Source organism: Myotis daubentonii, chromosome 12 (genome assembly GCF_963259705.1).
Source record: "Myotis daubentonii chromosome 12, mMyoDau2.1, whole genome shotgun sequence".
Taxonomy (NCBI): domain Eukaryota; kingdom Metazoa; phylum Chordata; class Mammalia; order Chiroptera; family Vespertilionidae; genus Myotis; species Myotis daubentonii.
The window spans coordinates 35409862-35480084 of record NC_081851.1 but is presented as its reverse complement, the minus strand read 5'-3'; the positions used below and the strand labels follow the sequence as shown (position 1 = coordinate 35480084).

General features: G+C 42.3%; 4 protein-coding genes and 1 non-coding gene across 11 annotated transcripts in view; 3 read left to right on the top strand and 2 right to left on the bottom strand.

The window, feature by feature from the left end:
* The window catches only part of DUSP11 (dual specificity phosphatase 11), a 20585-nt gene extending 14776 nt beyond the window's left edge, over window positions 1-5809 (bottom strand). The window contains exons 1-2 of one of the 3 annotated variants that reach the window (XM_059659410.1): window positions 5580-5809; window positions 3747-3822 (exon numbers count right to left, since the gene is read on the bottom strand). In XM_059659410.1, coding sequence (XP_059515393.1) covers window positions 3747-3822; window positions 5580-5680 — 177 coding nt within the window. In that variant the 5' untranslated portion in view covers window positions 5681-5809. The remainder of the gene's footprint in view (window positions 1-3746; window positions 3823-5579) is intronic. The other 2 variants (XM_059659409.1, XM_059659408.1) reach the window with 2 other exon arrangements.
* Window positions 5810-10087: 4278 nt separating this feature from the next.
* On the top strand, window positions 10088-18343 carry C12H2orf78 (chromosome 12 C2orf78 homolog). Its single transcript, XM_059660818.1, has 5 exons — window positions 10088-10197; window positions 11385-11500; window positions 14586-15347; window positions 16197-17720; window positions 17958-18343. Exons 1-5 carry the CDS (start codon window positions 10088-10090, stop codon window positions 18341-18343), a joined length of 2898 nt encoding a protein of 965 aa, XP_059516801.1.
* A 6346-nt stretch (window positions 18344-24689) lies between these two features.
* STAMBP (STAM binding protein) lies at window positions 24690-52282 on the top strand. Of its 5 annotated transcripts, none has more exons than XM_059659405.1 (10): window positions 24690-24749; window positions 26518-26735; window positions 37362-37437; window positions 37705-37800; window positions 38950-39313; window positions 41733-41857; window positions 42848-42985; window positions 48560-48672; window positions 49499-49598; window positions 51623-52282. In XM_059659405.1, the coding sequence occupies exons 2-10, from the start codon at window positions 26530-26532 to the stop codon at window positions 51677-51679; spliced, it is 1275 nt and encodes a 424-aa protein (XP_059515388.1). In that variant the 5' UTR covers window positions 24690-24749; window positions 26518-26529; the 3' UTR covers window positions 51680-52282. The 5 variants fall into 5 exon arrangements, 4 of the variants coding, with proteins under 4 accessions (XP_059515388.1, XP_059515390.1, XP_059515389.1 ...); XM_059659404.1 differs by having other exon boundaries at window positions 24709-25228; XR_009447919.1 differs by lacking the exon at window positions 48560-48672 and having other exon boundaries at window positions 24707-25228.
* A 3252-nt stretch (window positions 52283-55534) lies between these two features.
* On the bottom strand, window positions 55535-55645 carry LOC132214021 (U6 spliceosomal RNA). Its single transcript, XR_009448126.1, has one exon. It is a non-coding gene; the product is annotated as a U6 spliceosomal RNA (small nuclear RNA).
* Window positions 55646-69575: 13930 nt separating this feature from the next.
* ACTG2 (actin gamma 2, smooth muscle) overlaps window positions 69576-70223 on the top strand; it is a 24335-nt gene continuing 23687 nt past the window's right edge. Inside the window, exon 1 of the mRNA XM_059659403.1 lies at window positions 69576-69704. The gene's annotated coding sequence lies outside the window, so the exon portion shown is untranslated. The remainder of the gene's footprint in view (window positions 69705-70223) is intronic.

Sequence of the window (70223 nt, the reverse complement as noted above, 5' to 3'; positions counted from 1 at the left end):
CCAACCAAGGATCAAATCTGCAACCTAGGTATGTGTCCTGACCAGGAATTGGACCCGCAACCTTTTGGTGTACTGGACAATACTCCAACCAACTGAGCCACTCAGCCAGAGCTGGGTTTGAGCAATTTATAAGACATGTATTTACCCTTAACAGTGTCACACAGAATAGCTGCACTAACCTAAAAATCTCCTCTATTTAATTACTAGTAGGGTGAGAAGATCCCCTTCCACCGTTATTCTTTTTTGGAATCTTCCTGGCTATTTAAGTATGTTTTTCTGTATGAGTTTCAGAATCAGACCGTTTGAGATGATGTTAAGTTTATGAATGAATGTAGGAAGATTTAACTGATTTATGATGTCGAGTCTTCCACATAATATTATAAAAGTTTTCAAGACCAAATTAATTACAACAAGGCATAAAATTTCTCCAGACAGTTACTTGAAGATTCGGAGCTGATGGATCAATTATCATCTCCAGGTATCTGAACAATAACTAGTTTTTGATAACTAAGTCACAACCCCTTAGGAAGTCTTCCTTGATTAACCCTGTTATCATTTCCCCCTCTTCTGAATTCCTAGCTATTTCTGGCCATGGCACTGGACACTTAACATATTCCATTTTATACTTCAGGACGCTTAACAAGTGATTGCCAAGTACGGAGGTGACTTTTCCTTAGGTGAATTCCATAAGACACACTGGAAACCAATGTGCCATTTGACTTCTACCCAGGGCCATGCATCCCCCATCCTACTGCAGGAACAGGTTAGGCTGCCCGGGGAGTGGTTACACAGCGTTGTGGTGTCTTAATCCCAACACTGAATGAAATCACTCAAGTACACAGCGCTAGAAGAGGCTTTTTATAATGACATCATATGAGTTACAAATTAAATAAATTCCCAATACATTTAAAGTAGACTTTAAAAAAGAAAAAGAAAATAAAGTGGACTTTTTCTGATGCTAATCCATGCTACGATGGGCAGTTTAATGAGACATGGAATCTCTTCTCACCATTTTTATATTGGTCAAATGCTTTCCCCATCTATTCCTTTGTTAGGTCAAACAAAAACACAATTTTCAGCTTTGGCTGGTGTGGCTCAGTTGGTTGGAGTGTCATCCCATACACCTAAAGGAAGGAAACTGTTCCATGTTCTCTCTCACATTAATGTTTCTCCCTTTCCCTCTCTCTCCTCAATGGAAAAAACAAAACAAAAAAAGCCCAAACAATTTTCAAAATTTCCACGCTGAAATCCTAATTTTGCTGACCCAGGGCATTTTTTTGGTTGTAATGATGGGCGCAAAGGGTCTTACTGGTATGTAGTGGGTGGGGTCATGGAGCTAGGCATCTTGTTAAACTCAGAGAACAGTCCTACAAGTATGGCTCACACCTGAATGTCTCTTGAATTCCCTACTCAACATTCATAATAGTGAAAAAACTTCATAATTACTGAAGCCTTAGAAATGAACTTTATTTTACAAACACAAAGGGTTTTAAGGTACACTGAATTTTCCAGGATAATAATCACCTTATTGGGGTGCACCAAGAAAGTATAAAAAATGTGGAGACAAAGAAACAGGACAAAACTGTCAATGGAGGATATTGAGTTCAGAACCACACTTTTAAGGTCTCTCAAGAACTGTCTAGAAGCCACCGATAAAGTTATTGAGATCTACAAGAAATCTAATGAGACCCTCGATGTTATGATAAAGAACCAACTAAAAATTAAGCATACACGGACTGAAATAACGAATATTATACAGACTCCCAACAGCAGACCAGAGGAGCGCAAGAATCAAGGCAAAGATTTGAAATGCGAAGAAGCAAAAAACACCCAACCGGAAAAGCAAAATGAAAAAAGAATCCGAAAATACGAAGATAGTGTAAGGAGCCTCTGGGACAGCTTCAAGCGTACCAACATCAGAATTATAGGGGTGCCAGAAGATGAGAGAGAGCAAGATATTGAAAACCTATTTAAAGAAATAATGACAGAAAACTTCCCCCACCTGGTGAAAGAAATAGACTTCCAAGTTCAGGAAGCGCAGAGAACCCCAAACAAAAGGAATCCAAAGAGGACCACACCAAGACACATCATAATTAAAATGCCAAGAGCAAAAGACAAAGAGAGAATCTTAAAAGCAGCCAGAGAAAGAAACTCAGTTACCTACAAGAGAATACCCATACGACTGTCAGCTGATTTCTCAACAGAAACTTTGCAGGCCAGAAGGGAGTGGCAAGAAATATTCAAAGTGATGAATAGCAAGAACCTACAACCAAGATTACTTTATCCAGCAAAGCTATCATTCAGAATTGAAGGTCAGATAAAGAGCTTCACAGATAAGAAAAAGCTAAAGGAGTTCATCACCACCAAACCAGCATTATATGAAATGCTGAAAGGTATCCTTTAAGAAGAGGAAGAAGAAGAAAAAGGTAAAGATACAAATTATGAACAACAAATACGCATCTATCAACAAGTGAATCTAAGAATCAAGTGAATAAATAATCTGATGAACAGAATGAACTGGTGATTATAACAGAATCAGGGACATAGAAAGGGAATGGACTCACTATTCTTTGGGGGGAAAGGGGTGTGGGAGATGCGGGAAGAGACTGGACAAAAATTGTGCACCTATGGATGAGGACAGTGGGGGGGTAAGAGCAGAGGGTGGGGTGGGAACTGGGTTGAGGGGAGCTATGGGGGGGGGGGAAAGAGGAACAAATGTAATAATCTGAACAATAAAGATTTAATAAAATAAAAAAATAAAATAAAAAAAAACCATAGTCACCTTATTAACCAAGTGAAGGATGAATTTGGTTTTATTTGGAAATGTACAAAGAGCTGTTCACTGTCATGGAAACTACTATGACTAAGGCAATGTGACCCACTTAACCCACTCTGCATTTGCAATTTCTGCATTCATGGAGCAAGTAACTGACTGTTTCTCTATTTCTAATATAGTTACACCTAAAAATTTACATACTGAAATATAAACATACATTACTTAATTATAAATTCTTTTATTTCTTCCTTGTATTATAGTTACAGCATTACACTGATTTTCTTTTTAAATTAAGTATGGAAGTGGGTTGTGTTTATGAATTTTATTTCAGGATAGTAAAAGGCAAAATACAAAGTTTGTGCTATAAAAAGAGAAAATGGAGTGTGATGGAATGGAGAATCACTGCTCTATATGGTGAATTAAATTTCTAAGTGAATATTGAATTAATTGTGCGCCATAAGCAGCTGTAGAAACAAGTGGCAGACCTTCCCCACACGCTATGCATGCCTATTAAAAAAAAAAAAGCTTTCCCTAGTGGCAGCCCTGACCAACTTTAAAATCATTTTTCATGAGAATTTTCAGCTTAAAATATTCAAGAACACCTGAATTGTGAGTGATATATTTATTTATTTATTTATTTAAATATATTTTATTGATTTTTCTACAGAGAGGAAGGGAGAGAGAGAGAGAGTTAGAAACATCGATGAGAGAGAAACATGGATCAGCTGCCTCCTGCACATCTCCTACTGGATGTGCCTGCAACCAAGGTACATGCCCTTGACCGGAATCGAACCTGGGACCTTTCAGTCTGCAGGCCGACGCTCTATTCACTGAGCCAAACCGGTTTTGGCAATATATTTATTTTTGTAATATTCATTGCAAACTGATTTTTTAAATTCAAATTATCGTGGCGTGTGGAGATGGTTTCTGTTTTGGACGCGTGGCAGTTAACTGGTTAATTTTTGCTTACCTTTTTCAAAGGAACTTTAAAAGCAATGAAACGAGTCCCAGGCATCCTCTGTCCAACAGGGAGATATTCTTGCCACCTGTTAATGCATTTGTGTTAGCCAAATTCTCTCAGCCTTTCTCCCAGCACACACTGAGGACTCCTCAGTCCCCTCTTCTCTTTGCTCTGCTGCTCCACTTAGTCACCCCCACCGAGTTACCTGTACTTCCCCTCTTCCTGATTCCCCATCTTGAAAACACGTACAAGGCAACAAACAGTGCAAAGGTCTCAACAAATAGGAATGACTAACACCAGAGATGGCCAGAACTTCTATATCCCTGATAAAACCTAGCCTGGTCCTGAATACGAAGGTGGCATAAATACACAGATGTTAACTGAAATAGTTGAAACTCAATTCTTTCACTTCACAGTTCATTTTTAGTCCTTACACAACTGAAGTCATAATAACGGATCAGCTGGGAACTTCGAATTCATATGGTAAAAGAAAACCCCATAGAACAGTGACACTGAACTGCACTTAATGCTAGGAGTCACAGTGAGAAGTAACATTTGAGCTGATTTCTGCCGGATGAGTTAGCATGAACCAAGGTTGATTCGGTCGGTCTGAAGCAGTGAAGTGAGGGCACGTTGGAGCTGGAGAAGCAGGTTAATCTACAGCGTCTTAAAGGGCGAGGTAAAGAGTTAATTTTTTCTTGAAACAATGCTTTTGAGTGAGTGATGTTTATAAGCAATGTTCCAATTTGCCTATTAAAAAGACTTGCTATGTGAAGAATGGACTGGAAGGAAACAAGAGTAGATGGAAATACATCTAATACTGAGGACTTAACTGCAATCGAGGACCAACAGGCAAGTTCTGTATTGGGTGCTGAGGGAGAGACACTGGAATATTCAAATATTTTCAGGAGATAAAGTGAAGGGGACTTAATGGGGTATGAGGTGGAGGAAAGGAAGGTGTCAATGAATAAGGAAGGGTTCGCTGTACTTAAAATAAGCAAAGGCTCAACATTAACCATTTGAATCTATAGAAAAATAAGCCTATTAGGAAGCAACAAAATGCCCCTTGTCATTCCTGGAATCAATACAAACCAACTTTTTCGGTTAAAAGTTCAACGGTACTGGGGGCTTTAAACTCAAACTTCATAGTTAGTACATTTTCTGTGTCAAAATACCACAACTTCTGGAATTAAGGGGGACTCTATTTTGGTAATTAACGAGTAGCCCCAAAACTGACAGTCCCATCTTAAAAGGCAGTCCTTCTGCATTTTACCTGAAGGGCAATAGGCAGGGCCTCACTTTTCTATATTTTTTCCTTATCATTTTTTAAAATGTATTTGTACTGAGAGTATTACATATGTCCCCCCCCCCCCCCCCCAGCCTCCTGGCAGAAGATCCTGGCTTTTAAAAGGATGGGAGCCCAGCCAGTGTGGCTCAGTGGTTGAGCCTTGACCTGAGAACCAGGAGATCACGGTTAGATTCCAGGGGTTAGATTCCAGGTCAGGGAACATGCCCAGGTTGGCGGCTTGATCCCCAATGGGGGGCATGCAAGGGGCCGCCAATGATTCTCATCACTGATGTTCCTATATATCTCTCTCCCTCTCCCTTCCCCTCTGAAATCAATAAAAAGTATATATTTTAAAAAGGATGGAAAAATCAGAAACGCAGACGGTCCCCTGCAGCTCCTGTGGGCGGGGCAGCGACAGGCTCAGGGCTTCCGGCAAAGGGCGGACAGGCTGGAGCTCGGGGCCACGCCAACAGGCAGAGACCGGAGAGACGAAGCCCGGGCCGGCCGGGGGCTGGGGGCTGGAAGGGCCACGCCCAGGGGCCAAGCCACCTTACCTTTCGGGAATGTGGTTCCCGCCCTTCTTCTTGGCCGACGAACGTCCAGAGGAGGCGCGTCCCCGGCCCCAGCGGCTGTGGGCACGATGCCATTGGCTCATGTGGACCCCGAGAGACCGCCCGCCCCACGCCAAAAGCGCCCACGTCGCCAGCCCAACTCCGTGGAGCCAAAACAAAATCCTCCACCGGAAGCTCCTACACAGACACTGCGCACGCGCCTCCCACCAGGCTCCTGCCTAACGCGCACGCGTCGCCGCCCGAGGCGATGACGTCACGCGCAGGCTGCATGAGAGGCGGGATCAGTAAACGGGGCTCTAGTAGGGGCTGTGGCGCCCTCCTTAGCCGGCGGCCGGTAGCACAGGTCCATGAGTTCATGTACAGACCCTGCAGAGTGCAGTGCTGCAGCCCATGCAGTGAAAAGTTAAGTTCCCCCGGTCCAGTTCCCAGCGCGGTCCTCCCACATGTTTTCCAAGCGCTTACATTCACACGTATTGTCTAGTCTAGTGTATATAAATATTTATTAGTTCAAATATGGATACCCTCTATTTTATACAAAATCACCATACATTCTACAATATATCTACAAACAGATTTCAGGTCAACTTATGGGTACATCCATTCTATTATTTTTTTTAAAATATATTTTATTGATTTTTTACAGAGAGGAAGGGAGAGAGATAGAGAGTCAGAAACATCGATGAGAGAGAAACATCGATCAGCCGCCTCCTGCACATCCCCCACTGGGGATGTGCCCGCAACTCAGGTACATGCCCTTGACCGGAATCGAACCTGGGACCCCTCAGTCCGCAGGCCGACGCTCTATCCACTGAGCCAAACCGGTTTCGGCCATTCTATTATTTTTAATGGTTGCATAGTATTGCACTGATTGTGAACACCATAATTTATATAACCAGTCCAATACTGAGGGACTTTCAGTTGGTTGCAATCATTTTGCCCTCCATTAACAGGCTGCAATGTAAACATCCTTAAACATGTATACAATTATATTTAAATTCCTAGAAGTAGAATTTCTGGAATGAAGAATATGCCAACTTAAAATTTGGAAAGATACAGCTTAATTACCCTCCAAATATAAAGTGTTAACCTACATGCCACTCACAATGAAACTTTTATTGGGTTCCTGTCATGTGTCAGATAGTACGTATTTACATTTTAGAAAATAGCAAAATATAATATATGCAGGAGTGGAACTCAAGTTTAAGATTTCCATACATTATCAGGCATAGAGACCTATATCTGTTACAAAAACTCTCAATTCAGCTATGAGTTGAAACAGCAAAGGACCTCATGTGCTAGAGTAGGTCTGAAGGCTAAACAGAATACCATATTTCAGATTAAACAGTAGGTAATTGTAATAGCAAGTGCCTTTTGTTTTTAATTTTTAGTTTCTAATTTTCTAAAGTACCTTATATACACTGTTACTAATATTCATAATGATTTGAGATCTGGGTAAGCTGAGGATCAGAATGGTCAGTTATTGAATAAATGAATGAATGAATGGGTAAAAAGATCACTATTTTTTTAAAATTTATATGTATATTTTTATTGATTTCAGAGAGGAAGGAAGAGGGAGATAGAGATAAAAACATCAATGATGAGAAAGAATAATTGATTTGCTGCCTCCTACATGCATCCCACTGGGGATCAAGCCAAACCCAAGCATGTGCTCAGACCAGGGATTGAACCATGACCTCATGGTTCATAGATTGACCCTCAACCACAGAGTCACACTGATTGGGCAAAAGGTGACTACTTTTAATATTTCTGGGACAATCATATTTACAATTCTGAAAATTACCACAAAATTAAAAATAGGTTAATATTAGTAAATTACAATTTGAAAAAGATATGTAAATTAGCACAGCACAGTTTGCAAAGATACAATTAGCCACATTCAAATTTGATACAAAAACATAAAATATTCTTTTGGAATTTATGAAAAATATATACAATAGGCCTGTAGTGGCCAAAAAAGTATTGTTGATACGGATACCTACAGACTTTTCATAAATCTATCAGAAGCTAGAAAAACAGTATTGGTCTTACCAGTATACTTCCAATTTGCTACAAGACACAAGCTTGAGATAGGGACACAAATTTGGTTAGAGTTGACACAAGAAACTCCAGACCTAGGCAACATAGGATTTCCAGAAAGTATGAGACCTAGCAAAGAGTAGGACTTTGGATGGGAGTGGATCCAACATGAGGTGAAAGAATGCATTAATAGGTATGTAGTACACTGCAATGGGAAATATAGGAGCAAAGGATATTTGGAGCACTAAACAGCTAAGTAATTTAGTTGACACTATAAAATCTAGCAGTATCTGATAGGGGCCCAAGTACCATGAAGGGGGTTGAGGGACTCCAGCCTTCATTTAAATTAAAAGTGAGAGTAACAAAGCACCCAGGTGTATATGGGTTGGCTATATTTCATCAAGACACATCCTAATTATCCAAAATGGGTACAAGATGCAGGAAGTGGGACAAGACAATACCCTAACTTACAAAAAAGAAGACTTTAGGTCAGGGTAGAGGTTACTGCTAAGTTTCAGAGTGTTGAACTAAAGTTCTTTAGGTTCCTCCTCCTACATTTAAGTTTTCTTTTTAGAGTTAAATGATGCCGAGCCCCTAAGGCAAAGTTAAATGGCAGGAACTATGGAGAGAAAATAGTTATAGAGGCTGGGAACCAGGAAAGGCCTAATTAAGGGTTTGTCTAGGTAGAATTGAAAGGTGGAACTGAGTATTTTAACATGTAAACATTTGACTGCTACCAGAATTTATCTTACTACACTTCCTCCAATCTTACACGCATCCTAATCTGCAGTGGATATGGATTCTTTTTAATTCCGGGAGAAAGCAGAAATTTTTTTTAAACAAAGACTGGTCTGCCCTAGCCGGTTTGACTCGTAGATAGAGCGTTGGCCTGCAAACCAAAGGGTCCCAGTTCAATTCTGGTCAAGGGCATGTATCTCGGTTGCAGGCTCGATCCCCGGCCCTGGTTGGGGCTCGTGTGGAAGGCAACCGATCAATGTGTCTCTCTCACATCGATGTTTCTCTCTGTCTCTACCTCTCCCTTCCACTCTCTCTCTAAAAATCAATGGAAAAATACCCTCTGGTGAGGATTAATAAAAAACAAACAAACAAGCAAAAAGACTGGTCTGGCTTGCAGATAGATATTTAGCATATACTGTTAGCCTCACATTACATATTCGTATCATGGAAGTTGGCAATCTGAGGTCTGAAACTTAGGGGAAAAAATGTTGAAAAAAATTTATAAGGCTCTGGCCAGCATTGCTCAGTGGTTGGAGCATTGACTCACACACCAGAGGGTCGCAGGTTTGATTCCTTGTCTAGGCCATGTACCTCAGTTGCAGGTTCAATCCTCTAGTCAGCGCAATTATACAAAGCAACCAAGTGATGTGTCTCTTTCACATGGATCTCTCTCTCCCTTGCCTCCTCCCACTCTCTAAAAAAAATCAATGGAAACACTATCCTTGGGTGAGGAATAACAACATTTTTTAAATAAGTTTAAACCATATGTCTACACCGCAACACTCCTCAGTGTATTTCTTCTCAGATAAGTATCATCCCATCATCCCCCATCTTTGAAAACACTCATCTCATAAAAGGAAAAGTACTCCTATAAATGAAATATGTCTCTGTAGATTCCATCTATGAGCTATATCGTCTCTTGGCTCTTGCCATCTTGTATCACACACTTCCTACTCATTGGCATAAAAAAGCCCCCAGGTAGGTTGATCTAGGCACCCCTAAAAGCTTACCATCAAGAAAAATTACTAGATTCTAGATTTCCTTCCCCAAACCAGCGTACGCCATAAAGAGAGTGAGGCAAAAGTAGGTTTACACTTGTGACTACACGAAATAGATTATTCTTGTATTATTCACTAATTGTTGTATTATTTCATATGAACAACTAACTGTACACTTACTTTTGCCCCGCCCTGTATAAGTCATTAGCAACTTAGCCCTAACTCACAGTCACAAGAGTGGTTAGTGGGAAAAGCACTAACTAGGGGGCAGAGAACAAGGGCAACCCAGGCCAACGCAGGCTAAGTGCACACCTCTGTGCCTTATGCTCAGGGCCACAGTATAACGCACCGCAATGCCCTTTCACACACTCCCTGTGGACAAAACCAGAGCTTGATACAGAGCATAAAAACAATCCCTATTTTACAAATATAACCAATGAATGATATAAGTGACAAAAACAAAAATATATTTAGGATTATTCTCTCTGGTGCACAGAACTCTTGTTCTGTATACTTTCACATTGCCTGTTGCCTATTCCTCATGCACGTCCTGTCTTATTCTCCTCTTCATTTCTGCCTGGCCTTGCACCCAAGCATGGCAGACAGAGAATCCTAGAGGCCCAAAATTCTACAGTGGCTGTTTGCAAGGGGGAGGAGACTACAGTAACTGCCACACTGGATACACTTTATGTGAGAAGGAAAGGGGAAATATCGTGAATGCCTCTCATGTACGAAAACGCAGGATGGCAGGAAGCCTACGAGCCCAAGGAACCAGAGGGGGCAGATGATGGGCAGAAGAACTGCAGCCAAAGGCCAGAAGAGGACAGGTTTGCAGTCAGCTGACTCCTAGCTCTTTGGTATCTGCCTCTAATGGGCGGAGTCCGTTTGGGGACGCATCAGACACTGAAAAGAAGACCCCAGCTGCTGCCGGAAGTTGACAGAAAGTAACGTCCGTGAGTGGAAGAATGCAAGAACAAAGCTTGTGTAGAAACACTGCCTACAATGAAGAAGAAGAAGAAGAAAGGGAGAGAAGAGAGATGCAAGTCCAATCTGGCCTGCCCCAGCCCAGCCCAAGGAAGGTAGGATTCAAGAAGAAAGTAAAAGAGAAGAGCCTTGGACCACATCATTCTCCACAACATGCACGCAACAAACTTCATTTTACTCTTTAACCAAGTCGCAAAAGAGCTCCCTCCCCCATCCACCTACCCCCCAGTCCCAAATCCTCACCTGAGGATATTCTTTTCCATTGATTCGGAGAGAGTGAAAGGGAAGGGAGGAGCATGGAGATAGAGAAATACCGATTTCAGAGAGACACACTAACTGGTTGCCTCCTTCATGTGCCCTCGCTGAGGGGCAAGGAGCGAATCTGCAACTGAGGTATGTGCCCTTGACTGGCAATACAACCCATGACCCTTCGGTGTGAGGGCTGACGCTCTAACCACTGACCCAAACCAGCCAGGGTGCAAAAGAGCTCTTTAATTCCTCCCTTTGCTCCCCAAAGTTGCAGTAAATTCACTAGTTACTAGTAGATGGACAGATACCATTTCTGCACAATTGCAATGGTGCGACCTAGATAACCCTTTCTGTTCTCTCTTAGGATAGTAAATATATATATCATGATAAATACATGTCACACAACATAATATAGAGAATAAAAGTACTAGTTAATTATATTAATGGGTGTCTTTAAGAAATACTGAGATTATTTCCCTAACACACGAACCTGGGGAAAGTGAGCCTATCCCATCTGTCTTGTCAATGAGCACATCTACCCTGGAGCCCAGCCATTTAGGGGTTGGTTTAGCTCGCCTACTGCTCCCTCCATCCAATCTTGTCTTCTTGTTGGGGATCTGACCTCCCTATTGGCCCTCGCATCCCTTTAAACTGCCTGCTTTGTGACATCATTCTCCCACCAAACCTACCACCACCTGGCAGAATCTTGGGGTTTCCATGGAGTTGTCAGTAAATACATTTGGATCATCGCAACTGACCAATGACCAGTATCCAGTGACAGTGTGACCAGTAACCTTCGTACTGGAAACAAGCGCTCTCTCGCTTCACCCACTCAGACATCCTCATCCCTTGCATCTACAATTAATAAAATTTCCTCTTCTTCTCTGACCATGTCAGGTAAGGAAAGAAACTTTTAAAAGTTTCTCATTAGATATTTTTGCCCATAAATTTAGCAGTAGACTCAAAATAGCATAAAGAAGGGAAGTATTGATCTAGAAATCCAGAGACCTAATTTCACTTTTGATTTTGATACTTACTAGCTATGTGACTTGGGACAAGTCATTGACTAACAAAATCTGTTCATCCCTCATCTGTTACATTAGGATTTCAGATTGGTTGTTCTCTCTATTCCCTTCCTTTTCTAATGTTGAGTTTTAGAGACACCCATATAGAAAATCAAGACTTCTGGAATGCGTTTCAACAGAAACACAGAGAATATATATATATATATATATATATATATATATATATATATATTCTCTAGTATAAAGCTCTCTTACCACTAATGTTTCAACTTTAGTATTTTCAGTTTAGTGCAGTTCAAAAAGTAATATTCACCTATTTTTGGAGTTTTCTATCCAAACTAGGTGAAAGGGGAAAATAGGGAGAGAAGATGAAGAGTACTAGGCTATGGTGAGGCAAGTATTTAAATGTAAGAAAGTTTAGGATTGTTTTCATCAGGAAAGGCCCACAGGAACCAGGGGGGGGCACATAAGCATGAGGAGGGGAAACTATATGAATGAAGCAGGAGGGCATGGAAGAGCTCTCAAGAGCAAAAAGGGGTAGTTTTGCAATGGAATGCTGAAGGCAACCAAGGATTTTAAATTAAAGCAGAGAGCGTAGGGTGAAATCTGCTCAGAGTAGGGCAAAATAAAGTTGATTTTAGTCAGTGCTTACATTAATAGACCAGGAAGGAAAGTAAGGCTGGAATAGGGTATCAGTAGGCAAAACAGCTTATCAGCAAAGTCACATTCCGTTGTCTGTGTTTTTGTATTGCCTCTCTGAAAACACAGATGACAGTTTTGAGTATCAATGTTTAAAAACATGTGTTTTAGAAATTATGGTTCCTGTAAGCAAGAAATTAATAAAGGTGGTTATCTAGGGGGCTGGAGGAAAACATAATTTTCAGTGTTTCACTTCATTCTGATATTTAAACTATGTAGATTTTTTTGTCACTTAAAAATAAAATTAAGATTAAAAATTGATATGTCCTAACCTGAACCAGAAAGACTAATTCCTTTGTGTGATAAGTATGTTCCACACTGAGAAACAGCCATCATCTCCCTTAGATCTTAGCTATCTAAGAAGGAAAAGAAAAGGTCAAACCCCACATCTCTAACTTCACATTTACCTAAAACCAATCTTGTGGGGTCTCTTGACAACTCCTACAGTAAATGTTTATTTAATTAAAGTCTAGTGATGATGGCTTTTAAGACTTTCCTAGATGCTGAAGATGATTAAAATGTAGGTTTTAAGAGAAACATATAAATTTTCAGGATACTCTTTTAAGTGTTTTTCTCTGTTTGTCATGTGAATGTATTAATTGAAATATTTATTTCTACTAGACTTACTATCTGTTACTTGCTGGGTAATATTCAGAAAAAACATGAATAATCACATTAATGGAATTCTTTTTGCTCTGATTTATAACAATTTTTACAGAAATATCTGTCTACATATATTGGGGCTACTTATACATCCACATTTATGGCTTGTTATGCAGTTTTTACTGATATATCTTCTCTCTCGACATGGCTAGAAATTTTTTCAAAATCATCTTGAATTGTGGGCTGTTCTTTGGTTAATAGTATTCACTAAAACAGCATAGGCAATATTCACTTTTATAACGTGTGTATAAAATAGAACATCATTTATTAGCAAATTTTTATGCTTTGATTTTTGCTATGTGCCCCAATTTTCATTAATGTTTATATATATTTTTAGTTCTGTGATATATATTGTTCATGATTTTTCTCTTTGTCTTTCCATAACTTAAATTTTCTTCCACATAAATCATATCCTATATAATAAAAGGCTAATATGCAAATCAACCGAACAGCAGAAGGACCCTTGGTATGACGCACACTGACCACCAGGGGGCAGACGCTCAGCACAGGAGCTGCTCCCTGGTGGTCAGTGAGCTCCCACAGGGGAAATGCTGCTCAGCCAGGAGCTCTGAGCCGAGTGCAGTGGTGGGAGCCCCTCCCGCCTTCCTGGCAGCACTAAGGTTGGCCGACTGATGGCTTAAGCCATCAGTTGGACATCCCCCAAGGGCTCCTGGACTGCAAGAGGGCGCAGGCCAGGCTGAGGGGCCTCCCGACTGCAGAAATTTTGTGTACTGGGCCTCTAGCGTAATATAACACTTACGCATGTATAAATTATTATTGTTACTCTTACTATAATGACTTTATGGATGAGTAACTCAAAACCTGGACAGTTTCAATAATGTTTTTCTTTCAAAAAGCACTTCTTGAGAAATTCACTCCCCCATAGCCATTTTGAGGTAGGATCAGAAACCAGGCTTGAAGAGGGTAAGAATGACACTTCAAATTTACCAACTGCACTGAGCTACATGTGAGTTCCAGGGAGTAGCATGTGAACTGCAGGCAGCACGAGGCACTGAAGATTACAGCGGCAATAGCTGTACTGTTTTCCATGGGTAAAACCCCACATCTATAGTAGAAGCCCCATTGCTCCCAGTTTGTGGCAGTGTAATGCTCAGAGCAGAGCTCTGGCAATGGAGTCAGGATACTTAAGTTATGTAACACAGTAATAATACTAGCACAACGAGAGAACTTGAACAAGTCTACCTGGCCTCTCTGAGCTTCAGTTTCCACACTCATAAAATGAGAATGTTAGAACTCAGGGTCTCTAACGAATCCTGGTTCTAAAATGCTCCGATTCTAGGAAAGAGCACACAAATCAATACTAGTAGAGGCTCAAGGGAAAGATAGGGCGGAGAGTGGTTGCCTCTACCATAGAGAATGTATGAACCACTTGGTTCTCTTGTACATTTTTGCCCACATTGGGAGCACAGGCAGTTAATACAGAAGAGTAGCAAACTGTCCCAGGACTTACAACCAGCATAAGCTGTTTGATTTTTGACACCTCAGCGAGTATTGGTATTAATCTTAAGATGATGCTGTTCTTCAAACATAGTGAATCCCTTTGATTTTTTCATCACCCTCTTTGTTCCCCACAGAGAATTTCCAAAATCCACCTTTACTTGGAACTTCAAAGTCTCTGCAGCTCTCTCTTCCTGTGGGGAGCCCTGCAGCCTCCCTCACAGGACGAGTCTGCAGTCTGCCCAGAGTCTCTGCTCCAGCCGTCACATCAGCATGGCTCCTACCATCAGTCTCTGGCACCTCTTTCCAACCTCTCATGGGTAGTGCCTACCTTTACCAACATTCTAGCACAACTATGTTGTCTGGAGTTCCTGGCCAGAGCCACATCTCCACTCCAGCTGCTTCCAATCCTGGTATTTTTGAGTGGGCGCTCACAGGAGGCACTGAAAAGAAGTCCTCATCCATCCGAGACTTCACGGTGACTGTCATTGACCAGGACACAGCTGTTTCTTCCATGTCGATGGCATCCCACTACAATAAAACCTCAGATGCCACTAACATGGTCCCTCTGTATCCATCACTTTCTGCCAGTCTTGTTCATGGGGCATCATCTCAGATTCCAAATCAGGGACAGAGCTTGTCACTTCCCTACCAGGAAGGAAGTCAGCTCTATTACTACAACCAAGGCACACTGGGGCCTCTGCTCTCTGCAGAACGTGGCCCCTACCTGCAATCCTATGGCTCTGTGTCTTACACAGAGAGCAGGGCCTCTGCCCCTCAACCAGAAATGGTCATGGTACTAAAGGAGGTCCAGCCCACACATATGATACCACCGGCCTCCACCTCTGCAATCTACTACTCGGTGCCTGCTCAACCCATCACAGACACACGTTTTCAAGGTGAGTTCAAACAGCAACAAGGAAGAGGAACGGGGTCACCATTAAAAACTCGGGTCAATCTGCACCTGGGAAGTGGTGAGTCCACAGACAGGTAGACTTTAAGTCCTGTGACTTTGTAACTGCCACCCTCAGTCAGTGCTCCCCATTTTCAGACTCTATGGGAACAACTCCTAGAGATGGGAAGGTGGACACTGGATTGGCCATGTATGAGAACTGAAGGGCATACAAAGGGGTCCCACACTATTCACTCCCTTACCTTATAGTCCCCCTCTACTACAACAGTTTCATGGACTCTCTTCATCTATTGCTTCAGTGTCTGTAGAAAGAATTTCAGAACCCTTACTGCGATAGTGGTAGTTTAACTTTCCCTCACTTCTTAATTCATGCCAGGTTTTAAGACCTTGTGTTCCATGATCTTGTCCAAAGCAAGCAGGCTAGAAATCTGCCCTTGCTTATGTATTTCATCAGGAAGAGCTCCATTCCCTTCCCTACTCCATTATGTGAAGTGTTGTTATTTCCTCAGGAAAGGGGAGGGAACTAAAAGGATTCCATATGTACAATGCTAGCTTTGTAAAACATTTTAAATCACTTACTTTTTATTCGATTTATCACAACCCTGTCAAATACACAGAATACCATGAAACAATGGCATCAAATGATCCCTAGTGAGAACTAGAACAGTTGTCTCCTTTCTCATAGCACAGGGAGCTGTCCATGATCCTTAGGAAGAGCTGGTAGGCATGGCTTTCCCATTGTTGGAAGGAGCATGGTTGCTGCATTGGTGGTGACAGGGGAGCACCCATGGGTGGTGCCCGGGGACTGACTGGCTTCTCCTTGATTCGTTTGTAGTGATGGAGACCTCCCTGGGGATGAAGACTTCCCTCGGATTGACACCTCTAAGCCAAACATTTTGTCCGTCACAAAACCCAGAAATCCCCAAGTCTTGTGGTGGCAGCAATATCCAGTTGCCTGACAGCAACCCACCACCTGAGCTTGGGGACATTTCAATGGCAGGTCCAGTCCAGAGTCCTAGTATTTACCTGGCACTGCCTCCAGCTCCAAGCCAGGAACAGAAAGAGAATAGGAATTTGCAGGACGTGAAAACCATGCTTTCAAAGCCTCTGGATGCTTACCAGATCCCAACAGAAAACCAAGATCCTCCACTGCTCCCTTTAGAAATCCCCGCCATTGCCCAGGTCCTGGCCTGCTTTGATCCCCTTGGCCAGGAGGAGCAGCCTGGTTGTGAAAACGCTGGTCTGGGAAAGAACAGCCTGAGTCTTAAGGACCAAGGGACACTTGAAAATGGGACTGAATCCAATGATGGCTTTGCAGACATCGCTACACTGGTGGAGGATATTCACCTTCCAGTGGTCCTAAATCCCTTGGATGAACTTGATCAATCCCAAGGTCCCAAGGTGATCCAAACCAAAGATACCAGAGCCATCAATTTGAACGAGGTGCAGAAAACAAGTGTCATCAATGCTCCCTCTGATCAAGCCAGGAAGAATAAACATGATACCTCTGAGCTGATCAATGGTGATCCCATAGTCAAAATCCAGCCTGAGAGCCCAGATGGCATGTTCGTGGGAGAAGTGGCTGTTTCCAATGCTGCAGCCAGTGACAGGGGTCGTGAAAACAGGGCCAAGAATTCTAACAAACCTCAGAAAGCTGCCCCCAGCAGGACCAGCAAAAGCAAGAGCCATGGGCAAGAGAAGGCCAAAAGAACCAGAGAAAACAACCCCAAGAAAACTGAAGAGCGTAAGCAGTCAGGGAACAAAGTCAAGGCAGAGGAGAAGCCAAACATTCCGAAGATGAAGCGGAAGAAATACCACGCTGAGCTGACCCAAGAGACCTTCAAAAAGCCCCGAACCTCCCTGGGTATGCACATGCTGGAGTCTGTGCAGGTTTTTCATGCCCTGGGGAAGAAGAGCGATAAGAAAACTGAACTCTCTTCCTCCCGGGCCCTGGGACACTCAAACAACCCCAAAGGCCCCCAGCCATCCCTAGCTATCAGACATTGTCTGGATACCCCTCGTGAGGGCAAAGGTCCTGAGAGAGCTCCAGTCAAACGCAGGAAACCAGATGGCAGTGCTGACAAGGACTGTTCATCTCCATCTGAATATGAGCTGCCACCTCCTGGGAAGGTCAAGTTGGTACCTTTGATTTTTCCAACTTTGGACAAGCCCCAAGCTCGACCTGTTCCTCGCAGGCCGCTGTCCCTGGCATCACGCCGGCCTGCTGGGGCTAACCGTGCCCAGCCTGGTTCTAAGTCAGCTCAACCTACTGCAGTCAATTCATCCCAGCCAACGTCTGCATCTATGATGGGTCCTGCCAGACCAGCTCTGCCAATTTCAACCAATCCTGATCAGCCTGGTTCTAACTCAGCTCAACATGCTGCAGTCAATTCATCCCAGCCAACCCCAGCATCTATGAGAGGTCCTGCCAGACCAGCCCAGCCAGTTTTGATGAACCCAGTTCAACCAGATTTGACCAACCCTGTTGAGCCTGGTTCTAATTCAGCTCAACTTACTGCAGTGAATTCATCCCAGCCAACTCCTGCATCTTTGCCAGGTCCTGCTAAACCTATGTCAACCAATTCAGTCCGACCAGGTTGGACCAACCCTACCCAGCCTAGTGTCCCTCAGTGTGATGCTTCTAGACCTGTGCCCTACAAAACATCAACTTGCACTTCTTTCCAGCGGGAGCCGGTTCGCACTATGGTGAACAAGCCCCGGACCCCACCCAAACCTCAAAACCAATGGCTGCTCCAGGATTTGGCCTATCAGCGAATTCCATGGAGGATACCTGATATGTCTGGGCCAGTAATGTCCACGCCCATCACAAAGGAGCAGAGGCCAGAGAGGGAGGCTATGAAGAGGAAAGCTCAACTTGAGCGGGAGAATGCTGCCAAATTCACCTCGCTGGGCAAAGTGCAATATTTCATTGAGAGAGAGAAAGAAATGGAAATTTCTCGATACTATGGCTATGCAAAATAAGAGGTGCTAGGAGTGTTGGTGCCTCACTGGATACCTACTGTTTTCCCATAGATAGATAGATATAAATTTCTCTATCCTGGTATAGTTTAAATCTTAACAAAATAAAATAAATAAATGTAGTGGAATTCATAGATAAGTAATAAAGAAGCCTTTTGAGTTTTGAGATGCTGTTAACTGGTTTTCTTTGGTGGGGGTGTGGATCAAAAGCTGCATGAGAACAAAAGAATTGGTAGTTGGATGGGCAAATGAGGGACAAGGGGTAAGAACTGAGGAAATAGAAAGAACTTTGTCTATGGCCATAAAGGCTAAAAGGGGAGAGATGGATTTATAAAAAGGAGCAGGAGGTGGGGGGATGGTAGAAGTGAGATGCAGGGTCTGGGTGAGGGTTAAAACGATAAAATCTGAACAGAGTTGAACATGGTGGATGAGTCTAGATTGATCAGGAGAAATAGAAAAAGTCTCTCGTGGAGGCCGGTCTTAGGTCTCATGCCCACCAGATAAGTATTTTAGAAAACACATAGTTGGTACATTTCCCAAAGGTCTGGGTTGCCTTTTCCATGTCTGATTGTAGTTGGGGAAGGTGAAGACAAATCAAGGGAATCTACCAGATGAGTGGCAAGGGGGCAGCTGATAACAGGGGCCCAGGCTAGTGAACTGCTGTAGAAGACGGCTCACCCTACTGGGTAAATCGCCGTTTACTCAATACTAATGCACCAGGCCCACTAATGCACTATTTATTACATTTAATTTAGTCTTCATTTCTAAAATTTTTTCTTTTCTTTTTAATTCTGTCCTGAGTTCTATCATCTCATCTAATTCTGATTTATGGTATTCTTTCACCTGTTTTTATTATAGTAAAACATACATAACACATAATTTATCATTTTAACGGTTTTTAAGTATACGATTCAGTCACATTAAGCACATTCATGATATTGTGCAACCATCACTACCATCTAAAATTACAATAATTATGTCCAAAGATGGAGCAGGACTTGAGAGAGGTGGAAGGAGCAGGACAGTTTTTGAATCTCCCCAAACCCTTTCATGGAAATAGATAAACCCAAACCAAACACCCATGGGTAGCTTTTACCAGCATTTACTATTTCCAGAACTTTCCATCATTCCAAACAGAAATGCTGTCCCCTTTAAATAATATCTTCACATTCCCTCCCCCCTCCCACCATGTTCTTTCATCTTTTACACTGTTTTTCCGCATCTTTTAGCTCATTTTGAAATAGCAGGTTATTGTTTGTTGTTTGTTTGTTTTTAAACATATTTTCACTTATTTCTGAGAGGGAGAGAGAGATAGAAACATCAATGATGAGAGAGAATCATTGATAGGCTGCCTCCTGCACGCCCCCTACTGGGGATCGAGCCTGCAACCTGGGCATGTGCCCTTGACCAGAGTTGAACCCAGGATCCTTCAGTCTGCAGGCTGATGCTCTATCCACTGAGCCAAACAGGCTGGGGCTAGCAGGCTACAGTTTTGATCTGTTTTGTGGGCCTGTCTTTTCGGACTTGTGTCATTGGTGAAGATGCTATTCTGCTCCTTATTCTCATATTATCTTTGTATATATATCTTGATCTCAATTATTTTGAGTTTTACTTTTAGGGGCAATCAGTTTTAACACCTTTACAAGAGGAGGTGAGGTTGAAGAAATCTTTTCTAACTTCCCAGAACTTTTGTGTATTTATGTTAATGTAGTATTGGATCATGGGACTTGCTTTCTGAGGTTTCCTGGCTCTGTTTCCCCTCCTCGACTTTCTCAAGACACTTTCCCTTTGTGTCTGTGGTTCCTTCCAGTGTGTCCCTTCTGCGTGGAAAGGAGCTCTAGTGCTCAGTGTCCAGGTATAGAGGCCTAGACTGCTCCAGTCCTTATACTTTGTCCATGGTCCCTTGTATTTACTGACGTTGGGACTGGAAAAAACCCCTTCCAGTCTCAGCTGCTGTCCTCGACTTGGCCCCCAGTGCTCTCAGGTGACGAACTGCTGGCGCTGTGAAGGCGTCCTGTGCTCACGCCCAGCAGATGCTTCCCCCTGTCTGACACTCCCTCTGGTGCGATGCTGAGACCAGGCAGGTCTGTGCCCGGTGGTGGTCGTCTGCTCCATCCTCTTACTTTGGGGCTTCTACTTTCTGGGTAAATGCTACCCATGGGCGTTTAGTTTGGATTAATCTAATGCCATGAGAGGGTTTGGGGAAATTAAAAAACAATGCCACTGCCTCCATCTTTCTCAAAAGCTGCTCCATCCTTTGAAATGATTTTTTTACTAGTAAATGTGACAGCCTTGAAATTATCAGTCCCCCAAAGCAGAGCTGCAGAGCCCATCTGCCCTACCCTCGCAGGACTCTGGGTCAGAGAAGGCTTTCTGAGTCTCCTCTGTGTAACATGGCGCTTCATGTCTGTATTTGCTCAGACTATCTTTTGAATAAGAAGGCAGCTACCTGGAAGGCTCATGGGTAGAGGGACATTTGGCCACCGTGAGAGGTGGAATAAGCATGCATGCAACTCATTTTCCCAACTAGACTTTTTTTTTTTTTTTTTTTTTTTTGTGATTTGAGATACCAGTCTGCAAACAAACTATAGGTGGAGCTCCAAACCTCAGATTCATCTTCATGTTACTGGTTTTACTGTAGCCTTTTTCTCAAGGAACAACTTCTTCATCAGGTAATTCCAACTCCAACAGGAAAGGAACATAATTTGCATGCAGTAGTAAACCACAAGTGTAAAAGTTCCCAGTACACTTGCTGTATTTTCCTGATTTTAAAAAGTTTATCCCACATCTTTTTCATCCCAGGTATTTACTTTTCAAATTATATTTGTCATTTTATATCCCCAATGGGTTTACAGCAAAAGTTTTAACAACACAAAGTTTTTAGTACACATTCCATTTCTGCTTTCAGAGCACCCCGATTCCCTAGTAATGTTCAAGGTGTGCTGTATTAGTGTCTCAATGCATTGAGCTCACCTAGTATCCCCTTGAGAACCTTAATTATCTTAAAAAAAATTCCCCCCCCTCTGGTGGCTCTAAGTATTCATCGATAAGTGCCTTAAAAAAACAAACAGGTATTGAGTTTTTCTTTTTCATTATTGTATGTCCATCACTTGACATAGGTCCATGAACAAAATCAATAAATATTTGATTAATTAATGAAGGCATGTAGCCTTGGAGGCTTTCTGCTTCTAGTATTAACCACCTTGTGGGGAAGACTTGGTCCCAAGAGCATCAGGACCACTGTTTTTATTGTTCGTCTCAGTTATCACCATAATTGGCTACATATTCCTGTATTTCATTTTGGAGAAGTGAAATGACATTTAGTTCAACAACATTTGAACATCCAACAATCTTTATTGAGTGTCATCTGGGGTTGTAAGCTGTTCCAGGCACTGGAAATAGAGCTGAGCAAGTCATAAAGAGCTCCTGTCTTCCTGTAGATTATATTCTGGCAGGGAATGAGAAACAATAAATAATCCAGACCATAGCAGACAGTGGTAAGGACTATAAAATGAATTAAAATAAGACCAAGTGATAGTGGGTGACTCGGTGGCTACTTAAAGTGTGTGGTCAGAAAAGTTCTCTTTGAGGAGATGACATGTACACTGAGACATGAATGACAAGATGGAGCCAGCCACGTGAAGATCAGGGTAAGAGGAAACAGGAAGAGAAAACAGCAGTGCAAAGGTCTTGACGGGAAGAGCAGATGTTTAGACAGTGTGGGGAGAGAGTAGTAAGCAAGGAGAAAAGTGGTAGATGGGGTCAGAGAGATAAAGGGAACTGAGTCACTTGTAAGAAGGGTAAGGAGTTTAGATTTTTAATTTGAAGTGCCATGGAAATAATTGGAGGGTTTTAAACCCAGGAGCAATCGTATCTGATTTTTGTTTTAAAAATAACATTAGCTGCTATTGTGAAAATACATTGCAGTAGGTAAGAATGGGTGTCATTACTGTACTAATGAGATGTCCCCTCTAAGTATGGCACTTATCACAGGAGTAGCAAGTAGGCAAATGACATCTGCCTGGAGTCTCCCTTGTTTTTGCTCCCCCAGAAAGTTCCTCTGGGCCTGTTTTCTATATCATGATGCTATATATAAAATTTTTGCCTTCCAGGAGTCCCTTCATGTTTCAGAGGAATGAGCAGGTAAGAATAAGCATGCAAGAATGCAGGAGTCTGTGATATTAAAGTATGCAAGAGGTCCTATGAAGATGGTTCAGGGAAAATGTTCATGGCCATAAGGGAAAAGCACCTCACTTCCTAGCCTGGCCTTGGCCCACAAGGGGAGACACTGAAGCCATTTGTTGACAGAATACCTTCCATGCTTAGCCTTCAGTCTTTGGAGCAGGAGAAAGTAGAATAGTCTTCTCATTTATGTCAACAACCAACAGAATTTTTGTATCCTTAGTTTCCTGGTCACATGTACAAAACTGTCTAGTTTTCAACTTTCCTGGTTAATCAGGAAGTGAGGAATTTCAGATGTTTATCTTGGCTGGGGTGTTCTTGCTTGTTGTTTCTGGTCCCTATAAAGCCAAGAGTGCTGACCACTTGCCCCAGATGCCAAAAACTCTGGTCCATATTTACAAATTCCTTCTCTAAAAGGGCCAGATACTGCTTCCCATATTTCCATATCCTCTTACTCATTATTTTAAAAACTGCCATCACCTAGTCATATTTACTTTCTAATATCAGGGACAGCATGTGTGTGGTGGTTGCTCTGTTTGTGATTATGCACATCCCTCTCTTATGTGCTTCCTAGTCATGGTTTCTTAAAGCCTTCTCATCATAGTTTGTAAAATCTTTTAACTTGTTAAGTTAAACATCACAAAAAAAGAGCTATTTTTTGGAGAATGTGCTCAATGGGAGCAGATGGCCCTGCCCCACTCCCTATTAGCTCTGCTTCTGTCTGTACTACCACAATAGCAGTATGCACCTGCTGGATTTATTCACTGCTGTACCCCTAACACCTAGAACAGAAACTGGCACATAGTAGATGCTCAAGAAATATATACTGAGTGAGAGGTTGAATGGATTGGTTTTTGTCCTGTGTTGACTTCTGCCAGGATCCTGCCTGCATTGTATACCCTCCCTTTGACCAGCACTCCTAATGCATCAATTCCTTTAGGCTCAACCCACTATGTTTACATTCTGAGGGGAAAGAGGCAGTATACTAGTAGAAATAAGAGTTTTGAAGACACAGAAGAGTTCCTTTACAACTGCCTCCCAAGAGTTATCTGCAGAAGATGCAGGAGAATCAACAGTGGATCCTAGCCCTGGCATGCATATTTATGCTTGTAAGGGGGAAAGACTCTGCTAAGCGCTTTCAGCCATTAGTCTGAAAAGCCAGTGACCACACAGAATCACTTCAGAGAAATCCACGAGAAACATACACAAAAGGGAGTGAGAAAAAGTAGAGATCTGGATGCTGGCCTGGTGGAAGAGGGAACACCTGTGCAAGAGCTTTCAGCGAGACTTTGAAAGACAGGTCTTGTAATCACTAACATCACTAACAAACTTGCAGGGGGGCTCCCAAGAGTGGAGGCAGGTACATTGGAGGGGAGTAAAGCATCCCGAGAGAGTTAAACCTTTCAACCAAAGCACAAAGTTTCAGAGGTGACATACAAAGTCGCCTGAGACAGACCGACTAGCTGGCTTGCAGGACCCCTTTGGGAAGAGACTGTGCATGTATGCACACATCCGCACAGCACGCACAGCATATGCCACCGTTTGTATTTGGAGGAAGCAGCCATACTGCGCTGGGCACAGGGGCAGAAACTACCTCGCACAGATATGTATGTCCCCATTGCTTTCGACAGTGACCCTTAGAGGTTAAACACTCATGTTCAATAAACTTTATTGGTGCTCTCACGTTAAAAATGAGTCTCATGTTCTCTTCTAGGCAATACAAGCAATTGCCTAATACCCCCAACCATCCATTTTGTGTAGAAAGTAACGCAAACAAGCTGAAAACTTCAGTTCATTTCCCCTGATTTAGAAACCCTGGTTAGTTTGGCCAGGTACTCTAGATCAGCAATGCTTCCTTGAATGCAGGAATTGTTTGTGATTTGTGTGAGTGTGACAGAGGAGCTATATAACCAGAAACCCCGACCAAAAATCAAAATCATCCTAAAAACAGAAGTTATCTTGGTCATCGGTTCCTTTAACTACTTAGTCCCCCTTCTTCGCTGTGGATTTCCTTTACCAAGATGGCCGCCGTCGAGCGCTCTCCTCATTGGTCGGATTTTCTGCAGGTGGCCCCGCCCATCAGCTCGCCCCCGACCCCACCTCACCCCCCCCCCTTCCTAAATTCCCGGGAATGAAATGAAACAAACCAGCGAAAGTGGGCGGGGCGGGGCGGGGCGGGCGCCGGAAGTGACGTTTGCGGAAGTCCGAGTGCGGTCCCCAGGGACAGGTGGGGAAGGGTCCGGGTGCCCCGTCTCTGAGCGTGGTCTGACTCAAGGGGAGCAGCCGCCGTGAGTGTGGGGCCTGGAGCCGTCGCCTCCCCCGGGCCCACTGCCCGGCCCCCGCGCGCGAGGCCGCGGCCGGCTCCCTCCCCCAGCCAGGCCCGGCGTGGCGCGGCTGCTCGCTCTCCAAAGACCCGAAGCCCTGGGATGATTTTGTCCCGGGTTGGCAACTTGGGCTTGAGTGGCTTCAAGGAGGAGGCCTGAGGCAGTTGTCAGGCGGCCCCTGTCCACTCGTCTCCGCTCACTCCTGCGGCTGCTTTTCTCCTCCTCCGGTCTTTCCTCCTCAGCCCTTTTCCACACCTTCCCCCATTTTCCCGCGGATGCTGAGCTCCGCTCTGGAGAGTGGCTCGGCCCTGCAGTTCCCGGCCCCACTCGCTGGCCTCAAGAGGAGGCTGCATTCGCGACTCCGAGCATCCTCTCGCGAGAGGTACTGAGGCGTGACAAGCATCCTCGGCGTCCGCTAGCTTGAGGGGTCCTGGGCTGGGGGTGCTCAGGAGGCAAGTTGGGGACCTTTCAGATCTGCTGGCGGCTTCTGAGCCCCTGAGAAGGCCTGTGGGAGCTGGGACGCCTTGCATCCCTGGTCGTCCCCACAGCTCTCGTAGGATTAGCGAGGGTGTGTTAGAAAGGAGGCTGAACGGAGGGAATGTGACCTAGAGAGAGAACTGGCCAGGAGAGCACGAGCTCCGGGGAGCAGGGGTGGGAGCGGGAAAGGAAACTGGAATGTGAGGATTTCTGGGCAGATGAGGATCCCGACTGAAGCCAGTGGTCTCCTTTGGGAAGGGCTAAGGTTTGAGATCGGAAAGACAAAATGGGGCCCGTTGGCACAGGGCCTTGAATTCCAAAAGGGCATTCTGCTATAGCTTGTAGTATATTCAGCAGCTGGTTAGGATGCGCTGTAATTCAGTGTGCATCAAGTACCCCGGTTCTTTTTGGAGATGATGTAGAGTGGCATCCGGTTGGAAGCTGGGATCCGATTCTCACAGCGGCGGCATCTAGAAAGATTGTGGAGTTAACCCGCAGTTTGAGACCCAGGGAGGGAAAACGCCCAGGTGTTTTTGCGTCCAAGTTAACCTGGTGCCCATGAGGAATGATGTAGATTGACGGGAATAGCGGTTTGGTGAGCAAAGTTAGGATTGTGGGCATTCATCCCCAGACCAGTTTCCCTAACTAACCTTGTGCTCAAATACGAAAAAGCACACCACAGGGACATGTCAGGTATTCTCAGGCCGAATAAAAATAACCAGACTTGAAGTGGGTTAGCATCATGGAAGCTCCCTAAGTGTACTCTGCCAGGTACCAGGGTAGATGGGAGTAGGGAGCTGGGAGGAGAAATAACGCCAAAAACATAAGATGCTGCCCCTCCCTTTAGGGTGCCGAGGACAGGGCCACTTAGTGACCGAGTCATTAGTGTGAAGGGTAGAGCTGAATCCCCTGTGGCCCATTACAGTTATGCTCCTTGTCCCACCTAATGATGGCCCAGGGACTGGGATGTTGAGTCTGCCCATCTTCTCATCATTGTGATAGAGGCTTCCTTGAGGGTCTCAACCTTCTTGTGGGAATGAGACCTTATTTGATATGAGCCATAGCATATGGTGTTTTTCTCTGAATGTCTTCATAAGGTAGAGGTTTGTGGAATAAACACACTGTGTGCTGGGTTGTGCTGGGATGATATGGGCCATGCTGTTGATGCCACCCCTTTTCTCCTTCCTGTCCCAGAGCTTCTTGGTAATGATGTGTGACCATGGAGATAGGAGCCTCGCTCCCGAAGATCGGGTGAGGGCCCTCTCCCAGATGGGTAGCTCAGTGGAGATAAACGAAGACATCCCACCCCGGCGGTACTTCCGCTCTGGAGTCGAGATGATCCGAATGGCATCCATTTACTCCGAGGAAGGCAACATTGAACATGCCTACATTCTCTATAACAAGTATATGACGTAAGACACCTCCAGTTTCTTTTTCCGGTGACTGATGCCTCGCTCGTCCTGTTTTTGTGCTCATTTATTTGTTCAGAATTGCTAAAACTAGAGAACTTTATGTCATCATTAGCATTAATCATTTCTGCTGGTAGCTCCTACATATTGGCTGTCCTTGACATTCAAAGACATGAGTACTTAAAGTGTTATTATCATGACTCAGTAATTTCATGAGTAAGAGACTAATTCCTTGGCCTGTGCCTACATGGCCCAGCTGTTAGTCAAGAGAGTTGGTGGTTAAACTGTACCTGTTTTGTATTGATGAATGTTTTTCCTCTCTCTGTTAATCATAGGATTAATGTTGGGGTTTTGCAGAGTCAGAATTCCTCACCTCTATTTATTTTGTAGCAAATTGAGTGATTCAGGAAAAAGTTTTTTTCTTACCTTTTTTTTTTTAACTTATATGATGCAAATCATCAAATAAGTATTGACTGCCTACAGTTGTGTGGCTCCCTTCAGTTGCTTAGCATCTTAAGTAGGGTAGGTAGCATAGATAAAAGAAATTCTGTGCAACTAACAAGGAATAACTCCTAAATTCCCAGTCATAATGATATGTCATTTAGGAAGGGAGTAAAGTTAAAGGGTCTCATATAATTCCTAGTCTCCTTTGATAGTACCAGGGCCTTTGATAGTACCAGTGTATTTGTATGGCTCTTACTAGCTCACAGAGTATTTAACCTGGATTATTTCATTTGACCTTCACAGTTCTGTGTGCATTTAGTAGTGTACATTCTCCTCCCCTTCTACAAATGAGGAAACAAGCTCAGGGTTTAGGGATATGCTTTGTTCCACAGTTTGGAGAGACAAAACTCAATGTAGGTTCTGTGCCTTTTGTTTTTCCTTTTGGCAATGTTCTGTTGTTTTGGTTTTTGTTTGTTTGTTTTGTTAATCCTCACCTGAGGATGTTTTCTGAAGGGCCTTCTGAGTTCTGTTTCCTGACATAGGAAGTGCTTTGAGGGCAAGGACCATGTTCATTCAACAAATATATATTGTGTATACCTACTATAGACTTGGCACTGTGCTAGTACCTGGATACTTAGTAGATAAAATGGCCCCTACCCCTATGGGTGTACCTTTTTAGTTATGGGAGAAGACAATAAAGAGGTAAGCAGCCCTGACCGGTTTGGCTCAGTGGATAGAGCATCGGCCTGTGGACTGAAGGGTCCCAGGTTCGATTCCGGTCAAGGGCATGTACCTTGGTTGCGGGCACATCCCCAGTAGGGGGTGTGCAGGAGGCAGCTGGTCGATGTTTCTCTCTCATTGATGTTTCTAACTCTCTATCACTCTCCTGTCCTCTCTGTAAAAATTCAATAAAAATATATATTTTTTAAAAAGAGGTAAGCAAATAACTAGTCACAAAATGAGGAAAATGCTATGAAAGCAACAGAGAGCGTGCTGTGACCGAGAATAAGCAATATCTAATTAAATAGGGTAGTCAGGGTAAAGTCTGTCTGAGAAGATGAGATTTGAACTGAGACTTGAAGGATACAATAGAGCTGGTCATGGTGTTTGGAGGGTAGCAAGAGAGGAAGAAGGATGGCTCCAGGTGAGGTCAGAGAGGCAGGCAGGACCAGATCTTGTAGAACCTTATAGGTTTGGGTTTTATCTTGAGAGCAATAGAAAGCCATTGAAATGTTTTAAGTGAGGTTGTGACCTAATCTTATTTTCTTTTTATTTTTTATATTTTAAAAATATAAATTTTGGCTGCTGTGTGGTGAATGGTGGAGTATGAGAGAACACAGGGTGATTAGTCAGGAAACAGCCATTCAGAAGTGGGGCTGGTGGCTTGAAGGGGCATGGATTTGGTACACTGGAGGTAGAGTTCATGGGACTTACTTATAGTTTGAGAAAGACGATGGTATGAAGATTGACCTCGGCTTTCTTCCTTTTGTAATTTAGGATGTGGTGGTCTATTTACTGAAATGGGAAGAATGGTGTTGAAAAGAGTTCAGGTCTGGGTTTTCTTTCTTTCTTTTATTTAAATATGTTTTTATTGATTTTAGAGAGAGAGGAAGGGAGAGGGATATATAGAGAGAAACATATCGGCTGACCCCCACTGGGGATAGAGCCCGCAACCGGGCGTGCACCCTGACTGGAAATCTATCCAGTGACCTCTTGGTTCCTGGGTTGACACTCAACCACTGAGTCACAACCATCCAGGCCTGGGCTTTCTTTGACATGTTAAGATGTTAAATTTGAGATGCCTGTGAGATATCCAAGTAGAGATGTCCAGTAGGAAGTTGAATATACCAATCTGAACTCAGAGAAGTCTAAGTTGGGAATACAAATGCAGGAGTCCTCAGCACACAATGGTTCTGAAGCCATGAGAACCACGGAGACCTTCTAGCACAGATGTTGTTAATCTGGGGCCAGGAACTCCACAGGGATTCATAGCTAGAACTTGGTGTCCATGAACTTGGTTGGGAAAAACTTTTCTTATTTTTACTAAACTCTAACTGAAATTTAGCATTTCCCTCAATTTTGAATATAGGCCTCAAATGACAGTAGTATTAATAATATAGGCATACCTCGAAGATATTGTGGGTTCAGTTCCAGACCACTACAATAAAGCAAATCGTGCAATAAAGTGAGTCACATCAATTTTTTTATTTTCCAGTGCATATAAAAGTTCTGTTTATACTATACTCTGGTCTGTTAAGTGTGCAGTAGCCTTATGCCTAAAAAAACACAGTGTACATACCTTAATTTAAAAATACTTTATTGCTAAAAGTGCTAGCCATCATCAGAGCCTTCAGCCAGTTATAATCTTTTTGCTGGTGGAGGGTCTTGCCTTTGTAAAGCACACTAAAATGAGATATGCCTGTATTTATAATTTTGTCACGTCACCAGTTGAAATCAAGATATTTTCATATCATATTATAATTTTTACTGATATCTCAAGGTAGCATTTACACTTATTACTACCTCATAATTATAGTACAGTTATTAAATCTGTGACAAGATCCTGTTTTTAATGCAGCAATAATACATTAATAAATGCATTAAAAAAGCACATTAGTAAAAAAGCACACATCAGAATTTTTCATATTTTGAAAATGATTTTTCAGTAGAATTGGCTTCTTTTGTAATTCTTTGTATTTATTTTTTTAATTAGTTATATTTTTTAAAAGATTCTGAGGAGGAATCTGTAGGTTTCATCAGATGCCAGAAGGGTCCGTAGCACATAAAAGGATCAAGAATCCTTGATAATGAGACTATAGAATGAGAAAAGGAGCCCAGGACTGAGCCCTGAAGTTGGTTAGTAGAAGGAGGGCCAGCAAGGGAGACTTTGAAGGAAAGTTCAAGAGACAGGAAGAAGTCCACGCGAGAGTGGGACCGTGAGTCAAAAGAGGTCAGTGTTTGCAGAGAGGAGCCAGCTGGATCAGATGGGTGAGGATTTGGATTTGGTAACATGATGGTGATTTTGATAAGCAATTTCATAGCAGGATTAAAGAAATACTTGATTAGAGTGGGTTGAATGGTGAATGGGCAGTAAGAAAGTGAGTATACTGTCATCAGGCTTTTTGTAAAGAACCACATAGTAAATATTTTTGGCTTTGCAGGCCATTTGATCTGTGTCACAACCTCTGTTTTGTAGTGTGAAAACAGCCATAGACAGTACATGAATGAAAGGGTATGGCTGTGTTTCAATGAAACTTTATGTATAAAAACAGATGGTAATCTGGATTTGACCCACTAACACAGTTTGCCTAGACCTGGCATAGACAACTCTTTGTAGAAGTTTGGATAAGAAGTAAAGTGGAAAAATGAGGAAGTAATTGAAGGGGGATAAGGATTGTATAAAAATGTGGTGTGTGTTTTAAGATGGGAGATTCTAGAGCAGTGGTTCTCAGCCTTGGCTGCACATTAGAATCACCTGGGAATCTTTTTAAAATCCTGATTTCTGGGCCTCATTCCCTGGAAATTCTGTTTCTTTGTTATTAATGTTGTGGCCCCACCCCATAACAAAGAAACAGAATTTCCAGAGGATGAGGCCCAGAAATCAGGATTTTAAAAAGATTCCCAGGTGATTCTAATGTGCAGTCAAGGTGGAGAACCACTGTTCTAGAGCATCTTTTTTGCTATGGAAAAGATCCTATGGAGAATGAGAGGCTGCTGTTACAGAAAAGAGCATTTTTTTTTTTAAGCTTATGATTTTATTTTATTTATTTATTTATTTATTTTTAATTGCTTAAAGTATTACAAAGGGTATTACATATGTATCCATTTTATCCCCCCGCCCTAGACAGTCCCCTAGCCTCCCCTATCACCCAGTGTCTTATGTCCATTGGTTATGCTTATATGCATGCATACAAGTCCTTTAGTTGATCTCTTACCCCCCTACCTCCTGCCCCCCAACCCTCCCCGGCCTTCCCACTGCAGTTTGACAATCTGTTTGAGGCAGCTCTGCCTCTGTATCTATTATTGTTCAAAAGTTTATAATGGTCTCTATTGTCCATGAATGAGTGAGATCATGTGGTATTTTTCCTTTATTGACTGGCTTATTTCACTTAGCATAATGCTCTCCAGTTCCATCCATGACGTTGCAAATGGTAAGAGTTCCTTCCTTTTTACAGCAGCATAGTATTCCATCGTGTAGATGTACCACAGTTTTCTAATCCATTCATCTACTGATGGGCACTTAGGCTGTTTCCAGATCCTAGCTATGGTGAATTGTGCTGCTATGAACATAGGGGTGCATATATCCTTTCTGATTGGTGTTTCTGGTTTCTTGGGATATATTCCTAGAAGTGGGATCACAGGGTCAAATGGGAGTTCCATTTTCAGTTTTTTAAGGAAACTCCATACTGTCTTCCATAGTGGCTGCACCAGTCTGCATTCCCACCAGCAGTGCACAAGTGTTCCTTTTTCTCCACATCCTCTCCAGCACTTGTCGTTTGTTGATTTGTTGATGATAGCCAGTCTGACAGGTGTGAGATGGTACCTCATTGCTGTTTTGATTTGCATCTCTCGGATGATTAGTGACTTTGAGCATGTTTTCATATGTCTCTTGGCTCAGAAAAGAGCATTTAATTGTAGCAATAAACTACTAAGTAGGCAAGTGGGTGGTAAGATTAAGAGGACAGAGATTCTTGCCCAGCCAGCATGGCCCCATGGTTGAGCGTCAACCTATGAACAAGAAGGTCACAATTCAATTCCCAGTCTGGGCACATGTCCTGGTTGTGGGCTTGATCCCCAGTGTGGGGCATGCAGGAGGCAGCCAATCAATGATTCTCTCTCATCATTGATGTTTCTATCTCTCTTTCACTCTCCCTTCCTCTCTGAAATCAATACAAAAATATACTAGTATATTTTAAAATGAGTAAAAGGGGTTCTTAAGAAATTGATATTTTCTGACTTGATGTTACTTTGAGTGGCATGAATACTAGTATTAGTGTTAACAGCGAGACTGATATGGGGAGTCTGTACTTGTATATGGTTCCCCTTACTAGTATATGATGAATTGGGACCATTTAATATGATGAACTAGGCTTGGAGGAGAGTTGAATGAGAGAGAGGTGGCTTGTAGCAGCTCATGTACTTAAATTTGTTCGATTTGGGGTTTAATTTGGGATTTTGTTGGGTGGGCTTGACCTGGATCAATAAATGTAGCTTTATTTTTCTTACAGATATCATTAAGACCCTAATTCTGATTCTTGAAACATCAGGCCCTAAGAGTAGGAAAAATGTTCTAGCTCTATTCTCATTCTATTTTGCTACTGCGTTTTACTTGGTCTGTTTCTATCAGTAACAATGGCTCATTTTGGCAATTATTACAACTGAGGAGACAGGAGGGAGGGGGCAGGCATTCACGTCACCACTCCTCTGCCACCCCCACTATTGAGAGTCATTGTTCTTGTTCTAGACCTTTTGTGGATCCTTTAATTCGGGAGTTTAAAAGGTATGTTTGTTCTTTTCCTTGGAGCAGTTCAGGCATCTGAGTGATCTCAAGCACATTCCCCGCCTCAGAGGTTTTCCCTGCTGTAGGAATGCTTTGCCTTTTGCAGACCCTGGGGTAGAAGACAGATCTTCAGCATATTAAAGCAGCACATATTTTCATGATGAGCACAGACAGTAATCCAGGCAGTGGATTCTTTCACAGCTTTTTATGGTCATTGACTAGACTACATAGAAGGGAGTTACAGAGCAATTCCTGCCTGCTCTCTGAGCCTCCTGAAACACAAACCCACTTTCTGAAAATGGTCTGTCACCTGTCCTGAAAATGGTTACTACTGGAATTGGGGTTTATAAACCAAAGAGGTCTTCATCTCTGATTATGCTCACCTTGCTGATTAACTTTTTAAGATTGGAAGAAATGAAATGAGAGTCCTTAATACATTCATGTTATATAATTTCTGCTTGACTTTTTGAATTAATTATTTTTATACAAAATTAATATTTGTTCATGGCTAAAACTATTTTTTTCAAAACATACAGCAAGGGAATATTAAAGTGAAAAGTCTCATCTACCAGAGGTAACTACTGTTATATACAAGAAAATGTTTATGCCCGTGCAAGCACATGGGCTCACATGTGTATCCTTGTTTCTTAAAGCATGAATGAAATCATACAATATATTTTGTTCTACATCTTGCTTTCTGAACAGTCCTATCTATCTTTCCATATCAGGACATTCTCATTCATCTCACTTTGCCTCAGGGCTATTTCTTCTGCCAGATCTCTTCATGGCTCACTCTCTTCCAGTTTTTACCTAAATGCCACCTTGCCAGTGATGCCCTTAGCTGGCCAATCTAAAACCTTAATCCCTATCCCCCCCCCCCCGCCCCCATTACCCATTTCCCTTCTCTAGCAATGACTTTTCCTTGCACTGATTATCCACTTTTTGTTTGTTTGTTGTTTGTTCTCCCACTGTAATATACGCTCTTTGGGGAGGATTTGTGACTGTGTCGTTCACTGTCAAATCCCTAGCCTTTACAGTAATGCCTGACCCCATCATCGATGCTCTGTAACTATTTGTTGGATCAATGGATGGGTGATTATGTTATTTATCACATTTGGGTACACCATAATTTATTAAATAATCCCATCGATGGACATTTAGGTTTCTAGTTTTCCCTGCTTTTATGAACAATGCTATATAAAATAGTCTTATACATATACCTTTGTACTATTGTGTAGGATATATTCCTAGAAGTGGAATTGTGAGTTTAAAGGACAAACACATTTTGAATTTTTAATAGTTGTATCCCACATTCTCCCTTCCCTAAGAAAAAAAATAGTATCAAATTATAGTCCTGCTAAGAGTGTATAAGGACACTCATTTTCCTGTACCCTTGCCTGCACTGGTTGTAATTAACCTTTAAGACTTTGCCAAGCTGAAAGATGAAAATGATATCTTAATTTCAATTTCTTTCATGATAAAGTTGAATACAATACCATATATTTATTCACCGTTTGTGTTTACTTTTCTCTTTATCTCTTTTCCCCGAATTGTTCTATTAGGTAGTTTTCCTTGTGTTTTTGCCAATGATTCTCTCTTTGTTTTGGTATATATCCTCTTTCTAGGCTGTAACCAGATCTAACCCCAGAGAACAGTATACATCTGGGCCACAGCTCTTCTATGCTTTGAACGTTTCTAGCCGTGGTGCTAATATCTACATCTCTTCTTCTTGTTCATATCTTTTATTTGTTTATTTATTAGTAAAAACAGTTATATGAGCACATAGTAGATGTTAGCTATATGTTAGGCACTGTGCTCAGCTCTTTATTTTTGTTATCTCTTTAAGCATCACAGCAATCCTATCAGGTGGTACTGTTTTTCTCTACTTCATATATATATATATATATATATATATATATATATGCACATATATACATATATGTATATGTATATGTGTACATATGTATATGCATGTATACATATATATTTAGAGAGAGAGAGAGAGAGAGAGAGAGACTGAGGGATGGTGAGATTAGGTAATTTGTCTGAGGTCACAGTAAATGGCCACACCAGGAATGAACCTGGGCAGGATGGCTTCAGAGCCTGTCCTCCAAACCACTAAGCTCTCTTTCCTCTAGTATGGGAAAGGGGTTATGTTGCCCAGTTTTTTTAAAATATATTTTTTATTGATTTTTTACAGAGAGGAAGAGAGAGGGATAGAGAGTTAGAAACATCGATGAGAGAGAAACATCGACCAGCTGCCTCCTGCACACCCCCTACTGGGGATGTGCCTGCAACCAAGGTACATGCTCTTGACCGGAATTGAACCTGGGACCCTTGAGTCCGCAGGCTGACGCTCTATCCACTGAGCCAAACCAGTCAGGGTCCAGTTTTTGTTTTTAAGAGTCCCTTCTGCCCATATGTCCCCATTCAGAAAATGGACAACAGTTGAAACAAGAGAAAGGTTTTCATGTATAGGTCGGAAACTTTTATCCTTACTTATAAACTAGATTCTATTACTCCCACTCTTGTCTCATCCACCCTATTTCCCCTGCCCCCTACTTTGATTTGTGTGTGTGTGTGTGTGTGTGTGTATATATATGTATGTGTATATATATATATATATATATATATATATATATATATATATACATATATATATATATATGTTATGTATAAGTTATGTATATACTTCCTATATTTCTTTAGATTTTCATAAGTAAAATATATAAGTATATATAAATAGATATAGATATACATATATATAATTGTCCCCTTTCTTATAAGGAAGCATACTATATACACTTTTTATTTACCCTTTGATTTTTTTCATTCAGCTCATCCAGAAGTTTAAGTCCATTCTATTAATCAGATCTTTATTGAGTGCCTCTTTATACAAGGCACTGTATTGGTGTTGGAGTAATACACAAAGAGGCATGAGAAAGAAATCTCTTGGCCTCCGGGACTTTACAGTCTCTTCCTTCAGGTTGAGAGCATAAGCGAACAGAAAGTGAGGTGTTTATATGACACAGTACATCCTTGGCTGATTTAGCTTCAATTCAAAGCACATTCAGCCTGCTGAGGTGGTGAACACAAACCTAGGCTTTAGGGTCTCGTGAGAGAGTCACCGAATTGGAAGTCTCTTGAACTTAAGAACTGTGTCTTATTCATCTTACTATCCTTTGAGGACTTTATGATTGAATAAATCTACTTGTTTTAGATTTCAAGGCAGCTGTTTTATATCTTTTTCATGAACCCACAGGGAAGATTTTTAAAATCATTTTGATTTGAGAATTTATCGCAGCATGATAGGTCTTGGATTGAAAGGAGAGGGCTCTAAGAGGGTTTGTTTTAATGGTGAGGAGAGTAGGGGTTGTCGTCTTTTCCCCCTACTGAGGGTCCCTCCTCTGTTTTTCTCCTGTCCATGGGCAGAAAATGGAAGACTCAGTTAATCCCAACTATAGCAGAGCATAACTGTGAGCAAGCTACCCTCAACATATTTGTTTTGGGTCTTGCCTTGTATTTATTATGACTTAATTCTATTAAAAGATCCCGTTGGCCCTGGCTGGTGTTCTAAGTGGTTAGAGCATCAGCCTTTGCACTGAAGGGTTGTGGGTTCAATTTTTGGTCAAGGCCATGTACCTGGGTTGCAGGTTTGATCTCCAGCCCTGGTTGGGCATGGGTAGGAGGCAGCCAATCCAAAATGTCTCTCTCACATAAATGTTTCTCTCTTTCTCTCCCTCTCTCTCTCTCTAAAAAAAAAAAAAAAAAAAATGGAAAAAATATTCTTGGGTAAAGAGTAACAAAAAAATGTTTAGAAACACCCCTTTGTTCAGAACCCCTCCAACAGGAACCATGTGGAGGCAGTGTGGTGTAGCAGTTAAAAGAGTAGATTCTAGAGCTGACACTGAAATTCTGAATTCGCCACTTTGGGCTCTGATAAGATACGAGATTTCCATTTTTTTTTCAGTGTCTCCAAGTAGACATCCTAAATGTTAGAGGTCTGTGAATTGAGTCCATTTATTTTTCCCACTGAGCTTCACAGCCAAGGACAAGAACTGAAAGAGAAAATGTAGCACTTACGTTTTTCTGAGCACTTTTCATCAGAGATCATAGTGTATGTCATACATATAACACGAACATGTTATATACAGGTATTGTCTAAGCTTCTCAGTGTTTATATGGTGCAAGGAATATTCCTTGAAGGAGCATGAATCCCAAAGGAAAACAAGCCAAAGTTAAAGGTCACATGGGGCTACGAGTAGAAATAGAACATGGGTTTTCCTTTAGCTTCCTGCCCTTGGCTGCTAAACTCTTCTCTGAAGAATTATTTGTGACTGAGTTATTTTCATTTGGAAGCCTGAATGTTTTCCAAGAAGAAAAGAATGTCTTTGGCAATGTATTTTTGGGCAGAGGATAGGCTCCCCCCCCCCCCCCGCCCCCATGTTTTTGTTGTGGGAGTCTGGTGCTTGCGGCTGGGGCCTGATTTGGGAGAAAAGAGAAACACTCTGTTGCCCTTTATATGCTGGCGGTGGTTGGGGAAACATGGCCTCCTGCATGGGTCTGTTCCCCTCATCTGCACATCTGGACCCCGTCATGCAGTGGCTGCAGGAAAGAGAGGTGCATTACTTCAGAGTCTTTTGGACATTTCTTTGTATCCTTACCGTTCTGATCCGTTTCCTTAGGCTCTTTATTGAGAAACTACCAAAACATCGAGATTACAAATCGGCCGTCATTCCTGAAAAGAAAGACACGTTAAAGGTGGGTCTTCATTTTCATTGTCGCCATCTAAAAGCTTTGCAGTGGCACACACTGACTTCAGGGTAAAGTAGTAGTGGCTGCATCTGAGCATCAAACCTGCAATCGGAGATGAGGCCATTTCACCAGATCAGTGTGAAATAGCAGGGATGGTACCATAGGGAGTATTTCAAATTGTTTTTGGAAATATTGTTGCCACTGCCAATTTGACTTTTCTATTTAATTAGCTTGGACTTATTCTAATTTTCAGTATTTTTGTGTATCTGTCAGAAATTAAATGAGATTGCATTTCCCAGAGCAGAACAGCTGAAGGCAGAGCTGTTGAAACGATATACCAAAGAATACACAGAACATAATGAAGAAAAAGTGAGTATATAATAACAAAAAAGGAAATTAATTTTTCTTCTTAGGCTGTGCCCTGTGGTACTTTACTATTTTTGGCAAGTACCAGAACTCAGAAAAGTAGAATGCAAGTATTTAAGCTGAGTACTCTAACACAGATTTAGCCTGCCTGTCCACCTTTTTCCAAGCCATTTTCAAATCACTCCTGTTAGGAAGAGTCAGTTCACGCATGCGGAGGAACTCCCAGGGCGCCATCAGTGGTCTGTATCAGATGCGAGTGCACCCTGCAGGCACTTCCACATTATGTTGCAGCGCTCTGCTGAGCTCTGTTCTGGACTGATGGAGAAAACCAGCAGAGAGGCGAACAGTTATGAGGCATATATTTCTTTATTTTTTAATCCTCACTGGAGGATATTTTTTTCATTGACTGACTTTTTAAAAGAGACTAGAAGGGAGAAGAGAGGGAGGGAGAGAGAGAGAGAAACATCTATTAGTTGCCTTCCAAATGAGCCCCAACCTGGGCTGGGGGTCAAACCTGCAACCCAGGTACATGCCCTTGACTGGGAATCCAACCTGCGACCCTTTGGTCCATGGACCAACACTCTAACCACCGCTCAGTGATTTCACTGGCCAGGACTGTGAGGCATATATTTCTAAGGCACCGAGTGAGTGAAAACCTTAATGGAGGAGATTAGTACTTAATATTTCTTGTTCATTAAAAATGTCATTCTGTGTTGAACTGATCACCAGAACATTTCAGAGGTTTCATTTTGGGTTAAAAATTCAATAGAAACCCCAACATAGCAGGTTTAAGTTTGGAATTGGTTCTATTTTATAGCCTTACTTGGGATCTAGAATGTATGCATGGCACAGTTAGAGAATAAAACTGTATATGATACCAGTTATGAAATGCAGACAATAAGTTGCATCAAGATTTCAGTAAAGAAAATACATTAGTTAGAGTCATTGGGAAGGGTACTGAGAGGAATGGGACATTAACTGTCCTTGAAGAATAGGTGTATGGTGGCTAGATAGACGGGAGTGGGTGACTTCCATGTGTGCAGAGGTACTGAGGGAGCGTGAATCCTGTGTTGGGAAATCAGGCCAGAGCAGAAGCGCATTTTGGGAAGTCCCCCTGCTGAATAGCCTTGTCCTCCTATTCTTTCTTTGTAGAAGAAGGAAGCAGAAGAGTCTGCCCGGAACCGGGCCATCCAGCAGGAGATGGAAAAGGAAAGACAGAGGGTAGCACAACAGAAGAAGCAACAGTTGGAGCAGGAACAGTTCCATGCCTTTGAGGAGATGATCCGGAACCAAGAACTAGAAAAAGAGCGGCTGAAAATTGTACAGGAGTTTGGGAAGGTGGACCCTGGCCTAGGCGGCCCACTGGTGCCTGACTTGGAGAAGCCCTCCCAAGATGTGTCCCCCATGGCACCTGTTGCAGCCACACAGCCTTCAGACTGTAATACAGCTGTGAAGCCTGCCAGGCCACCTGTGGTGGACCGGTCCTTGAAACCTGGAACATTGCACAGCTCAGAAAGTGAGTCCTTTTGCTCATGTCCTCTTTCATCTCTGCTGCAGCTAAACAGTGTGTCATTCTGGGGGATTCTGCCTAAAAGATGACCTTTATGATCCCACTCATTAGGCTGTGGTCACAGCTCCCATTTGATCAGTATTGCTAGACTGCATCCTGTCACACTGGCTGTATTATGAAAGTGGCCTTTTCTTAAGCCATATAATTTACCTGGATCTTAATCAGTTTTCTGAAGAAATAATAATATCCTTGAAAGTCCCACCCTCAGCTTTAAAGGGTGATACAGAGATTTGAAATGTTCAATGAACTAGAGACTACTATTGGCCCTTTGTAAAGGACACTTGAAATTTATTTTGCTTGTTTGTAGTGTGACAGCTGACTTTAAAGGGGGCCACTACTGAATTGTACTTCACCTGAAAACATTCCTGATCCTAAAGGAACTTAGTCAAGGTGAATATTGTATATAGTAGGTGATAATTCAGTCCAGCCATAAACACCATCGATAGTCTTTCCTCCTCTCACCAGTGATGGACTATCTGAGAAAGTAACAATAGCTTCAAATTGATAAGTATACCTTAATTATTAGAATAGATCGTTTTGGTTAGGAATATGCTTTCAAGTAGTCATTTAAGGAAGTCTGCTTTGCAGAAGATCCACTTAAAAGGACGATGTATGAGTGGGCCAGGGGTGCTAGACTCTGAAGCCTGGCCTTTAGGGTTTTCCCTCACATACTCGACAGACTTATCTCTCACACTCTTTCCTCATGCATGTTCTATACTTTGGTCAAATTGGACTCTCATATTCCCATAACAGTCCCTGGACTATCTTATCCAAAGAGGTTTGTTAACATTTGCCCTGAACCTAAAATCTCTTTTCTTTCTCTCTGTCTTCCCTGATTTTCTTAACGTTTTCCCAGATCTTCTTCCCTTCAATAAAATCGATTCTGTTCTTAAAACTCCCAGAGCTCTTATTATCTGTAAAGGTCATTACCTGGTAGTATAGTCCTTAGTCAGTAACTAGGCTTTAACTTCTGGCCGGCTTAGGGCTTGAGTGTTACTCCTTTCTGTGTTCCCTGTGGGCTGAGCACAGAGTCTGTTTGGTAAGTGATTATTGAGTTGAAAAGACGGTGCCAAACCTTAATTCAGAATCTCAGATTCCGGCATCAGACTGCCACGTGACTGCTTGGCTCCTGGTCTGACATTGTTACCTCTCCGGCGGTCCAGATCTTGCTTTTAAGTGTGCAGAAGCAGAACATCCTTTTTCACTTTTTTTTTAAAATGAAAATATGACTGTGAAAGATACCCCCTGATTTTAGCCTGCCGGCTCTCTCATGGGTTTCTCCCTGGTGTTCAGGGACTGGGTCCATGCTTGGCATTCTGAACAGGCTTATAAGCTGCTTTGTTTGCGCATGCCTTTTATGCGGACCAGAAGGATTTTTTTGTTTTATCATTTTCACTTTCTTCTAAATTATTAAATTCAGAAGTAAGTAGTTGCCCATATTACTTTCTATTATCTAGAATATATCCTGGTGTGTTTCTTTGAAAGGCATACCCTTTGATATTTTTATCTTAAATAAAAGAGATAATTAAAATAAAAGTAAAAATTTAATTGAACAAGGAGGTGTTTTTTTTTTATTTCTTTGTATTAGATGGTGACAGAATTCCTGAATAGCTCAGAAACTTTTAAAAAAATATATATTTTTATTGATTTCAGAGAAGAAGGGAGAGGGAGAAAGAGATAGAAACATCAACGATGAGAAAGAATCATCAATCGGCTGCCTCCTTCCCGCCCCCCACCAGGGATCAAACCTGCAACCTGACCAGAATCGAACCCGGGACCCCCCAGTCCGCAGGCTGACGCTCCATCCACTGAGCCAAACTGGCCAGGGCAGAAGAAACTTATTTTAAGTAGTAGTTTACCCTTGTCTTAACTTGAATGATTGAAGTCTCTCTCTTTTTCTTTTTAAAAAAATATCTTTTTATTGGTTTTTAGAGAGAGAGGAAGGGAGAGAGATAAAGAGATAGAAACATTGATGAGAGAGGAACATCATTGATCAGCTGCCTCCTGCACGCCCCCGACTGAGGATGGAGCCTTCAACCTGGGCAGGTGCCCTGACTGGGAATCGAACCAGCGACCTCTTGGTTCCTGGGTTGATGCTCAACTGCTGAGCCACACCAGCTGGGCTGAAGCCTCTTTTCTTTTCTTGAAATCTTGTACTCCCAATAGCTGTGGTCAGAGGTTGGAAAAAAGACTTTATAACCCTCTCTCGTCTGCCATTTAGGATGAGATTCCCTCTCACTGCCTGAAGTTGGGGGAAAGGGGATGTGGCAGTGATAGGACATTGCGCTCCCAGGGTTGCCAACTCTGAGTGTGCTTGGGAAGTCTCTGCCCGTGGTCTCAGATATTTCCCTTTTCTCCATTACAGCTCCTACAATTGATGGGCTGCGCCACATGGTGGTTCCCGGGAGGCTCTGCCCACAGTTCCTCCAACTAGCCAGTGCCAACACTGCACGGGGAGTAGAGACATGTGGAATTCTCTGTGGAAAACTGGTAAAAACAAATGCTTTGCTGAGCTGAAACTGTTTCTTCCCCCCTTGGCCTCCTGTGGCTCTGAGAGAAGATAAACAGGGTCGGTTACTCTTTTTACCAATCCCTTTGCCCAAGGAACCATGGACAGCAGCGTAATGCAATGTCACTTTGAATTTGGTGACCATATCTGATCGATTTTCTGAGTCTCTTGAATTAAACTGATTATTTTAATGCCAGTAGTAAGAAATATCTATTTCTACCCTTGGTAGGAAGATCCAGTCATTATCTATATACCATTTTTCAAGCACCTGCTTTATGGTAGGACCTGGGGGTATGAAATACATACGACACGTAACGTGTCCACAGAAAGAACCCAAGCACTTTGGCAAGGTGGGAGATAAGAAACAGATTTTAAACAAATTCTCAGCCAAAGATATGGTTTTTTTTTTTTAATAAATTGATTTTTAGAAAGGGAAACATCGATGTGAGAGAGAAACACCAAAGGTAAGTAGCATGCTGAATAGTGTGTACAATACAAGCACTAAGAACTTTGAAGAAGGAAAGAACATTGAATGGAGGCACTTACAGAACCCATTACTCGCTGCTGAATGAATAAGTATAAATAAATGAATGAAGTGGAATAGACTTGGACTGAGCCTTAAAGGATGAGAAGGACTTAGAGAAACAGTGATAGGGAAACTCCTTAAGACATGAGCAAAGGAAGAGAAATGGTACTATATGCAGAGCTTCCCGAGAACCACCAGTAGACCCATTTCACTTCAGAGGAAATCCCCATGGGGCTGTGGGCATCTGTGACTTGGCAGAGTGCCCCCAAGGGAATGCACATGAGCAGCCAAGGTTGTGAACCACAAGGTGGGGGACTCGGAGCAAGGTGTAGACTGGGGTGGGATGGGCCTTCACTTCTATGGATGTTGAACTTTCCACTGCTGTGACAGAGTGGGGTGGCATAAGTGCCTGGGAATCGTGATGGGCTGTTTTCTTCATCGACAGATGAGGAATGAATTTACCATCACCCACGTTCTCATCCCCAAGCAAAGTGCTGGGTCCGATTATTGCAACACAGAGAACGAAGAAGAGCTTTTCCTCATACAGGATCAGCAAGGCCTCATCACACTGGGCTGGATTCATGTAAGCAATGCCGCGCTCTCGGGTCAGTCCCTTCTCTCACGATGTTGTAAACACACTGCCAGTTTTTTCTTAGAGCAAAGTGAATCGCATTCAGATTATTTAGATGATTGTGTCTCCCTCCCTTGGATGCACACTCGACTTCCCTAGCATACTTGACTGCTTGTGCTCCAGCATTGATTTCTGGGAACTACTTAGGGCTTTAAAATTTTTTAATTAATTAATTATTATTATTTTTTAATAAAAATGAACTTGTTTTCTTAATGTCCCAGATTCCTTGTGAGTGTGAATGGTGATGGGATGCTGGCCTAGAATATAAGTGGACATGGGCTATGCCTACTTCATACATAGTCCATATGTTCCTAAAAGTATAGAGCTCAGAATATTTTAAATGAGCCAAGGAAGTTAATTCAGATGTTTGCATTTGGTTTTTCTTAAAGCAGCCTATACCTTTTTGTAAACCAGAAGGGCCACCAATATAGGTGATTTTCAAGTGTCTGCATATCTTATGTAATCTTTTGGTAATATTCAGGTAAAATAAAATTCTAAAAATTATTTCTTAATTTTTCTTTCTTTTCCTTTTCAATTCCTCACTCTCAGACCAGGCTGCTTTTCATGTTGCATGCCAGGGTTACATACGAACAATTCAGCTCACTTCAGGATTTGGGAAGATGACTCATACTTGTATGTTAGAATTTGGGAAATACCTGGGAGGCAGTCCCATGTGCCTCTGTCCTTTATTCAGTTTAAGTACATAAATATATGCCTTCCATTGTGTATCCCCATTGGGTAGAAAACTTTTTTCTTATCTGCCAGGGGTTATAGATTTAAGTAAGATATGATTCTGGTTTCATGAAGGAAATTAGACACATAGACAAGTTATAACTCTTCACATGAGGCAGAATGGGCCAAGTGCCTTGAGCAAAGAGAGCCCTGTCGAATTCAGAGGAGGGAGGGATCACTTGGTATGATTTACTAGAATTTTGACAAGATGGGCCAAAGGAGAGTTCTGTATGGAAGGGAAGGCATTGGAATAGGCAGGTGGTGCCTGGAGCATTGAGTGTTGAGTTTGCTGGAGTTTATGGTTCATAGCAGGAAATGGTGGTAGATAAGCTTTAACGTGATACATTGGGTAGACAAGCAGAATAGTTCTCCTTTTTAGTAAGAAGAGACCCTTAAAGGTGTTTTTTTTTTTCTGTATTTGTGATTCTTTCTTCTTTTATTAACATAGATGACAAATAATTTTATATTCATTTCAGGTGTACAGTATGAATTTACATCTGAGTAGAGCAAACCATACTTTAGAAAAATTAAAATAAAGGCAGTTTTAAGATAAGTTGAGGCAGAGAGATTATTTAAGAGATTTGTGTGGTGATGAAATCTAATTATGAGAGCTAGGATGATAGCATTGTACTTGGGTAGGAGGAGATGAATGTAGGATTTCAGAGGATGTGGGGAATGAGTAAGAGGGTGATGAGTAAAGGTCAGTGATGACTTAGAGATTTGGGGCCTGACTCGTGGGAGTGGCAGTGATCATCTCATAAGCAGAAACTGGGCTCCAGGAGGAGAACTTACTTTGGAAGTGGGATAAATGGTGTTCAGTCTGAGCATGTTGAATGGAAGGCACTAGTGAGACATTAAATCGGTGGAGATAGTTATCGGGCTGGGGCTTGGGAGCAAGGCCAAGGCAGAAAGACCTGGGAACCTCTGCATAGAGCTGATCTTGGAAGTCTAGGAACTGGAGGAGAGTGGGGAACAAGAAAAGACTCGCTGGAAGCCTTGGGGACAGGCTACCCAGAGGGACATAGGAAGCAGGCAGTAATGAAGCAAAGAGGTGTCAGAGAAAGATGAGGGTAGTGCCAAGGCACAGAAACCAAAGGAGGAGGAACGTTTTAAGAAGAAACTTCAGGCCCAGCCTGCATGGCTCAGTGGTTGAGCATTGACCTATGAACCAGGAGGTCACAGTTAGATTCCTGGCCAGGGCACAGGCCCGGGTTTTGGGCTGGATCCCCAATGTGGGGCGTGCAGGAAACAACCAATCAATGATTCTCATCATTGATGTTTCTCTCTCCCTCTCCCTTCCTCTCTGAAATCAATAAAAATATATTAAAAAAACAACACAGAAAAAGAAGAAATTTCAGGATGTTAACTATGTCACATGCTGCAGAGAGCTCTAGAATGATGACCTGGATGAGCCTGTTGGATTTGGGGAAGTCACTGGTGACCTCAATTTAATTGGTTTTAGGCAGCAGTGGGAGTAGATTATAAAGGCTGAAGGAGTGATGGGAATGGAGGTTATGCTGATAGTGAAATGCACACCACATTTTTGAAGAGCCTAGTCCTAAAGGAAAGGAAAGAGAGGGGATTCCTAGTGGCTTCAGGAGTGACCAGGTCAAGAGAAGATTTGCTTGATTTATAGTTCAGTATGAAGGACTTGAATATGAGTTTTGGTTTGATTTTTTTTTTTAACCTTTACATTTGAAATATAATATATATAAGAAAGTACATAAACTAAATTATGAACCATTTAACAAACATCTATGTACACAAACTACAAGAAATAGAACATTGTTCAAGAAATAGAGCCTGGCCGGCGTAGCTCAGCAGTTAAGCATCGACCCATGAGCCAAAAGATCAGGGTTCGATTTCTGGTCAGGACACATGCCTGGGTTTTCGGGCTAGATCCCTAAAAGGGGCGTGCAAGAGGCAGCCAATTGATGATTCTCATCATTGATGTTTCTCGCTCTCCCTCTCTCTGAAATCAATAAATTTTTTTTTTTTAAAGAAATAGAACATTGCCAGAAGCATGCTCCCACCCCCACACCTTGTCTCCTGCCCAGTCACACGTCCTCACTCTCCTGACTTTTTTGGAAATCCTTGTCTTTCTTTATAGTTTTACCACCTAAATGTGTATTCATAATGAGATATTTAGTTTTGCCTGGTTTTGAACTTTATATAAATAGAATTATACTAGCATAATATGTGTTCTTTTGTGTCTGGCTTCTTTTGCTCAACATTTTAAAGGTTTGTTTCCATTCTTGTCTGTTAGTTGTCTGATTGTGTTTTTAACACCAGTGAGCCAGTGGAGGAGATTTTAGAGGGCAGGAAAGGAGCAAATCAAAAGTATGGAGGTAGGAAAGTACCAAATCAAAACTAAACAAAGGACATTCATCTTCATACGGGGGAGAAAACACTCATTCCTCTGAGACAGAATTGAAGGCAGAGAGAAAGAAACAGATTTTAAACAAATTCTCAGCCAAAGATATGTGTTTTTTTTTTAATAAATTGATTTTTAGAAAGGGAAACATCGATGTGAGAGAGAAACATCAGTCAGTTGCCTGACCAGGGATTTAACCCGAAACCTAAGTATGTGGCCTGATTAGGAATCAATCCTGCAACCTTTTGGCATATTGGGCAGTGCTCCAACCAACTGAGCCACCTGGCCAGGGCAGAGAAAATTTTGAGGTTATATTTGCAGGGGTTAAGGAAAGTCAGTTTAGGTGATCTTGATTTCAACAAGGTTGGAGTCTAGAGTCACCACCCAGTGAGAAGAGACAGGGGTTTAAGAAATGGGGGAGATGGGAGGAATAATTACTGTTTAGGACTTCAGAAAGAACTTAACGGCAAATAAACAAAAGGATTTCTAATATCAGTGAGGCCCCAGGTAGGAACACATTTAGATCCTAAATTGATAGCATTTCCTCCATGATATTTCTGTCCCATCCCTTCCTAACTTGGGATTAAAAATAAACAAAAGCAGACCATAAGTGTGCTCAGATCTTACAGTTAGCAAGAGGAAAATGCAAAAGATCCAACCTGCAACTCAGGTACGTACGTGCCCTTGACCAGGAATGGAATGCTCTAACCACTGAGAACACCAGCCAGGGCAAGGCAAGGTTTTTTTATTTAGTTTAACAGTTATTTATTGAGCCCCTGATATGTATCTCTATATTGTCTCTCTAGTCAACCCAGCTTTAGAATGGAGGTCTGGATCGGCCTGTGTAGGCCTCATTCATTCCAGTTAGAATTCCTGGCTCTGAGAAGATCTGACTTTGGGTGGTGGGCACGTGATGCAATGTACAGATCTTGTAACATATAAACCCATACCTGTAACCTACGTGTTCATATTGACCAATGTTACCCCAATAAATTTAATTTAAAAAAAAAAGAATTTCTGACTCTAACCATGGGATAAAATGTGTTGGTACAGGCCATTTGTCCTTAGCAGTCTATAGGATCATATTATTGTCAGGTAGAAACTGTTTTTCCCTTGTCGTCACCAAAATCCATACCCGCCCTGTGAAGATCTGTGTGTGGTTTCCTGTCAGCATCCAGCTAACACATTCCTGTCCTGCAGACCTCTTCCACAGTGTTCTGTGGAGTGGTGCTTCTCAGACAAGGTGGCACAGAGAATCACTTAATGAGCTGTTATTTATTTATTTTTTTATTATTTATTTATTTTTAATCCTCACCTGAGAATATTTTTTCCATTGATTTTTTTTTTGAGAGAGAGTGGGAGGGAGGAGGAGTGGGGGGAGAGAGAAATACCAATATGAGACACATCGATTGGTTGCCTCCCGCTCACACCCAACTAGGGCTAGAGATTGAACCAGCAATCCTTTGGTCCATAGGCTAGCACTCTAACCACGGAGCAAACCAGCCAGGGCTAATGAGCTTTTTAAAAAAACAGAAGTTTTCTCAGGATGGATGTTTCTAGGGGTGGAGCACAGGGGCCTGTGCTTTCGACAAGCTCCTGCGGAGCTTCATTTTTTTGCACAGCGGGTTTGAAAACACTGGTCAAATATACTTACTGATTTCCTGTGCTTTTCTGTTAGTGAAGGTTGGTGGACTTTTTGAGTCATACTGGGTCTTTCTTTTTCTTTCTTGTTATCTAAAATCACACCCCCTCAAAGGTGAACATATATCATTACATGGTTGTTCATTTGTGTACAAAGAATGTGCTTAATTAAACAAATAATTGAGAACAAATGAGATAAACTGAATGCACATTTAGATGGTGTTCTAACTTCACATTTCAATATCGTGGTCCTTTTCCGAAACAAGACAGGTTCCTTTGTGTGAAATCCCAGTCACCCCTGCCTCTATATCCTTGGAGGATATGCTTTATCAGTGGACAGCCTTTGCCCCTTTTGCCTTAAGAGCCCCAGACTCATGTTTGACCTTTTAACACCTCTGTCAGGAAGGAGAATCGCTCGTCTAACTGGTTAAGTCCTTGACTTCTACCATGTGGAAGTATTGTTGGCCAGCTGTTCCACAGAACGATGACTCTCACTGTGCAGAGAGAGCCTGTGAGGAGTTAAATAAGTCTTGATGGTCAATTAGAAATTATGAGTCTCTTCACATACGTTAAACAACAGTTGTTTACGCTGCTGGAAAAGAAATTCATTACTTATCATGAACTTCAGGTGTCCCCCTCATGGCTGCAATGGCTTTGAACTTGAGAAGGAGACTGTGGCCACTAGCTGCTGAGGACTATTTGACTCTACCTTCCTGCATGGGCCAGGGTTAGCCGTGAATTCTCATTGAGGGCGTCTCTGACTTTTTTTCTCTTCTCAGACTCATCCCACACAGACTGCCTTCCTCTCCAGTGTTGACCTGCACACTCACTGCTCCTATCAGTTGATGTTGCCGGAGTCAATAGCCATTGTTTGCTCCCCTAAGTTCCAGGAGTAAGTACATAGGACATGGTGGTGGTGGTGGTGGGGGGGGCATTACAAGGAGGCAGTGGGGGGAAGCCTCAGAGGAAAGGGTCTCTATCCCTAAGACCTCGTTCTCTATAAAATATATAGATTGTGGTATTAATTGGCTGTTCTAAGAGGCTTCCTTTTAGGCTCCATATCCTGATAAACCTGGTACACTTGTTTGAAAAGATATCCAAGCAACAGCTTAGGTGCTTTTCTTTTCTTTTCTTTTTAATATATTTTTATTGATTTCAGAGAAGAAGGCGGGGGGGAGAGAGAGAAATATCAGTGATGAGAGAGAATCATTGATCAGCTGCCTCCTGCATGCCCCCTAGTGAGGATTGAGTCTGCAACCCAGGCATGTGCCCTTGACCAAAATCAAACCTGGGATCCTTCAGTCCATAGGCTGATGCTCTATCCACTGAGCCAAACCAGCTAGGGCTAGGTCAGCTAGGGCTAGGCGCTTTTCTAAGAAAAGACATAAGAAATTTGAAGTGTTTGACTTGAAGCAATAGGAATTTTAAGAGATTTTCTGTCAGACTAGAGAATTTCAAAATCAAACATTATCTCAATGTTAACTTCTTTTTCATTCTAAATCCTGTCATTTACTGTGAATTCCCCTAGCAAACCAGTGTGGTGGCAGTGATGACTCATTCTCTAACTCTGATTCATTCACCAGAGAAGAGACTTACCAGCCAGTATACTTCTGAGGTGGTTTCAGAATGAGCTCTGCCCTGCTGAGTGTGTGCATGCGTGTGTTAGGGATTGGGGGGCCACATTTGCTTGATTCTGGGTCTGCTTTTTCTTTTTCCAGAACTGGATTCTTTAAACTAACTGACCATGGACTAGAGGAGATTTCTTCCTGCCGCCAGAAAGGATTTCATCCACACAGCAAGGATCCACCACTCTTCTGTGTATGTACCTACATAGAATGATTCGGGGCTGTGCCTCAAGCAGAGAAGACAGTCAGAGCTGATGAGGTGCATTGCCTTTCTGACCCACATAGAAGATTAGCCTTATCACCTATCTTCCCAAATCTTCCTAATACATGGGAGGCAGTGTGGGATGGAAACAGATTGGAGTCTTAGCTCTGCTACTTAAGAACCATGTGTCTTTGATCAGGCTACGTAACTTTCTTGCGCCTCACCTTTCTACCTGTAAATGGGGATGATAATAATAATCCCTGCTTTATAAAGTTATTGAAAGGGTTAAATGAGATAATATGCAGAAAATACCTAGTGCAGTAAGCTGGCTTATTAACTGTTAGTTTTTTTCTTTATTAATATCAGTTGCCAGGCCTATCTATATATATAAAAGCCTAAGCAACTGTCAACCGTTCGACCATCTGACTGGTAGCTATGATGCACAATGACCACCGGGGACAGACGCTCTGACTGGTAGCTATGATGCATACTGACCACCAGGGGGCAAGTGCTCAATGCACCCGGAACCAGAGAGGAGGGAGCCCGATTCCAGGGTGTGTCACCCAAGAACCGCCCTCTCGCAATCTGGGACCCCTCGGGGGATGTCAGAGAGCCGATTTTGGCCAGATCCCTGCAGCCAGGCCAAGGGACCTCACCTGTGCACGAATCTGTGCACCATGCTTCTAGTACTTCAATAAAAGATTTGAAATCATAGGAAAAAAGCCTCAATAAGTAAAGTATATTTGATTCTGGAATTTTACTTAGATAATAGGGACTTTATGACCTTCTTAGGAAGTTTTTCCCCTAAGTTGAATTCTGTGAATAAAAAGTTTCAGTTGCTGATAAGTTCAATGTGTTGCAGTATGCCCCTCTACTGTGATAGTGTCACTCCACTCCATGCTGGGCCCCTCTACTGTGATAGTGTCACTCCACTCCATGCTGGAGTGTTATTTCTTTAGGGTTCATTGAAAGTGACCAATCTGGAAAAGAGACTCAGAACATTGTCATATAAAGGGAACTGGGGGTGTTTAGAAGAGAAACTCCAGGGAGAATCTGAGAACTGGCTTTACTGTTAGAAGAACTGTTGTATAAAAAGATATTGGGTGTATTTCTTATGACTCAGAACTAAAACTTAGACCTCATGGAATGATAGTTTTCAGCTGAGAATGAGAACAACTTTCTGACAGATCTATAAGAAAAAAATAGCTTAGTCTGTGGAATTGTGCACCTGAAACCTGTATGATTTTGTTAACCAGTATCACCCCAATGAATTCAGTAAAAAGGAAAAAAATATTAGGTTAAAAATCCTTAAAGTATAGGTTAGAAAAACAGGTTAGTCCACCTTGGAAAGTAATAAATGTCTAGGGGCCAGGATGTTAAAACAGAGGCTGTGCAATCCCCCAAAATGTCCAGGTTTTCAGTTATAAAGACCCCTTCAGTTATAATGCTCCCATGCCAAAAGGGAGCATTCCCCATGTGCAAGGAGGAGTGCTTTATTTTCTGATTGACAGTGACCCAAAAAACGGCAATGAAGTCAGCAATTCTTTTAGGTAAACATATACCTTTTGAATGACTCTAGAGCAGCCGTGGGCAAACTACGGCCCGCGGGCCGGATCCTGCCCGTTTGAAATGAGTAAAACTAAAAAAAAAAAAAGACCGTACCCTTTTATGTAATGATGTTTACTTTGAATTTATATTAGTTCACACAAGCACTCCATCCATGCTTTTGTTCCGGCCCTCCAGTCCAGTTTAAGAACCCATTGTGGCCCTCGAGTCAAAAAGTTTGCCCACCCCTGCTCTAGAGTATAGATACATTTGAAAAATAAACAAGGATATATAGGCCCATGTTGGAAGTAATGATTCCTAGACCCTTTACAGTAACTGCCAGTTAAGTAGCAATCTGGCTTCCAAACTGGGAACCACTAGCCAGAATGAGCATTGTTAAGTAAGAAACTTTAAAAAATGACTTCAGAATGTTCCAGGACTTCCCCTTTCTTGCTTTTTCTCTGTTACAGAGCTGCAGCCATGTGACTGTTGTGGACAGAGCAGTGACCATCACAGACCTGCGATGAGATTTGACCCAAACACCTGTCAAGAACTATAAAACCACATCAGTGTACTGTAGCCCCTTAATTTAAACTTTCCATAAAGTTCTGGAGGCTTTTTTAGGCAGAATAGAAAGTGAGTATCACCTGGGAGAGAACTCTTTCTATTTCTGATTTGAAAAGAAATATTTGAATATATATTTTTAGGCAAGTCTGGAAAATAGCACAATCATGCTAAAGCAACTTTTCAGTCTGCCTGTAACTAAGAAATTAACTTGAAAGAAGGGTATAATGAACACTAATATACTCTTTGTTCTAGATTCCCCAATTGTTAACATTTTTTTCTTTCAGCTCTCCTAATTTCTCTGCCAACTTGTTTATTGTTTACCTTTGGACTAATTAAGGGCATCTTTGCAGAAATTTGGAAGCCATTCAGAAAATCTCTGGGTTTTTGTGTGGTTTATGGCAATGTTAATAAAGTTTATTATGAGAGTTAGGGACAGCTCACTGTGTCTGACCAGATGGTGAACTTGACAACCCTGAAGGATGATTTTGTTGGGAATTACTAATATGTTATTTAACAAATATTTCAGGATATTTTTTCCTCTACAATAAAAAGCAATTAACTTATTTGTTCATGCGTGCTCTAGAGCAATCTGTTTGATCAAGCTTCTTCTGAACAGGCTGACTAAAAGGTCTAGTTTTAGGGAATATGAAATTTGAGATGTACTGCCGTGCAGGTGTGTCCCAGTTCACCTTTAATTGTTCTGTGTTTCTTGTCTACCTGTTGCCATCACCCAGGGCTGAGAAGTCATCTGTGCATTTTGGTGCTGTCTCAACTTCCTCCCTAGGTCCTAAAAGCTTTCAGATGACGATAATAGAGCCTTTATTTGGAGTTCCAGGTTACACTCCACGTAAATGATTGCATTCCCGTGCCCCGCCCACCCCCCCCCCCCACCAATTTTTTGTGTTGATTATTCTTTTCTGAGTTGGGCAACATTTAGGAAGGTGTTTAAAGCTGCAATTGATCCTGTGCTTTTCTTTCTATGAGCTTGTGTTCTAAGGTGGCCTGGAAGTGATGGTATTGTTTGTGACCCTCAGGTGGGGGCAGAAGAGTAAATAGTTTGGATAGGAGAGGAGTGGTTTTTTTAAATATCAAAATTCTGTAGTGGAAAGTCTGCAAATGTATGAAGTTTTGCTTCATTTGAAAATTTTATGTCCTGAATATGTTCAGTGTTTATCATTTAGGTTAGTGGTCGCAGAACTTTTCTCCTAAAAGCCAACTCTCTCTATTCTTGTTCTTCTATTGGGTTCTTAACCTGCAGGATATTGGAAATTATTTCTCCTGCAGTTCTAGCGTGGGTAGGAATGTGGGGCCAAGTGAGGAAGCGAGAGTGCCTCGCCTGTCACTATCCCCCTTTCCCTTTGTGGCCCTGAGGCAGCCTGGACTGCTCCGCCTTGCCCTAACAGTCCTGCTGTTGCCTGGTCCTGTACAGTAAATATGCACACATTTTGAATAATGATCTTAAAGTTTATACAATTTAAAAATTAATAAGTTAATCATAGAAGGTTACCCTTTAGAAGGTAAAAGAAGGAAAGCATGAGAAAATAAATACATATATAATCATTTGTCTTTATTTAGAAATGAATGATAATGCGATATCACAAATTAAAACTTCTGGAATTTCTACATATTGTAGAGAAGGAAATTTAGATGCTTTAATTATTTAATAAGAAAGAATCAAAAGAAATTAATGAAGCATTTGCTTCAAATTACAAAAAAGAATATTGAAATATATGAGGAAAGCCAAGAAGAGAGAAATATTAAATCATATATTACTGAATTTAAAAATAGAAGAATTGGCCCTAACCGGTTTGGCTCAGTGGATAGAGCGTCGGCCTGTGGACTGAAGGGTCCCAGGTTCGATTCCGGTCAAGGGCATGTACCTTGGTTGTGGGCACATCCCCAGTAGGAGGTGTGCAGGAGGCAGGTGGTCAATGTTTCTCTTTCATTGATGTTTCTAACTCTCTATCCCTCTCCCTTCCTCTCTGTAAAAACTCAGTAAAATATATTAAAAAATAAAAAAGGAGAATTGGTAGATAAGTTCATAATGTCATTCTTTAAAAAAACAAAAAAACACGCCAAAACCGGTTTGGCTCAGTGGGTAGAGCGTCGGCTTGCGGACTGAAGGGTCCCAGGTTCGATTCCGGTCAGGGGCATGTGCCTGGGTTGAGGGCACATCCCCAGTAGGAGATGTGCAGGAGCCAGCTGATCGATGTTTCTCTCTCATCGATGTTTCTAACTCTCTATCTCTCTCCCTTCCTCTCTGTAAAAAATCAATAAAATATATTTTAAAAAAAAACAAAACAAAAAAAAAATAAAATTGCCAAAGACAGAAAAAAAACTAGAAATGAACAAGGAGATACAACAAATGCATGTTACAAGAAAGTTCTACGTATAATTAGGCTACTTAATTTGCTACACAATGAAATAGATGGCTTTCTAGTAAAAAAATAATTATACGTGTGAATGAAACCACAATTATCTTAAATAAAAGACTAAAAAAATCAATATTAATGAAGTGGAAAAAAGTGTGCAGGTATTATCTCCTGATGCTTTTATGAGTGAGTTCTTTCCAACTTTCAAGAAACAGATAATCCTTATGCCATTTTTTATTGTAAAAAGAAATCACATTATTTAAAATTTGCCATATTAATCTTTTTAAGTGTAATGTTCAGTAGTGTTAAGTTTACTCACATTATTGTGAAACCAATCTCCAAAACTTTTTCATCTCGCAATACTGAAACTCTGTACCCATTGAACAACATCTCCCTTTTCCTCCTTTCCTAGCCTCTGGCAACTACTCTTCTCTTTTCTGTCTCATAGAATTTGACTTCTTTAGATATTTCATATAAGTGGAATCACACAGTATTTATCTATTTGTGACTTGCTTATTTTATTTAGATAATGTCCCAGGATTCATCTGTGTTGTAGCATGTAAAAATTTCCTTCTTAAGGCTGAATAATATTCCATTGTATCTATACAACACATTTTGTTTATCCATTCATCCCCACAGTCGACAACTGGGTTGTGTCCACTTCTGATTATTGTGAATAGTGCTGCTGTGGACATGAATGTATAAATATCTCTTGCTGTTTTAACTACTGTAGATCATAGGAAACAAGAAAAGCAACCTAATTCATTTTTGTGAGCATACCTAATAAATCATGCACACACACATACACACGCTTCACACCATTTTCAATAACATAGATGCAAAACTCCTAAATGAAGCACTAACAAATTTATTAGTAGTGTAAAAGAATAATGTATCAAAACTGCCAGCATTTATTGTGCATCCGCATTTAGAACTTGCCCCTAACCCCCAGCTAGTAAGTGGCAGACTAGGAAGGCAGCCCAGATCTGCCTGACGCCAGAGTCCCGGATGCACATGGTTTGTTGAGAAGGTATTGATGGCCCCATAAAATGCTTCCACTGATATAGTACATCACAGAACTAGGTCAAAGGAAAATAACAGACCTGAGAGTCTCTCGTAGATAGTAAAGTATTTGAAGATGAAAATTGACATTTATTCTTTTTTTTCAAGAGAGAAAGGGAGAGAGAGAGGGAGACAGAGAGACAGAGAGAGAAAGAGAAACATCAATGATGAGAATCATTGACTGGCTGCCTCCTGCACACCGCCCCCCACTGGGGATCAAGCCCACAACCCAGGCATGTGCCCCTGACCAGGATCGAACCTAGGACCCTTCAGTCCGCAGGTGGACACTCTATCCACTAAGCCAAACCAGCTAGGGCTTATTCTTTACTTTTAAAACTCTCCTATTAAGTTAGGAAAGAAAGAAGCTTCATTAACATGATAAAATATATTTTCTGAAACAACACCCAGCATAATTTTTTTTCTAGCACAGGGCCCACGCTAATCTTCTCTATATCGTTCCAATTTTAGTATATGTCCTGCCGAAGCCAGCACCCCAGCATCATTTTTAATAAAGAAGTAATATTGTCAGGAACAGACCCATCCTAACTACTGTTAATTCAGCAGTGTCCTGAAAGGATCATCTACTAGGCACTATGAGGAAGCAGGGTAGAGAATTTACTACTGGAAAGGAGACATAGCTTTTGGAGGCAAACTAAGTATCTACCTAGAAATCTGAAGATAATCATGAAAAACAGACCTTACTGCCCTGGCCGATGTGCCTCAGTGGTTGAGTGTCAACCCATGAACCAGGAGGTCATGGTTTGATTCCTGGTTAGGGCTCATGCCTAGGTTGCTGGCTTGATCCCCAGTGGGGGGCAGCTGATGAATGATTCTCTCTCATCATTGATGTTTCTATTCCTCTCTCTTTCTGAAATCAATAAAAATATATTTAAAAAAATAAGCATTTCCCTGAATACCAGTGAAGTTAGAAATATTTTTTTAAAAATTGGGGGAAATTTTATTACCAGATAGCCCTTATTATAAACCTATAAGTTAAAATACTATCATACTGGTGGAGGGCTAGACTGAGTATGTGCAAACTTCATTGCTGAAGGAGATAAAACTTAAAGAGATTAAGTGGTGGAAGCCCACAGAACTATAAATGAGTTGTCTCAGACCTCCAAACCACATTCTTAACCACAATGCAATACTGCCCTCCTAAAACATACAGAGATACATGCATTAGTAAAAACTGTGAGAAATGAGCACACCAAAATGTTAATATTAGTTATCTGTAGGTGATGGAATTATGGCATGGTCTTTTTTTCCCCTCTATACTTCGTGTGAATTTTCCAAATATTCTACAGAGAACACTTTTATAATTGGACAGAAAGGACAACTCTCCTATTTTCAGAAACCAAAGCCCCATTGCCCCTTCAGTGTGGGAGTCCAGCCAAGACCTTGGTCTTGGACAGCATCAGTGAAAGGGCCTTGGGAATGCTCCTGGGCTCAGCGGCGAGGCCTGTCATATATGGAAACCTTCCATGGGGATGACCTCACCACTGGAATTTATGCAACATAAACCCTGCCTGAGAGCCAGTAGAGATCGCGCACAAAAACCTGGAGGGTGAAGCGCCGAGAAAGAACTGACCTAATGAGAGAGCTGTGGCCTTACGACCTGAAGAGGTCCAGTGTACCCACCGGGCGTAGCCAGTCTCTGTGACCAGTTCCTGGGGAAGGATTACTTTTCCCTACCTCAACCTCCTCCAGATAAAGAGCTCCCACCATGCCCAGGGTTATTTCTTTATCCTGGGCCTGAGTGAGAACATGAGATGTTACTGTTGTTGGACACACGGTAATGGGTTATTGGTGATGAAAGAAGTAGAAACATCTCCTGGACTGAAAAAAGAAGAGACCATTCTTAGCTATTCCCGTCATTCTTTTTAATTAGCTTCCTCACCCCTGGTAACCTTGTTTTTTTGTTGTGTTTTTTTTTTTTTTCATTAACCTCACCCACCCGAGGATATTTTTGCATTGATGTTGAGAGAAAGAGAGAGAGAGAGAGAGAGAGAGAGAGAGAGAGAGAGAGAGAGAGACATATTGGTTGCCTCCCACGTGCACCCCACCAGGGCCGGGATCAAACCTGTAACTGAGGTACATGCACTTCCTTGGAACTGAACCGAGGACCCTTCAGTCTGTGAGCCGATGCTCTATCCACTGAGCCAAACCAGGTAGGGCCTCACTCCATCTTTTAAAAAGCCAACAGGATTGCCCTAGCCAGTTTGGCTCAGTGGATAGTGCGTCAGCCTGCGAACTGAAAGGTCCCAGGTTCGATTCCTGTCAAGGGCACATGCCCGGGTTGTGGGCTTCCCCAGTAGGGCGCATCAGGAGGCAGCGGATCCATGATTCTCTCTCATCATGGGTGTTTCTATCTCTCCCTCTTCCTTCCTCTCTGAAATTAATAAAAATATATTAAAGAAAAAAAGCCAACAGTTCCATCAAAATATGGTCCAGCCATCTACAGCGCTGGCCCCTTTACCACATGGAACAGCTCTTAACACGCCGGCCCATCTTACTTAAGCATCTGCGTCTAGAATTTCTCTCACTCAGTATTGACAGCATTAGAGACAAAAAGTCCCCATGAGTGCTATATTTAGCTCAAGTTTGAAGAATTGTCTGGGCATTGAAGGACCATAAGTGTTCTCTCGACTGGCCTCACATTTATAAAAATTGGGGTGGTCACTTCTTTCAGGAGCTGGAGGAAGCGAACTTCCCAGGTGTTATTCAGCTGTTGGCCGCACACAAACTCACTTTCCAGGGTAGCTGCTTCCACACCCCGTTCCGGAGTCCGCCCTGGTCGCTGGACTCCATTCTCAGCACGAGGTGTTAGCAAAGTAACGTGTTCTTAAGACAGTGAAAAATGGTGTCTGCACTTGAACTTTCATGAGGTCCCGAGTGGCCTCTTCCTATTTCTGGTTTCTCACATCGTCTTCACTGGGCTGGTTCAAGGTTATTTTGGCTACCCAAGAATTCTTACTCCAAACGTAGGAAAAGCAGGACCTGCATTTGCGGCAACGTTTTGAAATTCAGAGTCGTTTTAAATTATTTGCATTATGTTGTTATGAGAGAACCTTCCCTTCAGAACGCAAGTGATGCTTCCAGTAGTCCTCAGCTCATGGCACTCTGCAATGTATTTTCCCCCCTCAGCACTCGGAGAGGGCGTGAAGCTGAGGCTGTAACAAAGGCTCTGGAGCTGGAATGACCTGGGATGGGGTCCTGGCTTCTTCACTCACTGGCTGTGTCCCTTCAATAAGTGTCTCAGCCTCCCCGGCAAAAGCCCTCAGCTCTAAAAAACGTGAATAAGAAGAAAATGCATACATTAGTACAACGTGTAGCATGTAGACCCCACTCAATGCATGGCAGATGTCGATAATAATAATAGTAATAATGAGGCCTGAACACACAAAAAAGGAGAAAAAAGAATCGATAACAACAACAACAAAAAGAAATAGAGGCCTGAAGCCAGTAGTCTGCTGCAAATCACCCGTTGGGACCCATTTTTGCCTAAAGAGATGGGCAGAGGATCCTGACAAGCCAGGCGCAGCTGAATCCCGCTATGCTGACGCCTTTCCCAGGGAAACCACAGTCCCTAATCTCTTAAAAGCCACCCTGCTGGGTGTGCAGGCCCAAGTGTCAAGTAGAGCTTGACTTTTAAAAGACCAGCCAGCAAGGCGGCTCCAACCCTACGTTTTAAAGCCCTCCAGTCCCTCTTCCCTCATCACTCTGCTCCCCTAAGCCACGCCTGTCTGCAGGGATGAGGACAGGGGCCTGGGGCATCACCACTCAAGGGCTTGCCAGGAAGGAGGAGTGTGGGCGTTTGGGGAGAGAAGTGCCTCATAATAAGTAAGGGAGGAAGCTGGGATCCCAGGGCACCACCTCCCAAGCCAGCCCCAGGCTTGAGACACTTGGAAAGTGAAGAGGAGTGTGGTCTGTTTCCAGCTCCCCCAGAGCTGGGGTCATCCCAGAGGGCAGGTGGGAAAAGGCAGGTGTCTTTTTACTTACTGGCTGGTAGATTTAAAGTTTTCCCCTTTGGCCATCACTTCATTCAGCGTTGACTGCTGAATGCTGGCTCTCTTGTAGTGCAAACCATGCTCCCACGCTGCACACTTTCTTCATGTGAGAAAGCTGGTGTAGTTCAAACACTTTCACTCTCCCTATCCCCACCCTCTCCAGGGGGATACCACAGCCCCTCTTGTGGGTGGCGTATTGGCCCATTGGACTGTGAGGCAGCCCCATGCCCACTGCCTGCCCGGTCTCTCATCACCTCCCCCAGGCCTCTCAGGTGGGCTCAGGGGAGATCAGTTCAGCCGCTAAAGGAGACGCAGAACCATTGTGGGCACCTGGATCTTTCAAATTGTCCTCTGGGAATCTCCCTTACCTGGCGGGAGGTGCAGCCCTCCCCACAGAGAAAGGAAAGAATCCCCTCTGCCCACCACACTGCTCTCCCCCAGGCTGAGGACGATGAAGGGAAGACAGTCTCTTTTCTCCAGCTTCTTGCATAGACACCTCGGGGCCTATCAGTAACCCTGGGCGAGGTGTTGGGCTCCATGTGTGGCCATCTCCTGGAGCCTGGCGTTTGCAGCTGGGGCCATAGAGACAATTTCAGGGGAACAGAATGTTCATTCAACATTCTGTACACAGGTAAAAGTTAACCCAGATTTTCAAACCCTCTATTTCCTTCCTGATTTTTTGTGTCTCCTTGTTCAATTGGTTACTAAGAAAATTGTGTTAAATCTCCCAACATGGCCCTGCTTGGTGACTCAGTGGTTAGAGTGTCTGCCTGCTCACCGAAGGGTCTCGGGTTTGATTCCCAGTGAAGGGCACATACTTGGGTTGCCGGTTTGATCCTGGCCCTAGTCTGTTCCTCTGTTTTGTTTAGAAAAATTTATTCCCTCTCTCTCCTTCTCTTTATAGTATGAAATGTCTCTATCTTTAGGACTGCTCCTTGCCTTAAAAGCTACTCGGATGTTTCTATAACTTCCTTTTGATTAGTGCTTCACTTTCAATCTTGCATTTTAAGTGCATCTCTTTGTCGATTCAATATCATCAAATAGCCAGTGTAACAGCCTTTATTTTTAAATAGAAATATTTAGTCAATTTAAACTTATTATAATTGCTGATATGTTTGGGCATAAGTTTACCACCTCGCAAATTGCTTTCTGTTGTTCCCACCTGTTTTATCTTTCTTTTTCTCTCCTTTCTTGATTTCTTTTGTTTGTTATTATTCTAATTGGTTTTTCCTCTATTCACTTATTAGTTATATATTCTTTTTCTTTAAAAGATGACTGGATATTATAACATTCATCCTTGACTTATTAACATTTCATGTAAAATAGTAACTTTTCTCCTTACAAGACAATGCAAGGATCTTAGAATACTTTAACTCCATTTATCCCCACTCCTGACTTTAGTGTTACTGTTTATTGTGCATTATAATTCTACATATATTTTCACCTCCAAAAGACATTACTTCTTTTGTTTTGTATAGTTAATATTCATGCAGATTTATGCACATATTAATCCTTTCCATTGTTCTTTACTCCTTCTGAATTTCTGTGCTTCCTACTGGGATAATTTTTCTTCTTCCTGAAGAATTCTCCTTAAGGCAAGTCAACTGGTGATAAATTATTAGTGTTAGGTTTTCTGGAAATGTCTTTATTTAATTTTTCAGGATATTTTCACAGGGTTTATAATTATAAATTGCATCTGTTTTCATTCAGCATTTTAAAGACATTATTCCATTGTAAAACCATTGGCTATCAGTCGTATTGCTGTTCTTTTGAAGGTAACATATTTTCCCCTATTGCTTTAATTTTTTTTTTTTTTTTTTTTTTTAGTTCTTCCCCCCACCTCTCACCATGGTCCAGGATTATATGTCTAGGAATGGTTTTCTTTGTATTTATCCTAATTGGGATACAAAATACTTCTAAATTTGTAGCTTAATGTGTTTTGCCAGTTTGGGAAATTTCTTGGCCATTATTTTTCAAATATTCTTTCTGCCCCATTCTTTCTTCTCCTTCTGGGATTGCAATTACACATAATTTAGACCTTTTAACCATATTCCAAATTTATCTTTTTTGTGTTTTTTATGTTTTTTTTCAAAATATAGAAATCTGTTTTTATTGTTTCCTTTTTTCTCTCTTTCCTTCCTATTTCCTGGTATTCCTGATAATTTTTAAATTGAATGCCAGATAGTGTGGCCAAAATTGTGTACGGGCTCTTACTAGTATTATCTTCCTCGAGAGAGAATTTACTCTGGATTTTGGCAGGTAGTGATCGATCACCTTATTCCAATCTGGAACTGAACTTGTTCAAAGCTGGGTTCAGTCTTTCCAGGCCTGCTCTATTTCTGCTTGCCCTTACAGGTTCGATGAGACCCACCTCCGTTATAGAGAATAATCTGTGTTACTCAGTCTACTGATTTAAATGTTAATCTCGTCTAAACATACCTTCCCAGGAACATTACTATTTGACCAAGTATTTGGATACCGTGGCCCAGCTGAATGGACAATAAAATTACCCACCCGGGTCCTGGTGGGAAGCCCGGAACGCTCATCAGTGCTCCTCCTGCAAAGTGGGCCCTGAACGCCAGTCTTTTCCTCCCCAGCCCCATACGTCTGCCAAAAGTGCTGGTGACCTTCTCAGTCTCTTAGTTACTGCTTCTTGCTCAACTTCTTGGCCTCTGCCCTGTGCTGCTTTAATACCGAAAGATGTTTCAAAAGGAACATGGCTTAGAATGTCAGGTTCACCCCAATGACTTTTCTCTCCCTAGAAACCTGTCTTCTCACATCCTGTCTGCACTGGCAGTTCCCTGGTGCTTTCAAACAGGTGTTTATTCATATTTTATCCTAGAGGGGAGGTCATTGAGATGCTGAAAAGATACTTTATTAAGTTTAATTCCCAATTAATAATTCTTAATAAACCTAAAATAAGATAATACTTTATTAATGTAAAGGCAGTGCACATCATATTGAATAATGTTTAATGGGGACACAGAAGAGTAGGGTTCTGAGTGGTGTAGTGGGGGAGAACATGCGTCAGTATTATCCATGTAACTGACAGGGCAGAGTTGCCTGGGTCCCATCTCAGATTTAATGAATTAGAACCTGCAGGGGCTGTAGGGGATGGGTTAAGAAGAACGAACTAGAAACATTCTCATTAAAGAAAGGATGCCAGCTGTAAGGGCAAAACATCAAACATTGTTCTAAAAGTTCTAAATAGTAACATAAAGCCCTAACCAGTTTGGCTCAGTGGATAGAGTGTTGGCCTGTGGACTGAAGGGTCCCGGGTTCGATTCTGCCTCTCCCTTCCTCTCTGAAATCAATAAAAACATATTTTAAAAAAATAGTGACATAAAAATAAGAAAATAAATGAAAGGTAGAAATATTGGTTAAAATAAATATTTTTTTCAGATGATAGGTTACCTACCTGAAAAAGAAAACTGTCAAACGAATGAGTTTAGCAATATGACTAGATATGTGTGTATAATAATGTATTATATGTGTATATAATATATATATTTCCCACAGGTCAGTAATCAGTTAGGAAATATAACAAAAATGTTAACATAATAGCAACAAAAAATATAAAAACCTAGTTAAAAACAGAACTGTGCAGGATCTATATGATGAAAATAGATGTTATTGAGGGACATAAAGTTTTAAATAAAAAGAAAAACACAAATGGAAAGTCAAACAATGTAAAGATATGAACATTTTCTAGATTAGTATGTAAGTTCAGTGTAAATCCAGTTAGGATCTCAACCTTTTCAGGGGATGTGGTAACAGAATTTCACAGAATGATTTTAAAGTTTTCCTGGGAGGATAAATGAGCAATAATAACCAAGAAATGCTTGAAAGAGTGATGATGCAATATTTAGTTCAGCAGATATTGACACCTAGAGTTATATTTAAAATGGTGAGATACTGGTGCAGAAATAAACAGACAAAAGAAGAGAGCAGAGAGTATAGAAAGAGGGAACATTTCAAATCAAGGACATGGTGTTGACTAATTTAGAAATGACGCCGGCTAATTAATAAATGGTGTTGGGAAGTAGCCCTTGAGGGAAGAGAGAAGGCAGGAGAGTTTGATCCCTATCTCATTGTTTAGGATACGTTTAAAATACATTTCCGCTGGATTAGAGATGTCAAATATAATAAATGATCAACATGCCAGAATAGAATGTAGGTGAATATTTACATAATTATTAGTTGAGGAATGCTTTCCCAAAGATAGATATCAGTATCTATCTTTAGAAAATATAAGACAGGTATATCTTTCCGAAGATAAGACAGATATTATTATGATAAAATTTAAAACTTTGTCAGAGTAGTGTTTACCTTGGGAGAATTATTAACTGAGAGAGGTTACATTATACACTTAAAATTTGTGTACTTTTCTGTATATACATTATTCTTCAATTAAAAAATAACTAAAACTTCTGTTTGGAAAAAGATAACATGACAATAATTAAAAAAATAAACTAGGTGGGGGAAGGGGAGTTAGGGAATGGGACTGGGTGGAGGTGGGCAAAGGGGGGTAAAATGAGGGACATTGTAATAATGTCAACAGTAAAAATAATTAGTTAAAAAAACACCAAATGCCAAAATAAAATTTAAAAAGACAAACTAGAAATAAATATTTATAGAATTTATGACATACAAAATGTTAATTAGTATCTTAATATATAAAAAACTATTGTAGCCGAAACCGGTTTGGCTCAGTGGATAGAGCGTCGACCTGCGGACTGAAAGGTCCCAGGTTCGATTCCGGTCAAGAGCACGTGCCTTGGTTGCAGGCACATCCCCAGTAGGAGATGTGCAGGAGGCAGCTGATCGATGTTTCTCTCTCATTGATGTTTCTAACTCTCTATCTCTCTCCCTTCCTCTCTGTAAAAAGTCAATAAAATATATTAAAAATATATATATATTTTTAAAAAAAGAACTATTGTAAATCAGTAAAAAAATTTTAAGCACTCTAATAAAAATGCAAAAAGTATAAACAGGCAGTTCACCACTCTCTCTAAAAATCAATAGGAAAAATAGCCTTCAGTGAGTATTTTTTTTTATTGTTTTATTGCTTAAAGTGTTACAAAGAGTATTACATATGTCTCCTTTCCCCCTCCCCCCCCCCCCCCCCGCCCTTGACAATCCCCTGGCCTCCCCTACCCCTCAGTGTCTTATGTCCATTTTCAGTGAGTATTAACAACATCAGAAGGTCTGAGGTTCTCTAGCTGTGTTGTAAGGAACTGAACACTCTCATACCTGAGAGGGAGAAGAAGTTGCAATTACTTTCTGGACATTTGACTTAACAAAATAATTTGTAATTAAAATGTGAATTCTACTTGACTAAGAAATTTCTCTTTTTTGAAATGATCTAAGAAGATAATTTCAGGTACACAGACCTAAGTCAAAATACGAATTACCATATTGTTTAGAATAGTGACAAACGGGGAACTACTTACACAGCCAAACAGTAAAGAACTCGTTCAATAAATACATTGAAATATATGCAGCCAATAAAATAAATGATGTTGAAAACCTATATTAGTGGACACAGAAAAAAGAAATTCTCAGACATTTTAAGTGATAAAAGTGAAATTTATTTATTTAAAAATATTTTTATTGATCGACCTGTTGCTTCCCGCATGCACACAACCAGGGACCAAACCTGCAACCTGGGCATGTACCCTGACTGGGAATCAACCTGGTGATCTTTTGGTGCACGGGACAATGCTCAACCCACTGAGCCACACCAACCAGGGCAAAAGTGGAATTTCTTTCTTTCTTCATTTAGCAGATATTTATTTATTAAAAAAATGTATTTTATTGATTTTTTACAGAGAGGAAGGGCGAGGGATAGAGAGTCAGAAACATCGATGAAAGAGAAACATCGATCAGCTGCCTCCTGCACACTCCCCACTGGGGATGTGCCCGCAACCAAGGTACATGCCCTTAATCAGAATCGAACTCAGGACCCCTCAGTCCGCAGGCCGACGCTCCATCCACTAAGCCAAACCGGTTAGGGCTAGCAGATATTTATTGAGTGCCCATATGTGCCAGGCCCTCCTCTAGGAATGGGAGATAAAACAGTGAGCAAAAAGAAAAGAAATCACTGCTTTTCTGGAGCTGACATTCCAGTGACAAAGGAAAGATAATGAAAAGTGAAATAAATTATGTAGTATGTAAAGTAGTGTGCACACTAAGACACCATTTTCTAAATGGGTATATGTATTGAGAAATGTCTGGACAGATTTTAGTTCATGGTGATTATCTGGATGATGGGGATATTTATTTTCTACTTCGTACTCCCCCCACCCCCCGCGAAGTATTTTGAATAAGTATTCCTTTTAAATCAGAAGGAAATAAATGAATTTATATTTTGACAAAAATAAAATGACAAAAAAATCATTTTTAAAAGTTTCTGAATAATTGACATTTGCTATTTCCTTCCCTCAAAGAAATTAAAAGATCAACAACTGTCAAGTGGGAGAAATTTATTGATATTAAAAAGAAGTGCTCAAATGCAACTCAAAACCACAATGTGGAATAACAGAAACTCTTCATTCATTGCTGGGGGAACACAAATGGGACTTTGGAAAACAGTCTGGAAATTTCTTACAAAACTAAACATACTCTCGCCATGTGATCCAACTGTATTCATCCTAATTAGTTACCAAATAATTTAAATTTTTAATTTTAAAATAAGAGGATGCTAAGCGTCCCCTTTTGGATTAGGAAAGATTAGAAAGATGGATAATTGCCAATGTTCCACAGGATTCTTTTGGGCACAAGGACAGCCAGCTGAGCGCAGTGGCTCAGTTGTCACCTATTTTCATATTTTCATTAAAAAAAAACATCTATTGCGTGTATTACTTTTATAATCAGGGGGGAAAGCTAAACAATTCTTAGGTGAGGAGCCATGAAAATTAATGTTTCCCAATGTAATCAAATATGTACACTGATGCCCAGTGTCTGACGCGTGTGAAGAAGACGGTCTCAGACGCTGCTGGCAGGAGTGTAAACTCACAACCTTCTTGGAGGACAATTTGGCGGTTTCTATCGATATTTCAAATGTGCCTGCTTTAACAAACCACTTCACTTTAATTTACCATAGAGATACACTCACACATGCACAAAGGCACATGGGAAGTTTTATTAATTGCCGCAATGTTTGCATAAGCAAAAACTTAGAAGTAACCCAAGAGCCCATCAATAGGATATTGGTTACATAATTCATGGTATATCCCCAGTATGGAAAACTATGGTGAGGCTTTAAAAATTATAGGAACTGACTTGGAAAGACATCCAAGAGTATTATTAAAAAAACACAGCAAGTTTCAGAACAGTTGTAAAAAACGTATGTTACAGCATAATTCCGTTTTTATAAAGTAATATACATAGATTACATAGAAAGTAATATAAAAATGATAGAAAGAATACGCATCATACTGTTAACGTTGGCCATCTCTGACTCAGGTCTGTGTGAGGTTTGCAAGGGACGTTTGCTTTCTAAAATAAATATTTTTGTGCTCTTTGATTTTTGAAATCAGGAAAAACAAAAAACAAAGAAAGAAATGTTAAGAGTGTGTTGGCTCATACGAAGGGGGCAGAGGGAAGTACACTGGCACCTGGTTTAGCCTGACACCTCCCCCTCCTCCTTTCTAACCAAAGCCAAGGGGGCCTCCCCTCCCTAAGGTTTGTGAAACGCCGACTGCTGAGCAGTACCCCCAGGATTTCTGATTCAATCCCTAAGGATTCCTAAAGGGTTTCAGTTTCTGACCTCTGGGCTCTGTGGACCCTGAATCACAACGACCTCCCTTTGATTACAGGCTCTTTATTGTTTATCAGCTGATTGTACCGAGCAAGGCGTGCACGTCCTCCTGACCACAGAGCTGAATGATTAGAAGGGAGTGGAGCCACCTGACACGATGAAGGGACACATACCCCTCGAGATCCCAGGTCAGGCCAAGGCAGACAGGCCCCCTGTCCCGCCCAAGGAGGGAGACTCGGGGGAGGGGGAACTCATGATCTGGGCCCTGGCTGTTAGCTGCCTCTGCCTGTCCGGACTGATGGCACTCTGTCCCTGCTGGACAGCTCCCACCTCAGCCACTGCTTGGATGCCCGCCTCAACCACTGGAGGACTTTCCCAAACACCTGCAAGGCTCAGGGCAGCTTCCCTGGAGGCCTGGAGTTTAGATTGAGCTCAGCACACAGGGCAGTGGCTGAAAGATGAGATCAGTGGTTAGAGTGTCGTCGGCCGCACACTGACGGGTCTCAGGTTTGATTCAGGTCAAGGGCACGGAACTGGGTTGCAGGTTTGATTCCCTGTGTGTGGGAGGAAACCAATCGATGATGTTTTTCTCTCCCCCCCACCCCCTTCCATTCTCTAAAACCAATGGAAGAAATATCCTCGGGTGAGGATTCACAAAACAAAAGGGTGATGAAGAACACGTCATGATAGCTACAGTGTCCCTTTTCTAAGGGGACCAGCGCAAGCCCTCAGGTAAAGCCTTCCCTAATCCTCTCCCTGGGTTCTCTCAGCAGTGGGCACACCGTGTCCACACCTCCGCCCTGCTCAGTCCTCAGTTACCGGGGAAGACAGACCGGCACCAAGCCAATGCTCCAGGACTCCCAACCAGCCAGAACTCCCAGCCGTGTCCCCAAAGTGGGTGCAGCTGTGCCTGGTCTGGTGCAAGCCCAGGACAGCTAAAAGCTGGAGGGAAATGCCATCCGTGCCCGGAGAAGAAACCCCGTGTCCTACCCACCTGCTGCCCTCACACAAGCTCCTAAGCCCTGACTGAGGCCCCTGGGGTCCCAGCACCTTCAGCAGGTGCCCAATGCCTGCTGCTTCCAGGAAGGGTAGACGTCCTGACCCCCTGGGTGGGGGAGGTTTGTAAAACACAGATAACTGACTGTACTCCCAGGATTTCTGAGAATCTGTATTTCTTTTTTATTATTATTAATATGTTTTTATTGATTTCAGAGAGGGAGAGAGATAGAAACATCAATGATGAGAATCATTGATCGGCTGCCTCCTGCATGCCTCCTGCTGGGGATCAAGCCCGAAACCCAGGCATGTGCCCCTGACTGGAATCGAACCCGGGACCCTTCAGTCCCCAGGCTGACACTCCATCCACTGAGCCAAACCAGCCAGGGCCTGAGGATCTGTATTTCTAACAGGGTCCCAAGTCATGCTGATGCTGCCGTCCAGTGTGCCTGGTGACCAGACTTTGGGAACCACTGGGTTTGAAGATGGGGCAGGGGCAGGAAGGCCGGTCAGGGAGCTATGGCGGCTCCAGGCCAGACAGGACCAGAGCTTAAAGCAGGACAAGGCCAGCAGGATGGACCGGAGGGGCCAGAGGAGGACACAGGCTGAGAGGCATTTCGGAGGAGGGCCACCAGGAGAGTGCCCAGGTGGTTGTGGAGCATGACGGGGAGCGAGGGGTCAGACTGACTCGGGGGTTTCTAGCTAAAAGGCCGAGGGGAAGGACTCGGGGGTGGGGCACCCAGGAGGCACACCGGCACTGATGGGAGGGCAGGGCTCCATTTTGGAGCATCCTCTGCGTGGGGATGTCCAATGGGCGATTGGTCATTTTAGTCTGGGTGGGGCCTGAGGTACTGGGACTGTGGGAATGTGGAGGTGAAGGTAATTCCCACAGAGCTGGCAGCTGGTGGAGTGCAAAATGCAACAGCTACCTGGGGAGAGTACATGAATTACAGACAAACAAACAAACAAACAGAAGCAAGAACCACAGGACGGGGGGAAAATTCTACAAGCTGTGAGTCTTGTTAGTTGTGCCTTAGCCCTAAGACAGCTCCCTTGGTCTGTAACTCCCAATATTCAGGGACTGGTAGGGGGTCCAGTGAGGAAAGGTGGAGGGCAGGGGACAGTGAAGGTCTGGGGGCAGCTGAAGGTGTCCTGGGGCCCAGGTGCCTTAGCCCTGGGCTGGGAGCTTGTGTGAGGGCAGCCGGTGAGCAGGACCCAGGGGATTTCTCCTCCAGGCACGGACGGCATTTCCCTTCGGCTTTGAGCTGCCCTGGGCTTGCACCAGGCCAGGCACAATTGCACCCACTTTGAGGACACTGCATGGGTGTCCCAGGCCGACCCAGAATGGCAGGCAGCAGGGCCCGAGGAGGAGGCCTGGAGGGAGGAGGCCCACTGCCATTCTTGGTATGGTTCTCCCTCCAGGAGCTGAGCTGCATCTGGCCTCACTCGGGGCAGCTTATAAGGCCTGGTGTGAGTTCTGTTTATGTGAGTACAGCATAAAAGGAACAAATCCACCAGCACCAGGGATGTTGCCACTCAAGTCCTTTTGCATACATTTTTCAAATGATAATTCACTCTTACCCAACCCTCCGTCCCCACCTCCCCAAGGCCGATTTATTGAAAAAAGCGCCTTATATGGTAATATTGCCAACACACCGTCAGCTGGCCTTTTTAGGGACTCTGTTTAAAGAAGATCCGCCTCTGGGGTTTTATATTGCTCTGGTGTTTATGCCAAAGACACACCAGCCCTCAGCCATTGGAAGACGGACGTCTCCTACTTTCGGTGAGTACTGTACAGCGTCGCAGGCTCTGCCTCCTGCAGCTGCCTGGCCCCCTGGGTGCAGGCGGCGCCTCCAGATTGGCCTGGCGTCCATGACGCTGGCCCCGGTCACACGCGTCAAGGCCCTCGGTGGGCCTGCGAGCGCCCTGCTGCCTGCTTCTGGCCATGGGACGTCCCAGGGCAGGGCTGTTCCAGTCTGGATGGGTGCTCCCTGTCCTCGTAACGGGGTGATGGGTGGGATAGAACATCTGCGGTCTCTGCTCATCCTGCTGGCCAGGGCAGCGCAGGCCTACGCTCTCCTGTCCTTTGTCACAGCTCCGAATGGCTGGGAGACTGTCTTAGGCGAGCAGATGGTTTTCAGAAAACCTGCTTCTTCTCAGGGTGTTTAAATCAGAGCTAATGATGGCCGCTGTGTCTATGAGATGTCTGTGTTGGGAATAAGAATGTATTTACTTCAGTCCTCTGTGGGCCTCACTACCCTCTCTTGAGCTGGGTTGAGGTGAACAGAACATTTTATCCATC

Coding starts and splice junctions, on each gene's coding strand:
- STAMBP (XM_059659405.1), top strand. CDS start 26,530: ATGATGTGTGACCATGGAGATAGGAGCCTCGCTCCCGAAGATCGGGTG. Junction 37,438..37,704: donor AAAAGAAAGACACGTTAAAG/GTGGGTCTTCAT, acceptor TGTATCTGTCAG/AAATTAAATGAGATTGCATT. Junction 48,673..49,498: donor TGCTCCCCTAAGTTCCAGGA/GTAAGTACATAG, acceptor TTCTTTTTCCAG/AACTGGATTCTTTAAACTAA.
- C12H2orf78 (XM_059660818.1), top strand. CDS start 10,088: ATGCCTCTCATGTACGAAAACGCAGGATGGCAGGAAGCCTACGAGCCC. Junction 11,501..14,585: donor TTCTTCTCTGACCATGTCAG/GTAAGGAAAGAA, acceptor TGTTCCCCACAG/AGAATTTCCAAAATCCACCT. Junction 17,721..17,957: donor AACCAATCCTGATCAGCCTG/GTTCTAACTCAG, acceptor CAGTCCGACCAG/GTTGGACCAACCCTACCCAG.